The sequence below is a fragment of the Salmo salar genome, chromosome ssa15 (genome assembly GCF_905237065.1).
Source record: "Salmo salar chromosome ssa15, Ssal_v3.1, whole genome shotgun sequence".
Taxonomy (NCBI): Eukaryota; Metazoa; Chordata; class Actinopteri; order Salmoniformes; family Salmonidae; genus Salmo; species Salmo salar.
The window spans coordinates 64,505,736-64,577,824 of NC_059456.1; the positions used below are offsets into that span (position 1 = coordinate 64,505,736).

Consider the following 72,089-nt stretch of genomic DNA (forward strand, 5'->3'; position numbering starts at 1 on the left):
TTGAGATATTGAAGTAATAGCATTTCTAAGGTATTTGAATATTGCGCCACGGGATTCCACTGGCTGTTGAGTAGGTGGGACGGTTTCGTCCCACATACCCTAGAGAGGATATGTAATGACGATTAAATCAAGAATAGTCTGATGCGAACAATATTAGCCTATCACAATATATTATCACTTGCCCTGCATAAGAAACAATAAATTTTTCAAATCATAGTCATACACCTCATGTAGCCTAGCCCATAGGCTTATATGTTTTGATAAGGTTTGTATCACAACAGTTCTTCCAATATCTTCAGTACGCACCTCGGAATTGTATAAGGATGCGCGCAGTTGCATCCCCGACGTGTCTGTTTTCACTTGTAGCCTGTGAGAAAGACCCGATAATGTGATGGAGAGCCATGTGAGTGAGAGGTGCTTCTGAGCGGGCAGCACTCGGCCACTGGCCACAAAAGGCTTGGATTTTTTTAGGGTGCATGATTGCCATACAAAGGGGATGCCGCCGTGAAATTCTAAGCATTATCAGGTGCTTGTCAAATTGTGAATGAGTGACTGATGAAGTGTGTATAGCCTGTGCAAAAAACAAAGCTGAGCTTATGCCTTTCAAGCACTTTTAAAAAAGTCATCATTAGATTTGCATCATGAAGCCTTACAATGTTTAAAACATCAAAACATACAGCCCAACGTTTGTAGAAAAACTAAAGTTACATAAATTAAGCACATAGGAATAGCTATTTCTTTGTTAACGCTCAACACACAATAGCCGCATCTGCACACTCCCTCAAATTGTTTGGAGAAAATATCCTTTCTATTTTATTTAGCGTTCTTCAATTGTATTCTTCATTCTATAAAATAATGCCACGGAATTCTAAGCAAATCTTGTCTGCTGTAGCCCACAGCCATTTAGCATAGCCAGATCAGGACCTAACATAAGGACAACTGAGAGTATGCTATTCTGTTCTTCTGAAAATTGACTACATTTTCTTCATATCATACTTCTTTAGACTTGTCTAAAATAAATAATGGATTTATTGTGAAGGTGTAGGCTATATTACATGGATTTACTAGACTTTTTAAAATGTAGATCTTCCAAAGGTCTGCATCAGTGGCTTATGTGGAAGCCAGGAGATGCTAAATGTTTGTTAATTAACGGTCAATAACCGTGAGACCAACAGTTATTTGCTTGACAATCACCGGCTGACTAAATTTTGTGACCACCACAGCCTAACTAGGCCGTACCTATTACCCTCTGTAGAGCCTTGTGGTTGGATGCCAAGCAGTTGCTATATCAAGCGGTAATGCAGCCAGTCCAGATGCTCTCAATGGTGCAGCTGTAGAACTTTCTGAGGATCTGAGGGCCCATGCCAAATCTTTTCAGGCTCCTGAGGGGGAAGAAGCGTTGTTGTGCCCTCTTCACAATTGTGTTGGGATGTGTGGACCATGATAGATCGTTATTGATGTGGATACTGAGGAAATAGAAGCATTCGAACCACTCCACTACAGCCTCATCGATGTGAATGGGGGCGTGCTCAGCCCTCCGTTTCCTGTAATTCACGATCAGATCTTTTGTCTTGCTGATGTTGAGGGAGAAGTTGTTGTCCTGGCACCTAACTGCCAGATTTCTGACCTCCTCCCTATAGGCTGTACAGGAGAGATCTAAGCACGCACCCCTGAGGGGCCACTGTATTGAGGGGCAGCGTGGCGGATGTGTTGTTACCTACCCTCACCACCTGGGGGTGGCCCGTCAGGACATCCAGGATCCAGTTGCAGAGGGAAGTGTTCAGTATCAGGGTCCTTAGCTTAGTAATGAGCTTGGAGGGCACTATGGTGATGAATGCTGAGCTGTAGTCAATGAACAGCATTCTCACATAGGTGTGGGGAGTGCAGTGGGGAGTGCAACAGAGATTGCATGTGGATCTATTGGGACAGTATGCGAATTGGAGTTTATTTACACTGCTCAAAAAAATAAAGGGAACACTTAAACAACACAATGTAACTCCAAGTCAATCACACTTCTGTGAAATCAAACTGTCCACTTAGGAAGCAACACTGATTGACAATACATTTCACATGCTGTTGTGCAAATGGAAAAGACAACAGGTGGAAATTATAGGCAATTAGCCAGACACCCCCAATAAAGGAGTGGTTCTGCAGGTGGGGACCACAGACCACTTCTCAGTTCCTATGCTTCCTGGCTGATGTTTTGGACACTTTTGAATGCTGGCGGTGCTTTCACTCTAGTGGTAGCATGAGACGGAGTCTACAACCCACACAAGTGGCTCAGGTAGTGCAGCTCATCCAGGATGGCACATCAATGCGAGCTGTGGCAAGAAGGTTTGCTGTGTCTGTCAGCGTAGTGTCCAGAGCATGGAGGCGCTACCAGGAGACAGGCCAGTACATCAGGAGACGTGGAGGAGGCCGTAGGAGGGCAACAACCCAGCAGCAGGACCGCTACCTCCGCCTTTGTGCAAGGAGGAGCAGGAGAAGCACTGCCAGAGCCCTGCAAAATGACCTCCAGCAGGCCACAAATGTGCATGTGTCTGCTCAAACGGTCAGAAACAGACTCCATGAGGGTGGTATGAGGGCCCGACGTCCACAGGTGGGATTTGTGCTTACAGCCCAACACCGTGCAGGACGTTTGGCATTTGCCAGAGAACACCAAGATTGGCAAATTCGCCACTGGCGCCCTGTGCTCTTCACAGATGAAAGCAGGTTCACACTGAGCACGTGACAGACGTGACAGAGTCTGGAGATGCCGTGGAGAACGTTCTGCTGCCTGCAACATCCTCCAGCATGACCGGTTTGGCGGTGGGTCAGTCATGGTGTGGGGTGGCATTTCTTTGGGGGGCCGCACAGCCCTCCATGTGCTCGCCAGAGGTAGCCTGACTGCCATTAGGTACCGAGATGAGATCCTCAGACCCCTTGTGAGACCATATGCTGGTGCGGTTGGCCCTGGGTTCCTCCTAATGCAAGACAATGCTAGACCTCATGTGGCTGGAGTGTGTCAGCAGTTCCTGCAAGAGGAAGGCATTGATGCTATGGACTGGCCCGCCCGTTCCCCAGACCTGAATCCAATTGAGCACATCTGGGACATCATGTCTCGCTCCATCCACCAACGCCACGTTGCACCACAGACTGTCCAGGAGTTGGCGGATGCTTTAGTCCAGGTCTGGGAGGAGATCCCTCAGGAGACCATCCGCCACCTCATCAGGAGCATGCCCAGGCGTTGTAGGGAGGTCATACAGGCACGTGGAGGCCACACACACTACTGAGCCTCATTTTGACTTGTTTTAAGGACATTACATCAAAGTTGGATCAGCGTGTAGTGTGGTTTTCCACTTTAATTTTGAGTGTGACTCCAAATCCAGACCTCCATGGGTTGATAAATTGGATTTCCATTGATTATTTTTGTGTGATTTTGTTGTCAGCACATTCAACTATGTAAAGAAAAAAGTATTTAATAAGATTATTTCTTTCATTCAGATCTAGGATGTGTTGTTTAAGTGTTCCCTTTATTTTTTTGAGCAGTATATTTAACCTTTATTTAACTAGGCAAGTCAGTTAAGAACAAATTCTTATTTTCAATGATGGCCTAGGAGCGGTTCTGCCTTGTTCAGGGGCAGAACGACAGATTTGTACCTTGTCAGCTCAGGGATTCAAACTTGCAACCTTTTTATTACTAGTCCAACACTCTAACCACTAGGCTGCGCGTGTCCAGGGTGTCTAGGACGATGGTGTTGATTTGAGCCATGGCCAGCCTTTTAAAGCATTTCATGTCTTCAGATGTGAGTGTTACAGGGCGATAGTCATTAAGATAGGTTACCTTAGTGTTCTTTGGCACAGGGACTATGGTGGTCTGCTTGAAAAATGTAAGTATTACAGACTGGGTCAGGGAGATGTTGCAAATGTCAGTGAAGAAGAAACTTGCTAACTGGTCAGCGCATCCTCTGAGAAGGCGTCCTGGTAATCCATCTGGCCTTGCGGTCTTCTGAATGTTAACCTGTTAAAAAGTCTTACTCAGATCGGCTACTCAGATCGGCTATGGAGAGAGCTTGATCACACAGACTCCCGTAACAGCTGGTGGTCTCATGCATGGCTCAGTGTTGCTTGCCTCGAAGCGATTTAGCTCATCTGGTAGGCTTGCGTCACTGGGCAGATCGCAGCTTGGCTTCAATTTGTGATCTGTGATAGTTTGCAAGCCCTGCCACACCCGACGAGTGTCAGAGGCAGTGTAGTAGGATTCAATCTTAGTCCTGTATTGACACTTTGCCTGTTTTCATGGTTTGTCGGCGGGCTTGGCAGGATTTCTTCTAAGCGTCCAGATTAGTGTCCTGCTCCTTGAAAGCAACAGCTCTAGCCTTCAGCTCAGTGCAGATGTTGCCCCATGGCTTCTGGTTGGGATATGTACAGTTGAAGTCGGAAGTTTACATACACCTTAGCCAAATACATTTAAACTCCGTTTTTCACAATTCCTGACATTTAATCCTAGTAAAAAATCCCTGTTTTAGGTCAGTTAGGATCACCACTGCATTTTAAGAATGTGAAATGTCAGAATAATAGTAGAGTGAATGATATATTTCAGCTTTTATTTCTTTCATCACATTCCCAGTGGTTAAGACGTTTACATACACTCAATTACTATTTGGTATCATTGCCTTTAAATTGTTTAACTTGGGTCAAACTTTTCCGGTAGCCTTCCACACGCTTCCCACAATAAGTTGGGTGAATTTTGGCCCATTCCTCCTGACAGAGCTGGTGTAACTGAGTCAGGTTCTTAGGCCTCCTTGCTCGCACACGCTTTTTTTTCAGGTCTGCCCACAAAATTTCTATAGGATTGAGGTCAGGTCTTTGTGATGGCCACTCCAATACCTTGACTGTGTTGTCCTTAAGCCATTTTGCCACAACTTTGGAAGTATGCTTGGGGTCATTGTCCATTTGGAAGACCCATTTGCGACCAAGCTTTAACTTCCTGAGTGATGTCTTGAGTTGCTTCAATATTTCCAGATAATTTTCCTCACTCATGATGCCATCTATTTTGTGAAGTGCACCAGTCCCTCCTGCAGCAAAGCACTCCCACAACATGATGCTGCCACCCCCGTGCTTCACGGTTGGGAAGGTGTTCTTTGGCTTGCAAGCTCCCCCTTTTTCCTCCAAATATAACAATGGTAATTATGGCCAAACAGTTCTATTTTTGTTTCATCAGACCAGAGGACATTTCTCCAAAAAGTACGATCTTTGTCCCCATGTGCAGTTGCAAACCGTAGTCTGGCTTTTTTATGGCAATTTTGGAGCAGTGGCTTCTTCCTTGCTGAGCGGCCTCTCAGGTTATGTCGATATAGAACTCGTTTTACTGTGGATATAGATACTTTTGTACCTGTTTTCTCCAGCATCTTCACAAGGTCCTTTGCTGTTGTTCTGGGATTGATTTGCACTTTTTGCACCAAAGTACGTTCATCTCTAGGAGACAGAACACGTCTCCTTCCTGAGCGGTATGACGGCTGTGTGGTCCCATGGTGCTTATACATGCATACTATTGTTTGTACAGATGAACGTGGTACCTTCAGGCATTTGGAAATTGTTCCCAAGGATGAACCAGACTTGTGGAGGTCTACAGTTTCTTTTCTGAGGTCTTGGCTGATTTCTTTTGATTTTCCCTGTTGTCACGCAAAGAGGTGCTGAGTTTGAAGGTAGGCCTTGAAATACATCCACAGGTACACCTCCAATTGACTCAAATGATGTCAATTAGCCTATCAGAAGCTTCTAAAGCCATTACATCATTTTCTGGAATTTTCCAAGCTGTTTAAAGGCACAGTCAACTTAGTGTATGTAAACTTGTGACCCACTGGAATCGTGATACAGTGAATTATAAGTGAAATAATCTGTCTGTAAACAGTTGTTGGAAATATTGCTTGTGTCATGCACAAAGTAGATGTCCTAACCGACTTGCCAAAACTATAGTTTGTTAACAAGAAAATTGTTGTGGTTGAAAAACGAGTTTTAATGACTCCTACCTAAGTGTATGTAAACTTCCGACTTCAATTGTAAGTACGGTCACTGCGGGGATGACGTCGTTGATGCACTTACATTTTACATTTTAGTCATTTAGCAGACGCTCTTATCCAGAGCGACTTACAGTAGTGAATGCATACATTTCATTTCATACATTTTTTTTTTTTTTTTTTTCATAAAGCCGGTGATTGATGTATTAAACTCCTCAATGCCATCAGATGACTCCTGGAACATATTCCAGTCTGTGCTAGCGAAACAGTCCCATAGCTTAGCATCCGCTTCATCGGACCACTTCCAAATTGAGCACATCACTGGTACTTCCTGTTAGATTTTTTGCTTGTAAGCAGATATCAGGAGTTTAGAGTTACATTTACATTTACATTTTAGTCATTTAGCAGACGCTCTTATCCAGAGCAACTTACAGTAGTGAAAACATACATTTCATACATTTTCATACATTTCACAAAAAAAAAAATCCGTACTAGTGTCAGATTTGCCAAATGGAAGGCGAGGTAGAGTTTTTTTATTTTCTTGTTGCGCAGGTGACATGTTGGTAGAAATTATCTACAACGGATTTCAGTTTTTCTGCGTTAATATCACGGGCTACTAGGAGCCTCTGGATGAGCATTTTCTTGTTTGCTCATGGCCGTATACAGCTTATTAAATGCAGTCTTAGTGCCAGCATCAGTTTGTGGTGGTAAATAGACAGAGACAAAAAAATATACATATACACTTATGGTAAATACACTGAACAAAAATATAAACGCAACATGCAGCAATTTCTAAGATTTTACTGAGTTACAGTTTATCTACAGTGCATTCGGGAAGAATTCAGACCCATTGACTTTTTCCACATTTTGTTACATTAGAGCCTTAATCTAAAATTGATTAAATAGTTTTTTCACCCCTCATCAATCTACACACAATACCCCATAATGACAAAGCAAATGTATAAAAAAACTACTGAAATTCCACCGAAGTATTCAGACCCTTTACTCAATACTTTGTGTTAAACTCCTCAATGCCATCAGATGACTCCTGGAACATATTCCAGTCTGTGCTAGCGAAACATTTGGCAGCGATTACAACCTCAAGTATTCTTGGGTATGACGCTACAAGCTTGGCACATCTGTATTTCGGGAGTATCTCCCATTCTTCTCTGAAGATCCTCGCAAGGACCCAAGAACACAGTCTGCGGTCCTGAGCACTCTGGAGCAGGTTTTCATCAAGGATCGCTCTGTACTTTGCTCTGTTCATCTTTGCCTCGATCCTGACTGGTGTCCCAGTCCCTGCCGCTGAAAAACATCCCCACTCATGATGCTGCCACCACCATGCTTCACCGTAGGGATGGTGCCAGGTTTCCTCCAGACGTGACGCTTGGCTTTCAGGCCAAAGAGTTTAACGTTGGTTTCATCAGACCAGAGAATCTTGATTCTCATGGTCTGAGAGTCTTTAGTGGCTTCCGTCTGGCCACTCTACCATAAAGGCCTGATTGGTTGAGTGCTGCAGAGATGGTTGTCCTTCTCCAAGGTTCTCCCATCTCCACAGAGGAACTCTGGAGCTCTGTCATAGTGACCATCGGGTTCTTGGTCACCTCCCTGACCAAGGCCCTTCTCCCCCAATTGCTCAGTTTGGCCAGACGGTCAGCTCTAGGAAGAGTCTTGGTGGTTCCAAACTTCTTCCATTTAAGAATGATGGATGCCACTGTGCTCTTAGGGACCTTCAATGCTGCAAAAAAAAGTGTGGCTACCCTTTCCCAGAGCTGTGCCTCGATACAATCCTGTCTCAGAGCTCTACAGACAATTCCTTTGACCTCATGGCTTGGTTTTTGCTCTGACCTGCACTGTCAACTCTGGGACCTTATATAGACAGGTGTGTGCCGGGTGGACGCTGGAGGTGGCTTATGGTAGAGAAATGAACATTCAATTCTCTGGCAACAGCACTGATGGACATTCCTGCAGTCAGCATGCCAAATGCATGATCACTCAAAACTAGAGACACCTGTGGCATTGTGTTGTGTGACAAAACTGCATAGAGGGGCCTTTCATTTTGCCAAACGCAAGGTGCACCTGTGTAATGATCATGTTGTTTAATCAGCTTCTTGATATGCCAAACCTGTCAGGTGGATGGATTATCTTGGCAAATAAAATGCTCACTAACAGGAATGTAAACAAATGTGTGCACAACATTTGAGAGAAATAAGCTTTTTGTGCAGATGGAACATTTCTGTGATTTTTTATTTTAGAAAAAACAGCTAGTTGTATTTTATCCATGTCCTTATTTAGCCACATAGGATACATAGAATCATAGGATATTACAGTTCTTTGGGTCAGTTTGATAGGATAGTCTCGAATGGAACTATTCCAGTTTGTTCTCCAGTGTTGTATGTTCGCCAATAGAACGGAGAGTAGAGGCGGTTTATGTATTTGCCGACGTAGTTTCATCAGGGTGCCCGCACGTCAGCCTCTCTTACGCCGCCTTTTTCTTTTCAGAGTCTCTTGGATTAGGGCCTGATCCAGGGGGAGCAGTATGTCCTGCACCTCCTACTCATTGAAGTAGAAATCTTCATCCAAATCGAGGTTAGTAATCACTGATGTCCAGAAGCTCTTTTCGGTCAAAGGAAATGATTGCGGCAACATTATGTTCAAAAAAAGTTAAGATCAGAGCAACAAAAAACCCCACTAAATAGCAAAATTTGGCATGAGCCTGTAAAACATTGCTATCCATTGGAATGCCATTCTTCTGACAGGGGAATCTTGTAGTTTGTAACAGGAGGTGGCAATTGAGTGGATGCTTCACAATTCTTTTAAATTATTAAAACATTTCTAGCCTGTCTATCTAGGGCTTTACAATGATGCTAAAAACTTTAAGAAATGTTGGGGTTAAGTGGGTTAAAATCTTACTAGAAGTCACAGAGGATGCACGGCGGGACACATCAAAATGCTGAATTTTGTTTATTCGCTGATAAGATTTTATTGTCATTTGAGCAGATGGTTGAGAATTATTAACTGCCAAAGCAGGACTTTTTCCACTTCCTACAAATAAGACATTATATTTTGAAGAGCACCAACTTGATTGGCAACCCTGATGTGTCTGTCTTTGAAAGAATGCTTTTTTTCTCACAAAGGAAAATGTCTGTAAGTTTATTTTATGATGCTTTGAGGTCCTTTTCTACTGTTGACACACAGAGGGTCAAGCGAGTGTGGGAGAAATAATTGTCTGTTGCTATTGATGAGGAGATGTGGGAGGACATTTGGAGTTATGCAAAAACAATATATATTTGTAATCGTACTAGAGCAATCCAATTAAGGATAATACACAGATTGCATATATCCCCAAACCGCAGACATGCTTTTAGCATCTCCTCCTCTTCTCCTCAGTGTCTTAAACGTAAAACTGATACAGGCACCCTAACACATTGTTTATGGTCATGTTCCAAATTACAAAGATACTGGTCTAATGTTCTTCAAAAATTGAAAAAATCCTAGGGGTCGACATAGAATTGGACCTAGTTTCTTTGCTGTTAGGTCTCCCTAGTAGGCATGTTACTTCTGTGGGTAAGAGGAGGCTTTACAACATCCTTACCTTTTCAGCAAGGAAAAACATCCTCTTACAGTGGATTAATGACAAGGTCCCTTCTATTAAGGAATGGCATAAAGTACTATTTGAATGGGTGCCATTGGAATATCTGACATGTACATTACATTCTAAACAGATCAGCTCTACAAAGTATGGGAACCTTATTTAAATTACCTAGAACCTGATTTATCAGCTATTATGCTGCAACGATTTATTTAGAATAGTGGTTGTTTACTTGTCTCAGGATTACACTGTACGTTCCATGTGTTGGACCTAATTCCTTTATTTAAACTAAGATTTTGTGTTTAATCTGTCTGTATATTTGAATTATTATTTATTTTTATTCTTAATCCCATATTTCTTAATATGGGACAAAATTTTGAAATTCCAATAAAATATTACGAAAAAAAGCAGATTTGTTTTCAATTTTAGCTAATATTTCCAGATTTATTGAATTCTCCGTGTGGTCTATATTAAAGGGCACTTCATTTAGAATAACAGGATTTTAAAATTCAATATTGGTGCACAATTTCTACTTAAAGGGTCGTTCCACGAAATTAGTGCCTTTTGGGTCCCTTTGATATTTTAAGTTGAAATTGTGCACCAATATTGAATTTTAAAAGCCTGTTATATAAAATGAAGTGCCCTTTAATATAGACCACATGGAGAATTCAATAAATTCAATTATTAATATGAATAAAGGCTTGCTAAAGTGCCAGTATTCAGCATCCCTCCGTCAACCCTGTGACACTTCTATGAAGATTTCAGCCCACTTAATCCACAAATTTCACCAAATTTCACCATCATTGTAAAGACCTAGTTATTTTGTTTCTTTGACAGTGATTTCTGAAAATTATTATTGATGCAATGTGATTAGTGAATAATTTACATCTGTCCCTCATTCTAAGGTCAACCCTGTTACGTGAACTGAACTCTCGTTTTAGTATGATGAAACTATTGAAACGGAGCTAGTTGAGGATAACACTTGCATTCAATTGCCACTCCCTGTTGCACACAATAAGCTTCCATTCCCCCTGTCACGAGGGGATTTAAGATTATATTGTCCACCCTGTTACGGTCAACTCTGTTACTGTATTTGGCACTTAATAGTCACTTACTATAGTAATTTTTTATTTAACTTCTTGAAATGGGAAAAACTTTTTTTTTAATGAAGTTGGTCTTTATGACAGAATGTTAAAATTAGGTGTAATAATATTTATTTTATTGTTTTACTTACACTTCTCAAAAGGCACCGAAACGGTGGAACAACCCTAAAATATCAAAAGGACGCAAAAGGCACTATTTTCATGGAACAACCCAGGAGTATTACACATGCAGCCTGGGGGCTATTTTTGGCCCAGGAACTGATTTAATGTGGCACCACTTGTGGTCCATGAATCAAGTACTTCAAACAGTGACAATATTTGAGTTTACCTTTCCAAAGGAAGAGCTCTGGCTGAGGCATCTCGTAGAGATGTCTTCAAATCAAATCAAATGTATTTATATAGCCCTTCTTACATCAGCTGATATCTCAAAGTGCTGTACAGAAACCCAGCCTAAAACCCCAAACAGCAAGCAATGCAGGTGTAGAAGCACGGTGGCTAGGAAAAACTCCCTAGAAAGGCCAAAACCTAGGAAGAAACCTAGAGAGGAACCAGGCTATGAGGGGTGGCCAGTCCTCTTCTGGCTGTGCCGGGTGGAGATTATAACAGCACATGGCCTAGATGTTCATAAATGACCAGCATGGTCAAATAATAATAATCATAGTAGTTGTTGAGGGTGCAACAAGTCAGTAACACAAGAGTAAGTGTCAGTTGGCTTTTTCATAGCCGATCTTTGAGAGTATCTCTACCGCTCCTGCTGTCTCTAGAGAGTTGAAAACAGCAGGTCTGGGACAGGTAGCACGTCCGGTGAACAGGTCAGGGTTCCATAGCTGCAGGCAGAACAGTTGAAACTGGAGCAGCAGCACGGCCAGGTGAACTGGGGACAGCAAGGAGTCATCAAGCCAGGTAGTCCTGAGGCATGGTCCTAGGGCTCAGGTCCTCCGAGAGAGAGAAAGAAAGCGAGAGAGAAAGAGAGAATTAGAGAGAGCATATGTAAATTCACACAGGACACCGGAAAAGACAAGAGAAATACCCCAGATGTGTCAGACTGACCCTAGCCCCCCGACACATAAACTACTGCAGCATAAATACTGGAGGCTGAGACAGGAGGGGTCAGGAGACACTGTGGCCCCATCCGATGAAACCCCCAGACAGGGCCAAACTGGTAGGATATAACCCCACCCACTTTGCCAAAGCACAGCCCCCACACCGGAGGGATATCTCCAACCACCAACATACCATCCCGGGACAAGGCCGAGTATAGCCCACAAAGATCTCTGCCACGGCACAACCCAAGGGGGGGCGCCAACCCAGACAGGAAGACCACGTCAGTGACTATACCCACTCAAGTGACGCACCCCTCCCAGGGACAGTGACTCAGCCCCTCTAATAGGGGTAGAGGCAGAGAATCCCAGTGGAAAGAGGGGAAACCGGCCAGGTAGAGACAGCAAGGGCGGTTCGTTGCTCCAGCCTTTCTGTTCACCTTCACACCCCTGGGCCAGACTACACTTAATCATAGGACCTACTGAAGAGATGTGTCTTCAGTAAAGACTTAAAGGTTGAGACTGAGTCTGCGTCTCTCACATGGGTAGGCAGACTATTCCATAAAAATGGAGCTCTATAGGAGAAAGCCCTGCCTCCAGCTGTTTGCTTAGAAATTCTAGGAACAATTAGGAGGCCCGCGTCTTGTGACCGTAGCGTACGTGTAGGTATGTACGGCAGGACCAAATCGGAAAGATAGGTAGGAGCAAGCCCATGTAATGCTTTGTAGGTTAGCAGTAAAACCTTGAAATCAGCCCTTGCCTTAACAGGAAGCCAGTGTAGGGAGGCTAGCACTGGAGTAATATGATCCAATTTTTTGGTTCTAGTCAGGATTCTAGCAGCCGTATTTAGCACTAACTGAAGTATATTTAGTGCTTTATCCGGGTAGCCGGAAAGTAGAGCATTGCAGTAGTCCAACCTAGAAGTAACAAAGGCATGGATACATTTTTCTGCGTCATTTTTGGACAGAAAGTTTCTTATTTTTGCAATGTTATGTAGATGGAAAAAAGCTGTCCTTGAAACAGTCTTGATATGTTCTTCAAAAGAGAGATCAGGGTCCAAAGTAACGCCGAGGTCCTTCACAGTTTTATTTGAGACAACTGTACAACCATCCAGATTAATTGTCAGATTCAACAGAAGATCTCTTTGTTTCTTGGGACCTAGAACAAGCATCTCTGTTTTGTCCGAGTTTAAAAGTAGAAAGTTTGCAGCCATCCACTTCCTTATGTCTGAGACACAGGCTTCTAGCGAGGGCAATTTTGGGGCTTCACCATGCTTCATTGAAACAGCTGTGTGTCATCCGCATAGCAGTGAAATTTAACATTATGTTTTCGAATGACATCCCCAAGAGGTAAAATATATAGTGAAAACAATAATGGTCCTAAAACGGAACCTTGAGGAACACCGACATTTACAGTTGATTTGTCAGAGGACAAACCATTCACAGAGACAAACTGATATCTTTCCGACAGATAAGATCTAAACCAGGCCAGAACTTGTCCATGTAGACCAATTTGGGTTTCCAATCTCTCCAAAAGAATGTGGTGATCGATGGTATCAAAAGCAGCACTAAGATCTAGGAGCACGAGGACAGATGCAGAGCCTCGGTCTGACGTCATCAAAAGGTAATTTACCACCTTCACAAGTGCAGTCTCAGTGCTATGATGGGGTCTAAAACCAGACTGAAGCGTTTCGTATACATTGTTTGTCTTCAGGAAGGCAGCGAGTTGCTGTGCAATAGCTTTTTCCACATTTTTTGAGAGGAATGGAAGATTCGATATAGGCCGATAGTTTTTTTATAATTTCTGGGTCAAGATTTGGCTTTTTCAAGAGAGGCTTTATTACTGACACTTTTAGTGAGTTTGGTACACATCCGGTGGATAGAGAGCCGTTTATTATGTTCAACATAGGAGGGCCAAGCACAGAAAGCAGCTCTTTCAGTAGTTTAGTTGGAATAGGATCCAGTATGCAGCTTGAAGGTTTAGAGGCCATGATTATTTTCACCATTGTGTCAAGAGATATAGTACTAAATCACTTTAGTGTCTCCCTTGATCCTAGGTCCTGGCAGGGTTGTGCAAACTCAGGACAACTGAGCTTTGGAGGAATACGCAGATTTAAACAGGAGTCCGTAATTTGCTTTCTAATGATCATGATCTTTTCCTCAAAGAAGTTCATGAATTCATTACTGCTGAAGTGAGAGCCATCCTCTCTTGGGGAATGCTGCTTTTTAGTTAACTTTGCGACAGTATCAAAAATACATTTCGGATTGTTCTTATTTTCCTCAATTAAGTTGGAAAAATAGGATGATTGAGCAGCAGTGAGGGCTCTTCGATACTGCACGGTACTGTCTTTCCAAGCTAGTCGGAAGACTTCCAGTTTGGTGTGGTGCCATTTCCGTTCCAATTTTCTGGAAGCTTGCTTCAGAGCTCGTGTATTTTCTGTATACCAGGGAGCTAGTTTCTTATGACAAATGTTTTTAGGGGTGCAACTGCATCTAGGGTATTGCGCAAGGTTAAATTGAGTTCCTCGGTTAGGTGGTTAACTGATTTTTGTCCTCTGACGTCCTTGGGCAGGTAGAGGGAGTCTGGAAGGGCATCAAGGAATCTTTGGGTTGTCTGAGAATTTATAGCACGACTTTTAATGCTTCTTGGTTTGGGTCTGAGCAGATTATTTGTTGCAATTGCAAACGTAATAAAATGGTGGTCCAATAGTCCAGGATTATGAGGAAAAACATTAAGATCCACAACATTTATTCCATGGGACAAAACTAGGTCCAGAGTATGACTGTGGCAGTGAGTAGGTCCAGAGACATGTTGGACAAAACCCACTGAGTCGATGATGGCTCCGAAAGCCTTTTGGAGTGGGTCTGTGGACTTTTCCATGTGAATATTAAAGTCACCAAAAATTAGAATTTTATCTGCGATGACTACAAGGTCCGATAGGAATTCAGGGAACTCAGTGAGGAACGCAGCATATGGCCCAGGAGGCCTGTAAACAGTAGCTATAAAAAGTGATTGAGTAGGCTGCATAGATTTCATGAAGCTCAAAAGACGAAAACGTCGTTGTTTTTTTTTGGTAAATTGAAATTTGCTATCGTAAATGTTACCAACACCTCCGCCTTTGCGGGATGCGCGGGGGATATGGTCACTAGTGTAACCAGGGGGTGAGGCCTCATTTAACACAGTAAATTCATCAGGCTTAAGCCATGTTTCAGTCAGGCCAATCACATCAAGATTATGATCAGTGATTTGTTCATTGACTATAACTGCCTTTGAAGTGAGGGATCTAACATTAAGTAGCCCTATTTTGAGATGTGAGGTATCACGATCTCTTTCAATAATGACAGGAATGGAGGAGGTCTTATTCTAGTGAGATTGCTAAGGCGAACACCGCCATCTTTAAGTTTGCCCAACCTAGGTCGAGGCACAGACACGGTCTCAATGGGATAGCTGAGCTGACTACACTGACTGTGCTAGTGGTAGACTCCACTAAGCTGGCAGGCTGGCTAACAGCCTGCTGCCTGGCCTGCACCCTATTTCATTGTGGAGCTAGAGGAGTTAGAGCCCTGTCTATGTTCGTAGATAAGATGAGAGCACCCCTCCAGCTAGGATGGAGTCCGTCACTCCTCAACAGGCCAGGCTTGGTCCTGTTTGTGGGTGAGTCCCAGAAAGAGGGCCAATTATCTACAAATTCTATCTTTTGGGAGGGGCAGAAAAGTATTCAACCAGCGATTGAGTTGTGAGACTCTGCTGTAGAGCTCATCACTCCCCCTAACTGGGAGGGGGCCAGAGGCAATTACTCGATGCCGACACATCTTTCTAGCTGATTTACACGCTGAAGCTATGTTGCGCTTGGTGACCTCTGACTGTTTCATCCTAACATCGTTGGTGCCGACGTGGATAACAATATCTCTATACTCTCTACACTCGCCAGTTTTAGCTTTAGCCAGCACCGTCTTTAGATTAGCCTTAACGTCGGTAGCCCTGCCCCCTGGTAAACAGTGTATGATCGCTGGATGATTCGTTTTAAGTCTAATACTGCGGGTAATGGAGTCGCCAATGACTAGGGTTTTCAATTTGTCAGAGCTAATGGTGAGAGGCTTCGGTGTCTCAGACCCCATAACGGGAGGAGCAGAGACCAGAGAAGTCTCGGCCTCTGACTCCGACCCGCTTAATGGGGAGAACCGGTTGGAAGTTTCTGTCGGCTGAATAAGCGACACCGGTTGAGCATTCCTACAGCGTTTCCCTCCAGAAGCCATGAGAAAGTTGTCCGGCTGCAGGGACCGTGCGAGGGGGTTTATACTAACGTTACTATCTGTACTTACTGGTGGCACAGACGCTGTTTCATCCTTTCCTACATGGAAATTGCCCTTGCCTAACGATTGCGTCTGAAGCTGGGCTTGCAGCACAGCTATCCTCGCCGTAAGGCGATCGTTCTCCTGTATATTATAAGTACAACGACTGCAATTAGAAGGCATCATGTTAATGTTACTTAGCTTCGGCTGTTTGAAGTCCTGACGAACCATGTCCAGATAAAACCTCCGGGGTGAAAAAGTTGAGATGTCTTCCAGCTTTTGCATGCAATAGAAGATGTCGATCTCTCTGGGTAGGCTTGCCATCCAAGAACGTAACTCCAACAAAAAACATGACGTATATTAAATAAGCAGGCCAACACTTACACTCATGCAAAGTATGGACTAATAACCCAATGGCGAAGGTGGGTATAAGAAAATATTTCACATTTGTTTTTAGAACAATGTCTCTTATCAAAAGAAAAAAAGCATCTTAAATAGTAATACTCTTAGAATTACATTTCTCTTTATAGCATAAGCGTATAGTGTAAATATCCAATGTAATAAAATATGCAAAGAGCATAAACTTTAAACTGCTTCTCTATGGTTACACATGGTGAAAAGTTAGCATTGGCCTGCTAATGCGGTGCTAATACAGTAGTTTAATTCAGGAAAAACAGAGCTCACCTAATGCGATGAACAGACCATAAATACTTAGCTTTTCTCTGAAGATATATCTAGGATTTACTCATTATTTCAAACTTTTGAAGCTTCTTTCTGACATTCACATGGCACATCCTCTGCGGGGCTTGCCCAAGATTGAAAATAATTGAGCTGTCAATCAAAGGCAGGACCTAAATGATTTGTGCACTTCTGATTGGTTAGGTCATTTCTCTCATAAGTACATGCATATTCAACCCTTTAGTTGACCTGTGTTACATTGACCTTTCCCATAGGAAGAGCTGGTCTGAGGCAATCAATTTCCAGTGGGGTGGGGGATGGGTAGATGAAATTCATCCCTCATTTCTTGAGGCTGTATAATCTTCAGAAGTGGGATATTTGCTAATAAGGACTGTTGCATTTTCTTGGATGTGGTTTAACCTCCCAAAAATTGTAGTGGAGGACTGCGTTACCTACTTGACATGGCTACTATAAGCCGCTGATACCACTGTGCTGAAGAATACGTTGGCTGCCTTGAGCCCTGGATCCTAAAGCACCAGAGCATGCTGTATCTGCTGCATCACGAAAATATATAATCAAACAGGAATTTCATGGGGAGAAACGATGGTTTCTCACGTCCCCATAGGCCTCCACTGATCTCCAAACCCAGACACCACTATGCTGAGTAAATGCATATCCAAACGGTGTTGGCACAGATTCAGTGAAGGTTCAAAAATCAGCAAAGATTTCAGATTTTCCTGTAAACTAATTTATTTCAGCGAGGTTCATATTGAGATTGGAAACTAAGTGTGATTAGCATATATGCAGAGAGGCTTTGCACGCTTGACATCCTCTCAGCCCCTCTGCTGGAAATAACCAAGCACACAACATCCTCTGATTTCATTGATATGTAGATTCATGCATCTACAAAGATGAGTTATTCATTAATGTATTTGCTTTGAATTCTCGGGTGAGAGTACCTCAGTCAGGCGGAAGTCCGGGGCAAACAACCTAAGCCTCGAAGAAGAATAGGAATTATCACAAAAATAAACACATAAAGACCCCACATCAGAAATCTGAAGGTTAGGTAACTGAAAATATCACAAAACCTAAAGTGATGATAATATGTTCAAGAACAGAGACTGCTTTGATTTGTGTAGCCTATGCAGCACTGTAAGGGGTTACAGTAAATCTCAAGACCCCATCCCTACCCTCATAATTATCAGTCTTTTGTTCCTAACAGCAGAATGAGTTTTCCTCTTCTAAGTAGGCTATGAGGATTAATCATAGTGGCCTGTGTGAGTTTATAAGCCCCAGCATTCTGTCATTCTTTTATAAAAGCATCATGGATCACCAGTTTGCTCGTCCAGTGTCCTCTCCCGTGGCCACACTCCCAGCACTTTGTAACTTTGTACTTTGTAACTTTAAAAATAGTCTCCCACCACCGACTGTGCCAATAAATGCTAAATACCAAACAGCAGTGTCCCCTACTTGCCTCTCCTTTTCGAACATCCTTGTCTGAATCCCTCAATATGTCATTCATTAAAGGGGCAATCTGTAGTTCAAACAACAAAAAAGTGGTCACCCCGCAAAAACATGGTGCTGGAGAAATATAACCACTATCAAATTTAAAGACAGAGTTGTACATGCATGGACTGACCATCGTTTTAACCATGTTTTGAGGCTGTACAGTGTTTCTTTACAATTTAATTATTACAATTAAAACAAGCTGATATTTTAGGTTATGATGGGGTATGACAGTTGAACTAAGCTCATGAGTTATATTCTGCAATAATCATGTATATATCATTAATTTAAAGTAAAAAAAATGGATGTAGCAATCACAGATTTCCACTTTAAGGAGGAAACATATGAAATTAATGTGGTATTTTTATGACAAGGTATACGGTATATCTGTCACCTATTTAGATGTGTATGTATGGTATATTTTTCTAAATGCACTGTATGTATCATTAACAGACTTGTATTTCCAATTTGATGCTGCAATGATACATTTTTAAGAGCTTCCTTCTTGTGTCCTCCCCATCTGAAAACGATGATATATTGTCTTTGTGGACATAAGACATTAGCTTCAGTTGCCTCAGTGGTGACTGATTTTCATAGGTAAATTATGCTAAATTATACTACTGGGAATAGGGAGGCTAGTATGCCATCCATCATTGGCTAGTTTATCTGTACTGTTATTATGGGCATTATTAAACCCCTAATATTCTCACAGACATTCTGCAGCTATGCAGCTACACGCACTTATGCAAGCACACACACGCAAGCACACACACACACACACGCAAGCACACACACTCACACTCACTTTGCCACAAGCTACGAGAGGGGACATCTCATTCTTTCATCTATGTTTGAGTCATTGTTGTGGTGTCAGCTGGTGCCTTCTCTTTTATCACACTGGAAGCTAATGGAAGCAGCAACTGCAGGAGGTGGAGAAGGAAGACACACATACACACATAGTCATAAGAGGTTGGGGAGATGAGGTGGATCGGCACGCCAGGCCGCTGGGCCAGAGCTGTTTTGTGGTGATGTTTTTCTAGCCTGCTGAGGCTTCGCTATCAGACTGTTTCTGTCACACTTCTGTATACCACAAGGAAAGGTTTTAGCCATTTTGCTCTTATTCTCTTTTCATGGTTGGTATAAACTCTCAAAATAGATTTTTGGTTTGTAATACTTTCTTCTAGTGAACACATTGGCATGTGTACTGTGGCAGGATGTGAATATTATAGAAATGCCTTATTTTCCCCCTATATACTGAACAAAGGATTTACTCACAGGGCCTTCAGAAAGTATTCACACCCCTTGACTTTTTCCAAATGTAGTTATGTTATAGCCTGAATTTAAAATGGATTAAGTTGATATTTGTTGTCACTGGCCTACACACAATACCCCATAATGTCAAAGTGGAATTATGTTTTTTGAAATGTTTACAAATTAATTAAATATGAAAAGCTGAAATGTCTTGAGTCAGTAAGTAAGTGCGGAGTCAATCACCACCTTCCGGAGACACCTGAAACCCCACCTCTTTAAGGAATACCTAGGATAGGATAAAGTAATCCTTCTAACCCCCCCCTTAAAAGATTTAGATGCACTATTGTAAAGTGGTTGTTCCACTGGATATCATAAGGTGAATGCACCAATTTGTAAGTCGCTCTGGATAAGAGCGTCTGCTAAATGACTTAAATGTAATGTAAATGTAGTCACATAGTAAGTTGCATGGACTCACTTTGTGATCAATAATAGTGTTTAACATGATTTTTGAATGACTACCTCATCTCTGTACCCCACACATACAATTATCTGTAAGGTTCCTCAGTTGAGCAGTGAATTTAAAACATAGATTCAACCACAAAGACCAGGGATGTTTTCCAATGCCTCGCAAAAAGGACACTTATTGTTAAATGGATAAAAAAAAGCAGATATTGAATATCCCTTTGAGCATGGTGAAGTAATTAATTACACTTTGGATGGTGTATCAATACACCCAGTCACTACAAACATACAGACATCCTTCCTTACTCAGTTGCTGGAGAGGAAGGAAATCACTCAGGGATTTCACCATGAGGCTAATGGTGACTTTAAAACAGTTACAGAGTTTAATGGCTGTGATAAGAGAGAACTGAGGATGGATCAACAACATTGTAGTTACTCCACAATACTAACCTAATTGAGAGAGTGAACAAAAGGAAGCCTTTACAGAATACAAATATTCCAAAACATGCATCCTGTTTCCAGTAAGGCACTAAAGTAAAACTGCCAAAAATTTGGCAAAGAAATGTACTTTATGTCCTGAATACAAAGCGTTATGTTTGGGGCAAATCAAACACAACACATCATTGAGTACCACTCTCAATATTTTCAAGCATGGTGGTGGCTGCATCATGTTATGTGTATGCTTGTCATCGGCAAGGACTAGGGAGCTTTTTATGATAAAAAGAAACGGAATAGAGCTAAGCACAGGAAATGTCTTAGTGGAAAACCTGGTTCAGTCTACTTTTCGACAGATACTGGGAGACAAATTCCCCTTTCAGCTGGACAATAACCTAAAACACAAGGACAAATATATACTGGAGTTGCTTACCAAGTTACAGTTTTGACTTAAATCATCTTGGAAATCTATGGCAAGACTTGAAAATGGCTGTCTAGCAATGATCAAGAACTAACTTGACAGAGCTTGAAGAATTATTTTAAAGAATAATGTGGGACAAATTGTACAATCAGGTGTGCAAAGTTCTTAGAGACTTATCCAGAAGGACTCACAGCTGTAATTGCTTTCCGAAGGGGATTCTAACATGTATTGACTCAGGTGGTTGAATACTTATTTAATCAAGATATATTAATGTTTTATTTTCCATATATATATTTTTTTTTTACACATTTCTACACATTTTATTCCACTTTCATATTACATGTGACAATTTAAAATGACAATTAAATCCATTTGAGTCCTACTTTGTAACACAACAAAATGTGGAAAAAGTAAAGGGGTGTGAATACTTTCTGATGTCACTGTACATTGCATTTTTTGTCTCCCACCTGGTTCTATAGTACAACTCCATGGTTTTAGTAATTAGCAATTGCCTTTATATGCTATTCCATTCTTGCTATATTTGCTATACATCCTTACTTGTTTTTTTTCTAGACAGCATTTTCTTAATTGTGTAAATCTATTCATTACACATGTCATTACACATATCTATTGTCTCTGTTCAGAGATTCAAAACAATTGCCAATTACTACTATTCAGAGGTTTGATGCAGAATATAGTATTTGAGAGGTCTATTATGGTGACCTAATTTCATGACATCAAAAGCTACAGTACGGCAAACATAACATTATGCTTGAGCGCAGTAGTGAACATATGCAGGACAGTTATTCATATTTTCTATAATTATTTATTTTTTCAGCTTTTTTCTTTTTGTATAACATGACAATCGTGCTTTATCATATGACACCATTTAAATACATATCATGTTTATATTATGTTGTGCATTAGGCAGTGAGACAGTTAAAAATAAACAAAACAATATGATTTTTTACTAGACATAGTTTCTATTTTTAATATAATCGTCAATATCTTCATTGTCATCATCATTTCGTATATTTCTGTAAGATATGTGCTTTAGTTTCTGTGATCAAAATATTATTGCAGAAAACAGCAACTCTTTAGAATTTTTTTCAACATTTAGACAATAACTTCCAATGTATTACAGACGTTCACAGTTACATGTTTTACACGGTACAGTTTTACAACAAAGTTCCAGAGAAAACTGTGGTAGAGTAACTTTATACAAAATTCACAGGACATGAACTGTAGCCATTTCACATTTTCACTTGGTTGTTTTGCTTTTCAAAGTAAACATGTTTTGTTCGACCAGATGCTTTTCACTGCTGCTGCCATATAAGCCAACTAGCATTGTCTTAACACGCCATGTCAAATGTCTGTGGAAATGAAAGCTTTGAGCTTTTTACTAGTAAAGCAAAGACAACAAAAAGAAAAAGAGAAATAGACCACTCTTCTACTGGCCTGCACCTATACATCTACATATGTATTGCTGAATACAAATTGATCAAAGTATAATTGATCATTACACATAAAGTGAAATAAAAAGGAATATTTTTAAACATAGAGTTGGTCCAATATTGTTTGCTAGTGTACAAAGTGATATTCTGGAGATCTGCCCAGTCATGCAAACAGACTATGGCTTGGTATAAATTGGTTGATAACTGGCTTAAGGCCTTCTCTGTTCTCGTCTTAGATCTGTCAGGAGACATTTTGGAATTTTTCTTTGATGTTCCTGAGGAAAGCATGCAAAATAGTAAACAGGATTGACTGTCAGCATCAATGGATAGTCAATGTTTGTAAATCATTTTTCTATACCCTGTGCGTTTGCATGAATTTTTTTGTATGATTTTGATACCCTGTGTTTCTCAAACCAAACACTACATGGCATAGATCGTTTTTGCTTTCGTCTGCCAACGATTTTGGTCCTCGGTCACAATATTTATAGTAGAAAACATATTAAAAATAACTCTAAAAATGTTTCGGTCACATAAAAGTTCATTTTTTTACTAAAAAAAAGGAAGATAAAATAACAGTCTCTCTCACACACAAAATCTTTTGCAACAGATATACTGGATAATTCCAGGGTTCATAGACTTTAAACTTCTTATTGGCATTGTGCTTCTTCATCAGAGTTCCCCCATTGCCATGTGGCCTGTAATCAGTCTCACAGAGTGCAAAGTTTTGTAAAGAGATGACTGTGTGAGGCTTAGTAAACAACCACGATAATTTGACTCCGTCCCTTGAACTCTCCCATGTTGACATTTTTGTTCACTAGTACTTCATCTCTACTATAGTCACACTGTATTTACTTGGTTCATGAAGATATTGAACAAATTGCTATTCTATTTTCAATAGTTTTCTTTTCTCACAGTATTACACAGTTTGTTTACATATTTTTACTCAGATTACGGTAGTTTTTGTGAACACTAACAGTCTTTGATTTTAGAATTTTTAATGCATACCAATAAAAAGACATTAACGGGTTGGTTTTACAAATGCAGATAAATTAAACATGATTTTAAAATCCGGTTTGATCAGATATTGCCCCTGGAGGTAGGTGAATCAATTAAAATCTTGGAAGTCCTTTGTAATGTTCGCCGTTGACTACACAATCTCCATGAGGGTTTTGCCTTGTCTAGACATTGGCCTCAGCGTTGGTCAGGTTTGTTGAGCTCACTATGTTGGGTGGTGGGATGGTCGTCTCTTTTGCCGTTGGGCTAACCGGATTGGGTGGTGGGCTGGTAGGGCTGGTCGGGTTGGCTGGATTGGCAGGGACGGTAGGGACAGTTGGAACAGTCGGACTGGTTGGGTTCACAGGGCTAGCCAGAGTAGCTGGAATGGCTGGAGGTGCTGGGTTGGCCGGGGCTGCAGCAACCGGGCTTGTAGCAGTTGGGTTGGCAGGACTAGCCGGGTTGGAAGGACTAGTTGGGTTGGCCGCATTAGAGGGACTAGCAATGTTGGTCTCGGCAACCACTGTCTCAGGTCCATTCTCCTGTGGCCGTCGGACCACTGCAGGAGGCTGGAACATTATCCGTAGGCGCTGAGAAAGAATCACAACAAAACAGTTAATTAAGTAACACAATGAATGCATCTCCAACATGTCCAGAGAGGAGAACCTGACTGAAATGATCCATTTACTACTTAATAACCTGTTTGGGATAGGGGGCAGTATTTTCACGGCCGGATAAAAAAACGTACCCGATTTTATCTGATTACTACTCCTGCCCAGAAACTAGAATATGCATATAATTAGTAGATCTGGATAGAAAACACTCTAAAGTTTCTAAAACTGTTTGAATGGTGTCTGTGAGTATAACAGAACTCATATGGCAGGCCAAAACCTGAGAAGATTCCATACAGGAAGTGCCCTGTCTGACAATTTGTCATCCTTCTGTAGCATCTCCATCAAAAATACAGCATCTGTGCTGTAACGTGACATTTTCTAAGGCTTCCAATGCCTCACAGAAGGCGCCAGAAAGTGTAATGGGGTGTCTGCAATCTCTGGGCGAAGTACAGCAGCTCTGTTTGTGAGTGGTCAGGCTGGGAACAGTGACACTGGAGAGGCGCGTCCACGAGACTACTCCATTTTTTTCTTTCAGCCTTTGAATGAATACTACGTCGCCCGATTGGAATATTATTGCTATTTTACGAGAAAAATAGCATAAAAATTGATTTTAAACAGCGTTTGACATGCTTCTAAGTACGGTAATGGAATATTTTGACATTTTTTGTCACGAAATGCGCTCGCGCGTCACCCTTCAGATTGTCACCTGAACGCACGAACAAAACGGAGCTATTTGAATATAACTATGGATTATTTGGAACCAAAACAACATTTGTTGTTGAAGTAGAAGTCCTGGGAGTGCATTCTGACGAAGAACAGCAAAAGTAATCACATTTTTCTTATAGTAAATCTGAGTTTTGTGAGGGCCAAACTTGGTGGGTGTCAAATTAGCTAGCCATGATGGCTGGGCTATGTTCTCAGAATATTGCAAAATGTGATTTCGCCGAAAAGCTATTTTAAAATCTGACACCGCGATTGCATAAAGGAGTTCTGTATCTATAATTCTTAAAATAATTGTTATGTTTTTTGTGAACGTTTATCATGAGTAATTTAGTAAATTCACTGGAAGTTTGCGGTGGGTATGCTAGTTCTGAACATCACATGCTAATGTAAAAGCTGTTTTTTTATATAAATATGAACCTGATTGAACAAAGCATGCATGTATTGTATAACATAATGTCCTAGGAGTGTCATCTGATGAAGATCATCAAAGGTTAGTGCTGCATTTAGCTGTGGTTTTGGTTTTTGTGACATATATGCTTGCTTTGAAAATGGCTGTGTGATAATTTTTTGCAGGGTACTCTCCTGACATAATCTAATGTTTTGCTTTCGCTATAAAGCCTTTTTGAAATCGGACAATGTGGTTAAACCTCTTACATCTAGACGTTCCACTAGCGGAACACCTGCTCCAATATCCAATGATAGGCGTGGCGCGAATTACAAATTCCTCAAAAATCCAAAAACTTCAATTTTTCAAACATATGACTATTTTACACCATTTTAAAGACAAGACTCTCCTTTATCTAACCACACTGTCCGATTTCAAAAAGGCTTTACAGCGAAAGCAAAACATTAGATTATGTCAGCAGAGTAGCCAGCCAGAAATAATCAGACACCCATTTTTCAAGCTAGCATATAATGTCACAAAAAACAAAACCACAGCTAAATGCAGCACTAACCTTTGATGATCTTCATCAGATGACACGCCTAGGACATTATGTTATACAATACATGCATGTTTTGTTCAATCAAGTTCATATTTATATAAAAAAACTGCTTTTTACATTAGCATGTGACGTTCAGAACTAGCATTCCCACCGAACACTTCCTGTGAATTTACTAAATTACTCACGATAAACGTTCACAAAAAACATAACAATTATTTTAAGAATTATAGATACAGAACTCCTTTATGCACTCGCTATGTCCGATTTTAAAATAGCTTTTCGGTGAAAGCACATTTTGCAATATTCTGAGTAGATAGCACGCCATCACAGGCTAGCTATTTTGACACCCACCAAGTTTGACCCTCACCAAACTCCGATTTACTATTAGAAAAGTTTGATTACCTTTCCTGTTCTTCGTCAGAATGCACTCCCAGGACTTCTACTTCAATAACAAATGTTGGTTTGGTTCAAAATAATCCATAGTTATATCCAAATAGCGGCGTTTTGTTCGTGCGTTCAAGACACTATCCAAGGGTGACGAAGGGTTACGCGTTTCGTGACAAAACATTTCTAAATATTCCATTACCGTACTTCGAAGAATGTCAACCGCTGTTTAAAATCAATTTTTATGCTATTTTTCTCGTAAAAAAGCGATAATATTCCGACCGGGAGTCGTTGTTTTCGTTCAAAGACGAAAGAATAAAAACATGGGGTCGCCTCGTGCACGCGCCTCCAGTCTCTGTTCTCTGATCGACCACTATCAAAATGCGCTAATGTTTTTCAGCCAGGGCCTGCAAAGCCACCATTCAGCTTTTTGCCGCCTTCTGAGAGCCTATGGGAGCCGTAGGAAGTGTCACGTAACAGCAGAGATCCCTTGTTTTGGATAGAGATGATAAAGAAGGCCAAGAAATGGTCAGACAGGGTACTTCCTGTACAGAATCTTCTCAGGTTTTGGCCTGCCAAATGAGTTCTGTTATACTCACAGACACCATTCAAACAGTTTTAGAAACTTTGGAGTGTTTTCTATCCAAAGCTAATAATTATATGCATATTCTAGTTTCTGGGCAGGAGTAATAATCAGATTAAATCGGGTACGTTTTTTATCCGGCCGTGAAAATACTGCCCCCTATCCATAAAAGGTTAACGAGAGTCTTTAAAATGGTGTAAAATAGTCATATGTTTGAGAAATTGAAGTTATAGCATTTTTTGGGTATTTGTATTTCGCGCCACGCTCTACCATTGGATATTGGTGAGGCGTTCCGCTAGCGGAACGTCTGTCCCTAAAAGGTTAATCACATGATAATAAACCATTTGGGTTACATATCAATCATCACCAAATTGCCTTTATTCTCTTGCTCTTAGAGAAATGAGGGAACATTCCATATTTTTTTTTATTTAACTAGGCAAGTCAGTTCAGAACAAATTCTTATTTTCAATGACGGCCTTGGAACAGTGGGTTAACTGCCTTGTTTAGGGGCAGAACGACAGATTTTTACCTTGTCAGATCAGGGATTCGATCTAGCAACTTTTTCGGTTACTGGCTCAATGCTTTAACCACTAGGCTACCTGCCGCCCCATATCCATAAATCATTATGTAGCTTACCTCTTTCCAGGTGCCCTTGAGTCCGAGGTACATGTAGACCATGTATCCAGGGATGAGGACCATGGAGGACAGAGCCATGAGCCAGCCCACTCCTTGGCCCCAGGCAGGGAACACGTAGTTGTTCAAGGTGAGAGGAACCATTTGGACTGCACTGAACAAGAACACCCCCTGTGGGAGACATGGTACGATCCTTATTAATCCTGACCTCTTCTCAGACACTTTCTTTCTCTGTCTCAAAATTGCTTGAGGCAGGTCATATTGATATGATTTGTTATTTTCGTTCATGTCATGGTACTGGATGTTCTATTGGATGTGTATGGTGTACTACTTACGGCCACGATGAGAGGTGTGAAACAAACCCAGCACAGCTTCCACCATATACAGGGCTTGTAGCCGATCATCTCCTGGATGTTGTCATAGAATTTGTTCACACCTGCGAGACAAATGAATCAAAATGAATCAAAATATTCAAATTCAATTTCTTCCAATTTTCCACTGGTCTGCCATGAATTGTAATGAGGGAGGAGAGCTGATGTCCCTGAGGGTAAACAGGGTTTGAAGGTGGACTAATGTCTCTGGACAAGTGCGAGTTTATTTGATCATTCAACCTTCAGATTTAACTAGTGTGTCTAGTTCATTCATTGCTCATCGCCTCTTGCCTGAGCGTGCATCACTGTAACAAGTCATTTTGTAATGCTGAAATAGGGTGTTTCTGCCGTTCACCGCAATAATGTATCTACTGTACTATGTGTATTTGACGTTGTCTAGAGACTCTACCCACCATAGAACCAGGATATGGAGATGCACTCGAAGAAGACCAGGAAGAGGAGACACATCCCACTGGCAGAGTAGTAGTCGAAGAGCTTGAACACGTACAGGCCTCCCTAGTGACACAACACAGAAGGATGAGTCCTACTACGGTGAGAAACCATATGGTCTGTGGTCTTTACATTATATTCATATCCTCATCTCAGAGAGAAATATGGTGGTTGGGATCCATTTTCTACTCTAAACAAATCTGTTATTTTTTTTTATATAAAATTAGACAGCGATAGTGCTAACCAATGTATTTCAAATTTTTATCAACTACTGTCTCATTGAGCTTGGAGGTTTTGTAGTTCAATCTGATGGTTGGCTAATGACGAGAGAGAGAGAGAGTGTTGTGCTGTACCTGTGTGATGTTGGATAGGCCGATCAGGTACGATACCAGGCAGACGGCAGCGATGAAGAGCTCTCTCCTGCCCCTCAGTGCCCTGGGAAACTCATCCACCAGAGCTGTGATGAAGCCCTCCACCGTGCAGAACTACCCACACAGACACAAACACAGAGACACACAAAGGGGTGGATGCTCAGTCACAAAGGGGAGTGATGTACAGTATTTTGCTTAGTATCTATGTAATGAAGCACTTACAGTGGAACTAACAGCGTTTTAACTACTTTGCAGATATGAAACAAGCACACAATCAAAATATAATTAAAAAATATCAAATTCCCAGTTTATGCTACAAAACCAACTTCATAAGAGGTTTTAAAAATAGGTTATATTTGACTCAGCATTCCATGATGTACTCTAAGGCGTTGTTGGCAGAATAGATGGATGCAGTTCAATGCATGATTAATATAAATCACCAATACATTTCTTGGTAGTCCAAAAAATATTGTAAATCACAGCTAGCTTGGTATATTGTTTGCTGCCTCCATTCAGGATGCACTGTTTCAGTTTAAATGACTCAATATTTTGGACAAAAACGGACAACTGTAAGGCTGGGAATGTCAATACAATCAAACTAGCAAGGGCAATGATCACAAGTCAGACATGCCAGCAACAAACGCTGACACTACACATCCAAGTATATCGGACCAAATTATGAAAGACAAGAATTGTACTTTTGAATTCCGTAAAGTCAGTGTGGAAGAGGTGAAAAAATTATTGTTGTCTATCAACAATGACAAGCCACCGGGGTCTGACAATCTAGATGGAAAATTACTCAAGATAATAGCAGACGATATTGCCACTCCTACTTGCCACATCTTCAATTTAAGGCTACTAGAGTGCCCTCAGGCCTGGGCGGAAGCTAAAGTCATTCCGCTACCAAAGAATAGTAAAGCCCCCTTTACTGGCTCAAATAGCCAACCAATCAAACTTCTGGAAAAAATAGTGTTTGACCAGATACAATGCTATTTCACAGTAAGCAAATTGACAATAGAATTTCAGCAGGCTTATAGGGAAGGACACTCAACAAGCACAGAACTTACACAAATGACTGATGATTGGTTCAGAGAAATTGATGATAAAATGATTGTGGGGGCTGTTTTGTTAGACTTCAGTGCAGCTTTTGATATTGTTGATCATAGTCTGCTGCTGGAAAAATGTATGTGTTATGGCTTTACAACCCCTGCTATAATGTGGATAAAGAGTTACTTGTCTAACAGAACACAGAGGGTGTTCTTCAATGGAAGCCTTCAAATATAATCCAGTTTGAATCAGGAATTCACCAGGGTAGCTGTTTAGGCCCCTTGCTTTTTTCAATTTTTACTAACGGCATGCCACTGACTTTGAGTAAAGCCAGAGTTTCTATGTATGCGGATGCCTCAACACTATACACGTCAGCTACTACAGCGACTGAAATGACTGCAACACTCAACAAAGAGCTGCAGTTAGTTTCAGAGTGGGTGGCAAGGAATAAGTTAGCCCTAAATATTTCTAAAACTAAAAGCATTGTATTTGGAACAAAACATTCACTAAACCCTAAACCTCAACTAAATCTTGTAATAAATAATGTGTAAATTCAGCAAGTTGAGATGACTAAACTGCTTGGAGTAACACTAGATTGTAAACTGTCATGGTCAAAACATATTGATGCAGTACTAGCTAAGATGGGGAGAAGTCTGTCTATAATAATGCGATGCTCTGCCTTCTTAACAACAAGGCAGGTCCTACAGGCCCTAGTTTTGTCACACCTTGACTACTGTTCAGTCATGTGGTCAGGTGCCACAAAAAAGGACTTAGGAAAATTGCAATTGGCTCAGAACAGGGCAGCACGGCTGGCCCTTGGATGTACACAGAGAGCTGAAAGTGGAGGAGAGATCGACTTCATCACTACTTTTATTTATGAGAGGTATTGACATGTTGAATGCACTGAGCTGTCTGTCTAAACTACTGGCACATAGCTCGAACACCCATGCAAACCCTTCAAGACATGCCACAAGAGGTCTCTTCACAGTCCCCAAGTCCAGAACAGACTATGGGAGGCACACAGTACTGCATACAGCCATGACTACATGGAACTCTATTCCACATCAAGTAACTGACATAAGCAGTAAAATTAGATTTAAAAAAAACAGATTAAAAAACACCTTATGGAACAGCGGGGACTGTGAAGCAACACAAACATTGGCACACACGCACACGCGCACACACACACACCCACAGATACGATAACATACGCACTATACATACACATAGATTTAGTACTGTAGATATGTGGTAGTGGTGGAGTAGGGGCCTGAGGGGACAGTGTTGGGATGTCTGTGAATGTATTGTATTGTTTTAAAATGGTATAAACTGCCTTAATTTTGCTGGACCCCAGGAAGAGTAGCTGATGCTTTGGCATCAGCTAATGGGGGATCCATAATAAATACAAAAACAAATAACGTGGCTAATAGGCTAGCGTATCTATTTATGTAGCAAGCTAAAAACATGGAGCCTAACATTAACTAGCTAGCTGCTAAGAGGATGTCATGTCATTGGAGGAGTGGGTGAGTGACTGACTTTTTCCCCCTCATATAATTGTTGGTGGTTATACACAGTTAGATATGTGTTTTGCTTAGCAAGCAAGAACTTGAACGACTGTTATCCAGTTAGCATATATTTTGCGTTCGCAAATTCACTCTGGCTATCTACTCCGATTTCGAAACACTCTCGCCTGAGTGTGCCAGAGCGTAGAATAACGGATGAATTTACGAACATGAAAACCCTCTGAATATGACCGGTGTCAGTAAATGTAGGCTAAAAAAGTAATAGTTAGTCACACGCTCTAGATAACATGTGAACAGCCTAACCAGCTCTGCTAGGGTGAGTAAAATGGTCAGAGTGAGATGTTCTCTCATTTGTGTTTGGAAGTAGGTAGCAAGCAAGCTAGCCGACTTTAGCCAGTTAGCTTGGGTGATGGGTTGCAAGCAAGCTACAGAAGGACGAGTAGGCTACAATTCCCCATCGTTTTTCAGTGCAATTTTGACGGTCACGTAGCTGAAAAAGTTTGAGAGGGTTTATCTAATGTTCCTTAGTTACATTTTAGATAATCTTGCTCTGGCCAGCATTAGTTGTTGGTCTTGTTGATGTGCGCTTAACTGAGGGAGAGAGAGCCTATCTCTTCATGATTGTTTGATCATTAGGACTGTAAAGTTCGCAAATGTAAGAGGACTCCTGTGGTATTGACATATTTGCAGAAATCCATTCAGGTATATTTTGTGGCTTTTGGCGAATGCATTCTAATGATCTAAAGTCACGTTTTTTGCAACTGCCTGTAAACACACATTCCAGTTCATAGTGATTGATGGCAAGTGTGCGTGGCAAATGGCTTGTTTGCATAAAGGCCTACTGTAGCTATGGTGCACCGGTCTGCGTAGACTCCGGTTCTGGACGAGACGGATGTTTTTATTCAGTTTTATTTACTGCAGTGTCTATTAATTGTCCAAACGCACGGCCGCTTTCCCACTCTATATTGCTATAGAATTTTCACAAATTCCCAAACATTCTAAGAATTTATGATGCGGGAAAAATGACATATCTAAGTACTCGCTTGTCAGAACATTTTTTTTTAAGTGTCATATTCCTCTTGGGGGTGTATATGAACAGATTTTAATAATGTTTAATGTTGCTAAAATGCTGTCAGTTCCACTTTAATGTTTCTACTATCATTGATAGTCTTGCTCCTGTTAGTATTTTCATTTTTTATCAACTGCATAATTTGGTAAATTAGTATTTCTATGAAATAAACACTTCAAAGGACCAAAGAAATGAAGCACCGGTAATTATAAATTACTGGGACTTGGATCCCTTGAAGGATATTATCATTTAATTTTACCCAATGGGTAAATATACATTTGTTTATTTATAACATTGTTGTTCATGTAGTAGTATGATAACCATGTAACAGTTGTAACTAATGACCAAGATTATGGACATTGATGGATTATATTGAATGAATTAAGATAATGGAAAGACATACAATATGATAACCAACATGTTATCCAGAACTACCTAAATAAACAGTTAAAAACAACCACTGTTATAGCTTTTTTAGTACTAGAGACCTCATCTTGGCAGCCACCTTAAAAATATAACTCCAACATGCAAAATAGCCATTTCCCTTGCAGTATGAATATTTACAATTCCATATAAAGAAAAAGGTTAGTCACAAAAAAGAGCACTAGGGTGTCAACTTGTGATTTATCTGTTCCATATAAAGATGAGTAGCAGCATTTAGTATCATTGCTATCAGACTCAGTGGCCTTGCAGTAACCCAAAGATCATTCACAAGCTAAATGCATGACAACGGAGCACCAGGGGGCCAAGGGAGAGGTGACATAGTTGTATAAAAAAGGGTTGACAGTAAAAGTCATGGCTCATCTGTATCTGTTCATTAGGAAAAAACTGAAATGAGCTTCTCATGTGGAGAGACCAGAGAAAAACAGCTGGATATGTACCTGTGCTTACATATTTAGGTCAGACTAGCCTGGTTCTAGATCTCTTGGTGCTTTAGCTAACTCCCCTGACATGGCAATGATAGTGAGAGGATTGGGCTAAAGCACCTATGAAAACAGCCTTACCTGACTGTCAATCCCCAGCATCAGCAGCATGGAGAAGAACAGGATAGCCCAGAGAGGAGAGACAGGCAGCTGGGTCACAGCCTCAGGGTAGGCCAGGAAAGCCAGGCCTGGACCTGCATACCAAACACACAACACAACACATTGGCTCACAGTTTCTCACAGCTGCGTTTCTCTGTGTGGATTGAGGTAGAAGCAGAGGTGTAATATGAGATTTAGATTGAATGCGAGCAGAAGTCAGAATAGACAGCCCCTATTGTGCGCTGATGGTGCAATTACAGAGGGAGCATTGGGTTTACCTGAAGCTGCAACTTCTTCTATGGGCCTCTTAGTCACGTTCGCCATGAAGCCCACAATAGAGAAGATGACAAAGCCAGCAAACATGCTGGTGAAGGAGTTGATGCAGCAAACTATGATAGAGTCTCTGTGGAAAGGAAACATGAAAACGTCCTGTTGTCAGAGCTTATGATGATCTGTCATCTCTTCTGTAGCATCATCATGGATTCCTAAAAAGGCCTTTCTCAGGAGAGAGAGCTTATTCCTTATTATTGCTGAGTTGAAAACATATCCCTGCTTAATAATATATTGATGTTGGCCACAAAAGGTGTGCAATGAGATAGTAAAACAATATGAAATCTGTTTTTTGTGCAACATTCCAATGGGGAACAATGTTCCTTTATCCAAAGAGGTTTAATATCACAGTAATACCTAAATATGAAATAATGCAATGCCCATTTTTAATGGATACCAAGGTCCTATTTGCAAAGAAGAGTTTTCCAAAAATCAACCTTATTTACAAACCAAATTTCATGATCGCTAAATAATATTGGGCCACTAATAAACAACAAGTAAATTGAAATAAATGCAAGTTGAGGCTGCATGATTATATAACTGATGAGCAATTTGTGGGACCTAGGACCAAGGATGGGCTGTTTGGGGAGGATGTGAAATCTTTGCCTAATCTTCTTTTATTTATGCGATGCACATCCAAAGCTGTATGAAGGGCCCCATATTATACTGAATCATAATACTGTACTGATTGTAATAACGTTAATCTAGGCTTCTCATTGGAAATTGCTAATAGTAAGGTCCACATATACTGTTGAGGCAGAGGTAGGCAACTAGATTCAGCCGTGGGACGATTTTTGTCGGAGCGGATGGAGTGGATGGTCTGTACACTGCAAATTGACCACAACTCAGCCCAGAAATAGATTGTATTTGAAAATAATAATAATTTCATACCTTGATTCCATTGAAACACGATCACATATGTCTCTTTTTTTGTAGGAGTACTTGGTAACAGATTTCCTCAATTAAAAAACATTTTAGCTGAATTTCTGGTGATTTCATAATTTTTTGACCAAAACTAAAATCCTAATATATATTGCCGACCCCTGCGTTAAGGTATACTGGTCTAATGGTTGCCCTTTCAAGTCTTGCCTCATACATTATCTTTCCATTTAATAGAAGCCTACCTCCATCTTACCTGTAAACATTATTATTAAAAGGGTTATAGCTCCCAAGAGCTATCAGTGAGCCCAGTCCCAAACCGTAGGAGAAAAATATCTGAGTGGCAGCATCCAGCCATACCTGAAATGGGGAAATAACCGTTTAGCCGTTTGACAAAGGAGGCTGAAAAATGGTTGATTCACATGCTAGAATTTATCGTACATGGAATAGTAAGTTCATTCATTACCTCAGATTCTTTTAGTTTTTCAAAGTTAGGGGTGATATAGAAGAGAATGCCATCCATAGCTCCAGGTAGAGTCACTCCACGGCAGAACAGAATGAATAGCATGAAATAGGGGTACGTGGCAGAGAAGTACACAACCTAGAAAATGTAATCAATGAGTCACCATCAGCAGCGAAGGAATGCACGCTAACACTGTTAACCACCGAGTTAATACATTTGCAATTCAGTCTCTGCTTAAACAAAGGCCTATTCCCCTGAGAGGAAAACCAATGGATTTCTTGTCCTCCAAACTCTCACACAGAGAACAGCAAAAAAATAAGAAAATAAATCAACAGAAATCTAGTAAAGATATTCATTGAAGCTTCAATTTGATTCGACACCATCTCGCTATGCTTACATGATACGCCGTATGAGATTTTAGAGCAAAAAAACGTAGGTGGGTGGAGCGTTTTGCCACCATAACAAATGTTATTTGCTATGGTCACATGATTATTATTAGATTTATTATTAGATTTCCGAAATGTAGCACCAACAGGGAGTGAACTGGTTCAAACTGAGGGGGAGAGGAAAGGACAAAAACAGATTTTAGAGGGCTTGTTGCTCTTCCTCCTATCATCAACCTGCCCCCCCCCATGAGAGAAGGCACCATGAGCCTGAACATGATTACTGAATGATTACTGAATGTTTGATGTATCTCCTCTCTCATTCTAAAATCAATCTGGACAATAGTCAGTGCAATATAAATGATTGATGAAGGTGACTCTGATCGACAACACTGTTTGTGATAGCTGCAGTTGTTTTTTAATCTTCAATTGTATCTGTAATTTGTGACACTTTGACGTTTGTGTGTTTTTTGTATTTTTCTGTCATATTTTATGCACCCGCTGTTATTTCCATGTTTTGCCTTCGTACCAGGTCACACTCGCAAAATAGGTTTTTAACCTCAATGGGTCTTATCTGGTTAAATAAAGGTAAAAAAATATATATATATGAGAACGATTAATATTGCATCACTGTCACACATTGGATGCCAGAGAGCTTTTACATACACCTAAATCTGCCTTGCGAAACCAGTCTCTTACCTTGCCAGTCCAGCTCACCCCTTTCCAGATACAGAAGTAAACCAGGACCCAAGCGATGGCCAGTGTTATTGCCAGTGGCGCTCGGATCTGCCCTGGTTTTTCCAAGCCATCGGTCATTTGATGCATGTTGCGCCTATAAGATCAGAGAGAGTAACAATAAGACTATTACACACACTGGGAGAATGCTTTGCAGCAAAGGGACATTTCTTTTATACTTCTCAAGCAGGCATGCAGGGTACTGTAATGCTGTGCGAAGCAAAAAAATAAATAAAAAAAACAAGCAGTCAATGTCTTACTCCCAAAACTCCATCACCGCACTGGTGAGATTGGTGTTATCAACAATACTGTAGTTTGAGTAACATTTGTCTGTGTTCCATGAATTGCCACATGAGCTCCATGGAAGTTCCTGAAAAACAGAAGGATAATGCCTGTTTTCCTCCTTGACACAATGAGAGATCTCACATGATATCAACAAGGATGTTACAATCCCCAGTGAGAAAAACTTGATTTATCTCATCCCCATGTGGCTTATAGGAGGTAAAATGGTGGTACTTACAGAGGTAAAGGAGTTGTAGAGATAGTATATGGCCCAGGCAATGATGACAATGTAGTAAATGTTAAGCCAGAAGGACAGGACAGCTGCTGCAAGGCCAACACCTATGAGATGGAAATTGATGACATGTTTGTGCATGCTCCTAATGCTCCAGCATATTCAGGGAGAATGACAGCAGAACTCTCTATCTTTTCTGCTTATGGCTATGATTAGCCTACCAGACAATAAAGATAGGATGCACAAGTGGGCCAGCTGACAATTAGGAATTTGATTTAAGATACCAAAAAATTATTGTGGAAGATACAGTAAGAGCATTGTATGAGTAGAATTTATACCTTTGAACACGGGAGCCAGTTTCCAGACTCCAAGCCCACCAATTGAAGTGTATTGACCAAGAGCAGTCTCCAGCAGGAACAGCGGCATCCCAGCGAATATGAGTGTCAAAAAATAGGGGATCAAGAAGGCTCCTGCATAGACACAAGTAAATCAAACCAAATATAAATGTCAGAATAAAACCACACATATGCAATGGAATGTTACTTACAGCCCACTGTAGAAGCTAATTGGAATCCTTCAATTAGGATAAGAATAATGCGTGCCTGCGCTCTTACACGAGGGACATATTCATTCTTCATTTCACATAATAATTAGAGTGCTCGAAATGGACGAAGCACTTACTAAGTAGTGAAATGAACTTACGCTATATGACTTTTTAAAATCGTGTTTACCTCCACCGTTTTTTCCACAGAGATATGGAAATCTCCATACGTTTCCGAGTCCAATTGCATAACCTACACACGACAGAAGGAAATCGAATCTCCCTCCCCAGGTTTCTCTTTCGGGAAGATCCTTTTTCGTCTTTTCGCTTTTCACGTCCAGTGACTTGGGTTTGTCATTAGTTGCCACTTCGTTAAGTTCTGTTACTTGTCCATCCGTTTTGGTGCCGTTCGTCGCCATGTCTCTCGATTTGTAGTGGTCCTGGCCTTGGGACGCGAAGCTTCAGCACCAGTCCACGCAGACAGCAGTTTCGCGGTTTTTGACCAAAACCTTTGAAAACCAAATGTCTGGAAGCAGGTGACGGCTATGGGGACACGGCTCGTCAGTTGCCGTTAACCTGGAATCGGTGAATAGAGTAATTGGTCGGTTTTTGAGAGCGCACTCAAATTGGAAAATGTATTAGACAACATGATGACATTTACAATTGATTAGCTCCAGAATGAGAATGTAATTTAAGAACGAATCCAATGAGTGCATAACAAACAGCTGCCATTTACAGGCATTGTATGTAGCTTGACTGTTCAAGCTATTTGTGAGCTACTTAATTTAAAAAGCATTTTTAAAGTAAGATGTTTTCCATCGACTCCACTCAAGACACTAATAACCGTCTCACCAAATACATGCAATGCAGAGTCTGAGACACAACAATGCTATAAAAAAACAATGATGGCACATCAATGATGGCACAGGACTTTTTCAACGCAGACGATTGGGTTGTGCGTAGATTGATTAGGCTATAGCCTACTTCTCTCTCCCTCAATATTCTTACAAATCAAATCAACACAATTTGCAATTGAAATACAGTCAATTATCGAGTAGGCCTATGCACATCACCGAATGCATGATTATTTGCAAAGATAAAAACTTTCTGACATTGTTAAGAATCCAAGCCATCCAGCTCACGCGCAAAACGCAACATTGGAGAATTACATATGCAGATCCAATATGAGAGAGCAACAATTACACCGTGCAATTGACACGTGCAGATAAGCTTACCAATTACCTATGTACTGGTTTTAGTGGACAGGAAAACCTACAGCAATGTCTCAACCAAACTGGATCACAATTGCATTGGAGACAAAGGAATGCCCAAAGCATAAAGCTTTACGCATCAGGTTGCACAAATAGTATTCCATTCTAGTCGATGATTAGAAAACCAAACGCACTTCTACATGGCAAAACATTTACACAGTTTTATGAACCATTCAATTAACCAGGTGTGCCATATGCTGTATTTAATTGGCTATAAGACATGGTCTAAAGTCATTATGGTTAGCAACGTTCCATACTGCCACGTTCAACTATACGAGTTTAATCACCGTCATTATCACTTACAATGAACATTTCACGCAATTGTAATTCACACACACATCCAATAACTCAATTTACTTACAATAAAGCTGTGCTCTCTGCCACCGACGATGTGCTGCCTGCCACAAATCTCGAAACGAGGTATCCGTAGATTCCCCCTGAAGTTGTAAACTTCCAGTTTTACTTGGAACATAAAGATATTGTATTTCCATTAAAAGACTTGGTCCAAGCGCCAAAATTGTTCTAGAGGAGAGCGCGAAAGTACCCCGCTGCAGGGAGCTGTCCAGCGGCTAGGTGCTGACGAGGTGGCTGAATCAACACGAGAAGCAGCCGCTTCGCCTTGTGCAACTGTCTAACATCAACAACCAGAAACGTTCAGGGGAGCGCAATTCTCAACTCCCATCTACATAGCGTCAATGTCATCTGAAAGTCGCCCCCCTCCTCCTCCGTGTAGTCTACACATCCACTACTGACATCGCACTGCATGTTTTCTCAATATTTCATGATTTTTTTACGTGTTTTCACTGTTTGGGAAATCCTGAGTAGTTCTAAAGCAGTGGCAAGACTTCGTTGACTTAAGGGAACACGGGTTTCTCCGATGATTGGCTATCACACATTTGTGGAGGGGGTCATTAACCTATTGGCCACCTTATTTTACACTATAATAAGATAATATTGTTTTCCCTCCAACTTGAACACACGTATGTGTTGCACTGTTTTTCCCCTCCTCGACCTGTCACGGTCTTCAAATTAAGGAAAATTCTAAACACCTCATTCCCAGCCAGTTCCAAGACCCCAAATATGCCATCCAATACACCCCAACCCTCCTCAAATCAAATGTTATCTCGGGGTGTTAAATGCAAGCATATCGAGGGCAGTCAAAGCACGATTAACAATTCCAAACTGGCATAATTTGGAAGGTGAGGCCAGTTGGTGGCTGTCTGCTTTGTGGCAAGTGTGATAAGGGAGCCTGTCAATAAAGGGAGGGGGCACTGGCTGATTGTCTAACTCTGCCTGTTATCGTCTTTTAGCCTACCGTCTCTAGAAATGAAAAGGCTGATGTGAGAGGAATAAACTCACCCAATGGAGAATAATTTAACTCACAAATTCAAATATGTTGCTTCAAGCCGTAGAATTTAAGATGCAAGAGATTTTACAGATGGGGTTGTCCTAAAAGTGAATACATGCAAGCCTAACGGAGTGTTAGCTGAATTATTTTGTTTTGAAATGTTTTGTTGTATTTTGTCTCACTCGAGAAACCAGACAAATGCAAGGCAAAAAGAAAGCAACATTACCCTCTATGGACTTCTAAAAAAACAAACAAGTTTTGACTTCAGTGGTAAGTATATAACAATATTATCTGACTTTGATGCAGGATAAAAAATTGTATTGAAAGTATTCTGATATAAGATGAACATTTTATCATCATACATAGACAAAGTTAGTTTTTTTATAGATGTTTTTTCCATATCAGGTCAGTGACAAAAGTTTTGGGGGGGAAATATACACTGTATAATTGATGAGATTGTGATTGACAGCTATATCTTATTACAACTCCGTTGAAGCATACCAGGTCTAAGTAGTTTTTTTTACCAAGCAGTTTTGTTGTGAATTATTGCTATGGCATTGCCTACAACATATTTATTACTAAACAAAGAAGCAAGATTTGACACTTTGTTATTTTATTTTGTCATAATACTACCTTGAATAGCTTAAAATGTCTATATTTGATCCATACTCAAAAATTGAGAGACACACATTTGTGAGACACTTGATTTTGAGATACATTTTACTCATTTTACTTAGTTGTGTAAAGTGTGGTGAATGCAAATACAGTCCATTCCTAGAAGTGAGTTCCCAGTAATATCAGGGGCATTTTGGCAGTAGAGTACAGTACAGTGTGAATGTTCCCATCCTACTCAGACAGTGAGAGCAGAGCGGCTAAGAGGGCAGCAGATGGTAAACCAATGAGGGGTGAACTAACCCACTAAATGATACCACATTAAATGCAGCATTTAAAATCCCATCTGGGTTGCCATCCCTCTGGACATGGAGTTTTAAACATGACACATATCTACACACCTGCTGATGCAACACAGAGACAAGTCAACGGCTGGTGACACTGGTGTCACGCCTGCACTCTCTGCTGATCTCTGAACCCTTTGGCTTTTCGTTCCTCTGAACTCCGTGGATTTCATTCTCTGAACCCTGAGCAATCCACTTTCACTAGGCTGCATGGCTGTGTGGTTCCACTCTATGAATCCCCTGCATGTTCCATTAGCTGGAGATTATATGCAGTGCCCTTACATGTACTGGCTTTATAGCATTTCATGTGATCATCTTCGGTGATTGATCACTACCAACATCATGAGGTCTTCTGTGTCTTTCTAGCTCACAGAGAATTCCAAATGACAAGTCTGTGAACAGTGTGTGACAGGGCAATTGCAATGGAAGGAATGTGCAAAACTAACACATTCCTTTATTGCTTACAGATATCTTCAAATCTTATCTTTTCCATTTTATAATGTATCCATATTGGGATAGTAATTGCATTTTGCAGCAAGCAAATACACACTATATGTTACAATTTGAGTTAAATATTGGAATTGAATTGAAAATGGAATTGTGGTAAATAAGTTGATGATCTAATGGCAAAAAAATGAAATAAGTCCCAGATGGTATTTATTGCAAATTGACTCATGGTAAGATGATGGTACTATGATATTGCCAAGCTCCCAATATGAAACATATTTCATACGGTGGTTTGCTTATTATATTGTGGTGAAATATGATGTAACGTTGATATTAATGTATGGACCTACTGCATGAATCTGTGAAAATGGAGAATGGCAATTAAATTCCACAAAATAATAAACATCTTATTATTAAAACGCAAAGATAAAGGATTTGGAAATGTAGGTAAGCTTTCTCTCATTGAATACATTGAATAAGTCAATAATAAGACCAATAACAAGACAAAGATAACCTTTGGAAATGAATAAATATTAAAAACTAAGACATATTGAATGTTAATACTGATACATTGAAAATGGTTTCATCTGTAATCTTGTGAATGCTATTCTCATTATATGAAAACAAAGCTTGTGGAAAATTATTTTATTTTATATTAATAGGCAAATGTTAGATTTGATCCCTCAATTGTGGACATACATACAGTAACTCCTATGCTGTTACATAATTCCTTCACATGATAATGACAACAGTATAACAAAATATCTTTTGTACATGTTGCATATTGCATCTTGCATATTTCTTGCACAACCTTACATTCACATCTGTGTTTAATTGTTCTGTACTTTATGTGAGATTAGAGCATCTCTAAATCAGTCTTTAGCCCAATACTTCCAACAATCTGACATTTGAGGTCACAAATCAGCTGATTACTATGATGATTAGTAAATAGTATGCTAATCGTAAGCAATCCAAATATTTTATTCATATTGTTGACGACTTGTTTTTATCTGTGCTGCCAAAAATGTACACACATTTCAGTTTATGAAGTTTTTGAAAGTTAAAATGTAGAAGGTAGAAGAGCTTAACATTTTGGCACAAAATGAGCACCGGGAAAAACATTGCTAAGGAAAATCTTCCATTGAACTGGTCTCAGCACATACAACATGGCTGTAAATGGAATATGTACAATGTGTGTACATTGTCACTTTAATCATTAAATATAATAAGCAATGATTAAATATGAACATCCCTTAAATGCTAAATAAACTCCCTGCCAGTGGTGATATACCCCAGTAAACATGCTAAGAAAATGAAATCTCCTCAAGAAGAGAAGCCATGGTCCCATTTGTCTGTGCCTCCTCCAGTAAAGCATTTGTTTAGGATGACCTAAATTGGTGCTAAGTGGATGCCTCAGCAGCTCCGTCTCACCACACACACACACACACACACACACACACACACACACACACACAAAACATAGAGCTGCTGAAGGCAGTTTTATGCAAACTAAAAAGCTTTCTTATATGCTATAGCTTATAGGTTGACCAATCATATTCAGCGAGTATTGAGGGAAGCTTCAATCAGATTTGTGGAGCCTGTTCTCTCACTCACTTCGGTGTTTCTTGGCTCTGATTTCACCTTAAATGCAAATGAGCCAAATCCCTCTGCTGCAGAAATACTGGCTGCTTTTTTTCTGTTGATAAGCGTTTTGACACAACATTTGTGAAATAATCAAATATAAACATAATGCCTGCCTCAACAAATCTGTGACGTAAGACATTTAAAAGGGAGTACAATGTTTCACCTGTGGTCATCGACGTATCAATGTACAGTAGTAACAATGAGATAGACCCCTGAGTTTAGAATTCCTGACAGCCAGCACACATTTATGTGGGTTTAGTAAACATATGACCTCCATGAAAAAACAGTATGGGGGCACTAAATCGCTTCAAATTTTGTACATGTGTTGCTAGGCAACAGCATAACCGGTCTCAGTCTCCCTCTTCTTATATGGCTCTCTCTTGTGGGATTTCTGCGCTACTAATGCCCAAACTCCATTAATGCCCAAGATTAGGCTTCTGAGGGTGAGGAAAAATAGGCACCCAGAAATCCTTCAAAATTCAAATGTGCGTCAAAGACTGAATGAGTCATGTAACTGACTTTACCATCCAATGAAATCTTACTAATACTATGCTAACAATATCAATAGTAATACCTGTTTTGATGCTTACTTACTTATTATACTAATCACTGCAACTTTTTATAAAGCTGTGCTGTTGCCAACTACTAAAGTCATCTCAGCTGCCATCACTGCTACTTCCATATTTGCACTTCCCATTATACTACTCCTACTGCTACTACTATAATCTCGCCCACCAGCCGGCTCTCTGCACCAGCAATCTAACCTGGGGATGAGGTTACTATGACTACTACTACTACTACTACTACTACCAATACTACTACTACCAATACTACTACTACTACTACTACTATTGGATCATTCAACCAATAGAGTGCTTTTTGGGTAGTGTAATTTGGTTATTTATTTTTGTACATAATCTTAAAGAGAAAATGTTAAAGTTAATAAAAAACATGTTTTCTTATCTCCAGAGGTTAAATTTCCAAAAATTACTATAAAGGGTAGCAATTAAAGTAACACGAAGTCTTCATCATAAAGGAACTGTCCTGTGAAAATCTCACTTTTAAAGGTTCATATGCTGTTAACTCATATCCAAATAATGCTGTTGACTTGCCCTATACTCATATCTGTGGCAAAAGCATGAATTAGTGAAAAACCACCACCTCAAATTTCAAACAGACTGTTTAAAAAATGCTTGTTATTTCCTCATATAATGTGAAGTCACGTTGGGTCATTGGCTGAGCTGGCCAATCATTGGCTGAGCTGCCTTCAGAAAGTATTCACACCCTGTAAGGTGTGGGTACTGGCGGCAGAGAAGTCAGGCGCAGGAGAGCAAAAACTGTGTTTACAACGGAGCAGTTTACTAATAAAAACCACCGGAATCAGAACAAATAATCAATGGGTACAAAACCCGTCGCACACCAGATAAACGTGCACAAGCACTTACAATAAACAGTTCCGGACAAGGACATGGGGGGAACAGAGGGTTAAATACACAACATGTAATGATGGAATTGAAACCAGGTGTGTGGGAAGACAAGACAAAACAAATGGAAAATGAAAAATGGATCGATGATGGCTAGAAGACCGGCGACGCCGAACGCCGCCTGAACAAGGAGAGGAACCAACTTCAGCGGAAGTTGTGACAGTATCCCCCACTTGACGCGTGGCTCCAGCAGTGCGCCGACACTGGTCTCGGGGACGACCCGGAGGGCGAGGCGCAGGGCGATCCGGACGAAGACGGTGGAACTCCTGCAGCATTGAAGGGTCCAACACGTCCTCGACCGGAACCCAGCAACTCTCCTCCGAACCGTACCCCTCCCACTCCACGAGATACTGAAGGCCCCTCGCCTGACGCCTCGAATCCAGTATGGAGCGAACGGAGTACGCCGGGGCCCCCTCGATGTCCAGAGGGGGCGGAAGAACCTCCCGCACCTCAGACTCCTGGAGCGGGCCAGCCACCACTGGCCTGAGGAGAGACACATGGAATGAGGGGTTAATACGGTAATCGGGGGGAAGCTGTAACCTATAACAAACCTCGTTCACTCTCCTCAGGACTTTAAATGGCCCCACAAACCGCAGACCCAGCTTCCGGCAGGGCAGGCGGAGGGGCAGGTTTCGGGTCGAGAGCCAGACCCGGTCCCCCGGTGCGAACACCGAGGCCTCACTGTGGTGACGGTCTGCGTTCTTTTTTTTGGTGCAGCACGGCCCGCTGAAGGTGAACACAGGCAGCTTACCATGTCTCCTCTGCACGCCTGAACCAGTCGTCCACCGCAGGAGCCTTGGCCTGACTCTGATGCCAAGGTGCCAGAACCGGCTGCTACCCCAGTACGCACTGGAAGGGAGAGAGATTAGTGGAGGAGTGGCGAAGTGAGTTCTGCGCCATCTCGGCCCAGGGCACGAACGCCGCCCACTCCCCCGGCCGGTCCTGGCAATAAGACCGTAGAAACCTGCCCACATCCTGGTTTACTCTCTCCACCTGCCCATTACTCTCGGGGTCAAACCCCGAAGTAAGGCTGATCGAGACCCCCAGACGTTCCATGAACGCCTTCCAGACCCTCGACGTGAACTGGGGACCTCGATCAGACACTATATCCTCAGGCACCCCGTAGTGCCGGAAGACGTGCGTAAACAAGGCCTCCGCAGTCTGTAGGGCTGTAGGGAGACCGGGCAGAGGGAGGAGACGACAGGACTTAGAGAACCGATCCACAATGACTAGGATTGCGGTGTTACCCTGTGAGGGGGGGAGATCGGTAAGAAGATCCACCGACAGATGCGACCAAGGCCGTTGTGGAACGGGTAAGGGGTGTAGCTTCCCTCTGGGCAGATGCCTAGGAGCCTTACACTGGGCGCACACCGAGCAGGAGGAAACATAAACCCTCACGTCCTTAGCCAAGGTAGGCCACCAGTACCTCCCGCTCAAACAGCGCACTGTCCGACCGATCCCAGGATGACCAGAGGAGGGTGACGTGTGGGCCCAATAGATCAACCGGTCACGGACAGCAGACGGGACATACAGACGCCCACTGGATGGGAGCGGGCTCTGCACGTAATGCCTGCTCAATGTCCACATCCAGCTCCTACACTACCGGCGCCACCAGGCAGGAGGCTGGGAGTGGGATCCATGGGCCGCTCCTCTGTGTCATACAGCCGGGACTATGCGTCTGCCTTCACGTTCTGGGAGCCTGGTCTGTAGGAAAGGGTGAACACAAAATGGGTGAAAAACATGGCCCACCTTGCCTGGCGAGGGTTCAGTCTCCTCGCTGCCCGGATGTACTCCAGATTGCGGTGGTCAGTCTAGATAAGAAAAGGGTGTTTAGCCACCTCAATCCAATGTCTCCACGCCTTCAGAGCCTTTACGACAGCCAACAGCTCTCAGTCCTCCACGTCATAGTTTTGCTCCGCCGGGCTGAGCTTCTTCGAGAAGAAGGCAGAGGGGCGGAGCTTCGGTGGCGTACCCGAGCGCTGAGAGAGCACGGCTCCTATCCCAGCCTCGGACGCATCCACCTCCACTATGAACACCAAAGAGGGATCCAGATGGGCCAGCACGGGAGCCGAGGTAAACAGAGCCCTCAGGTGACCAAAAGCCCTGTCCGCCTCAGCCGACCACTGCAACCTCACCAGGCCCACCTTCAGCAGTGACGTAATGGGAGCTGCTACCTGACCAAAACCCCGGATAAACCTCCGGTTGTAATTGGCAAACCCAAGAAACCACTGCACCTACTTTACCGTGGTGGGAGTCGGCCAATTATGCACGGCTACAATGCGGTCACTCTCCATCTCCACCCACGAGGTGGAAATGCGGTACCCTAGGAAGGAGATGGACTGCTGGAAGAACAGGCACTTCTCAGCCTTGACGTACAGGTCATGTTCCAACAATCGTCTGAGCACCCTGCGCACCAGGGACACATGCTTGGCGCGTGTAGCGGAGTATATCAGAATGTCATCAATATACACCACTACATAATGCCCTGAGGTGGTACTGAATACCATCTTCCACTCGTCTCCCTCCCGGATACGCACCAGGTTGTAAGCGCTCCTGAGATCTAGTTTGGTGAAGAAGCGCGCCCTGTGCATTGACTCAATCGCTGTGGCTATGAGAGGTAGCGGGTAACTGTACCTCACCGTGATCTGATTTAGACCTCGACAGTCAATACACGGGCGCAGACCTCCATCCTTCTTCTTCACAAAAAAACTCGAGGAGGCGGGTGATGTGGAGGACCGAATGTACCCCTGATGCAGGGATTCGGAGACATATGTTTCCATAGCCACCGTCTCCGCTTGTGACAGAGGATACACGTGACTCCTGGGAAGTGTGGCGTCTACCAGAAGATTTATCGCACAATCCCCCTGTCGATGGTGTGGTAATTGAGTCGCCTTCTTCTTAGAGAAGGCGAGAGCCAAATCGGCATATTCAGGGAGAATGCGCACAGTGGAGACCTGGTCTGGACTTTCCACCGTGGTAGTGCCAACGGAAACCCCTAAACACCTCCCTGTGCACTCTCGCGACCACCCCGTGAGAGCCCTCCCTTGCCAAGAAAGAGTGGGTTCATGACAAGCTAACCAGGGTAGCCCTAGCACCACGGGAAACGCAGGAGAGTCAATGAGGAAGAGACTAATTCTCTCCTCGTGACCCCCCTGCGTCACCATACCCAGAGGAGCGGTGGCCTCCCTAATCAACCCTGACCCTAATGGTCGACTATCTAAGGCGTGAATGGGGAAGGACACAGCCACGAGAACAATGGGGATCCCTAAACTATGGGCGAATGATCTATCTATAAAATTCCCAGCCACGCCTGAATCGACGAGCGCCTTATGCTGGGAATGCGGGGAAAACTGAGGAAAAGTGACATACAAAAACATATGTGCAACAGAGGGCTCTGGGTGAGAATGGTGCCGGCTCACCTGGGGTGACGCCAGAGCGCCCTGCCTGCTGCCTCGATACCCAGAGGAACCAACCCGGCACCGACCGGCAGTGTGACCTCTGCGGCCACAGATGGTGCACGAGCTGGAACCCCCTCCGGTCTCCCTGCGCACCGCCCCTCCCAGCTCCATGGATATCGGAGAGGGGGTGCGGGGGGATGGAACCAACAGACCCCGATCTGAACGTCCGCGGGTAGCCAGCAGGTTATCCAGCTGGACAGGTCCACCAGCTCGTCGAATGTGAGGGTGGTGTCTCTGCAGGTCAACTACCGACGGACGTCCTACAGCGATAATGGTCGATCAGGGCTCCTGTCATTCCATCCCGCGCCGGCAGCCAGGGTCCGAAACTCCAGGCCAAACTCCTGGGCGCTCCTCGTCCCCTGCCTCAGATGGAAGAGGCGTTCACCCGCTGCTATACCCTCGGGCGGGTGGTTGAAGACTGCCCGGAAGCGGCGGGTGAACTCCTCAAACTGGTCCAACGCCGCATCTCCCTCTCTCCACACTGCGTTGGCCCACTCCAGGGCTTTCCTGGTGAGGCAGGAGATGAGGGCAGACACCCTCTCACGGCCCGAAGGAGCCGGGTGGACGGTTGCCAGGTATAAGTCTAGCTGCAACAGGAACCCCTGGCAGTTCGCAGCCGTCCCATCGTATTCCTGGGGAAGGGAAAGACGAATCCCACTGGGACTAGGAGAAGGAGGGGCGAGTAGTGGAGACCCCGGTTGTGCTGGTGGAGGTGCTGGTAGAACTCCCTGTCTCTCCCAGCAGTCCATTGTCTGGACAATGCGGTCCATTTCGGTGCCAAGATGGTGGAGCATTGCTGCGTGCTCCGGGACATGCTCCTCCACACCTATACCGGGGGTACCTGCTCCTGCTGACTCCATATAGTAGGTCCGGAATTCTGTAAGGGGTGCGTACTGGCAGCAGGGAAGTCAGGCGCAGGAGAGCAAAAACGGTGTTTACAACAGCGCAGTTTAATAATAAAAACCACCGGAATCAGAACAAACAATCAATGGGTACAAAGCCCGTCGCACACCAGATAAACAAACACAAGCACTTACAATAAACAATTCCGGACAAGGACATGGGGGGGAACAGAGGGTTAAATACACAACATGTAATGATGGAATTGAAACCAGGTGTGTGGGAAGACAAGACAAGACAAAATAAATGGAAAATGAAAAGTGGATCGATTATGGCTAGAAGACCGGCGATGCCGAACGCCGCCCGAACAAGGAGAGGCACCAACTTCGGGGGAACTTGTGACACACCACTTGTCTTTTTTCACATTGTGTCCTGTGTTACAAAGTGGGATTAAAATGTATTTAATTGTCTTTTTTTTCAGTGATCTACACAAAATACTCTAATGTCCAAGTGGAATAAAAATAATAAAATGTGTAAAAATATAAAATGTTAATAAAACACTAATATATCTTGATTACATAAGTATTCAACCCCCTGAGACATGTTAGAATCACCTTTGGCAGCGCACACAGCTGTGAGTCTTTCTGGGAAAATCTCTAAGTGCTTTGCACACCTGGATTGTACAATATTTGCATAATATTCTTCAATGGTTGTTGGTCATTGCTAGACAGCTATTTTCAAGTCTTGCCGTAGATTTTCAAGACGATTTAAGTCAAAACTGTAACTTGGCCACTCAGGAACATTCAATATCGTGTTGGTAAGCAGTGTATATTTGGCCTTGTGTTTTAGGTTATTGTCCTGCTGAAAGGTGAATTTGTCTCCCAGTGTCTGTTGTAAAGCAGACTGGACCCAGTTTTCCTCTAGGACTTTCCCTGTGCTTACAATAGCTCTATTCTGTTTATTTTTATCAACAAGCAAAAAAATCCCTAGTCCTTGCCGATGATAAGCATACCCATAACATGATGCCGCCAACACCATGCTTGAAAATATAAAGAGTGGTACTCAGGATTTGCCCCAAACATAGCACTTTGTATTGAGGACATTATGTAATTTCTTAGCATTTTTTTTCTGTTTTACTTTAGTGCCATTGAAAACAGGATGCATGCTTTGGAATATTTTTATTCTGTATTCTGTTTCTCTTTGTTATTTAGGTTAGTAATGTGGAGTAACTACAATGTTGTTGATCCATCCTCAGTTTACTCCTATCACAGCCATTAAACTCTGTAACTTTTTTAAAGTCACCATTGGCCTCATGTTGAAATCCCTGAGCGATTTCCTTCCTATCTGGCAACTGAGTTAAGAAGGACGCCTTTATTTTTGTAGTGACTGGGTGTATTGATACACCATCCAAAGGGTAATTAATAACTTCACCATGCTCAAAAGGATATTCTATGTCTTTTTTTGGTACCCATCCACCAATAGGTGCCCTTCTTTGTGAGGCATTGGAAAACCTCCCTGGTCTTTGCGGTTGAATCTGTGTTTGAAATTCACTACTTGAATGAGGGACCTTACAGATAATTATACAGTATGTGTGGGGTACAGAGATGATGTAGTCATTCAAAAATCATGTTAAACACTATTATTGCTCACAGAGTGAGTCCATGCAACTTTTTATTTTACTTGTTAAGAACATTTTTATTCCTGAACTTATTTAGGCTTGCCATAACAAAGGGGTTGAATACCATTTTTTCATTTTTTAATACATTTGTAAAAATGTAGGGGGCAATTGAATGCAAGCTTCACCCCATTTTTAAAAAAATCTGTGGGTAACAGGGTTGATGTGTAATGCTCAACCAGCTCAGTTTTCCACCACCAAACACCAGCAAATGGCCAAGAAGAGTAGAACCAGCTCACCTGGTTTTACGCTATGATTTGATATTACTTTTCCCCAAATATTTTTTAAAGTGATAGTTTCATCGTATTAAAATGAAAGTTCAGTTCACGTAACAGGGCTGACCTTAAAATAATGGACAAATATAAATGAATCACTAATCATGTGAAATAAATAATAATCTTCAGAAATTAGTTTGTCAAAGGAACAAAGTAACTACACTCTAAGAAAATAGGTTGTTCAGTTTTCCCCATAGGAGAACCCTTTTTGGTTCCTGGTAGAACTATTTTTGGGTTCTACCTGGAACCAAAAAGGGTTCTTTAAACGGTTCTCCTATGGGGACAGACAAAGAACCCTTTTAGGTTCTGGATAGCACCTTTTTTCTAAGAGTGTAGGAATTTATAATGATGCTGAAAACTTAAGGACATTTTGGAGTTAAGTGGGGTAAAAGTCGGAAAACATGAGGGACTTGTCCAAAATGCTAGCAAGTCTTTATTCATCAAATCAGATGTATAAAATGTTCCATGTGGTCTATCAACTTGGACTGAGGGGTAGACATATAGTAAACATAAATCCGGGACACTCCAATTCATATGGTATGTATTAATTTGTCACTAGACAATCACTTACAAAGTATAGACTACCGATCGCTGTCCATTGTGCTGAAATTGCGAGTTGTCTATCAAATCGATAATAGGCTTTCTGTGGTGCCAGGGAATGTATAGCGTTGTTTATTGGTAGGCCTATTTGGTTGTAATTTTCTCATGTTAAGCCTAACATTTCATGAAGCTATACACGGTGTCGCATCTTAATACTGCCATTTTTAAAATGCTGGCTAGTGGCAATAATGTAATTACTTAAAAAAATATATATAACTACCCTTTAGCTACTTGGACCTGCGTGACATGACCCGTCCTCACGTTTTCTCCCAGCTTGGATAGAAAGTTATTGTGCATAAAACCAGTCTGTTAAAGCCAAATAATACAGTCAGTCCACCCTCAAAACACTAGCTTACTAGGGATTGAGGATAAATTCAGCCACTATTTATTGTTGAACTTAGCGAGTTTTGTCTGGCTAATAGCCTACATAAATGGGCTGCAATATTCAAAGTCAATTAAATCAAATCCAGCTTGAGAGACTCCCCTGGTCTTCTGAAGTCCTCCTTTTTTTGTGTGCAAATGTTTTTATCACAGCCTGTAGGTCCAGGTTGCGGGCCCCACTGTTTTCTATACTGAATATGCCAACCGCAACCTGGTCTCAGCATTTCGTATTGTTCTGTATGTAAATCTGAGTGAGTCTATTTATTATGATATGTTAGGGTTCGTATGGTATGTATTCATTTGTGGATGTCCATCACCCATTTCGTATGATATGTTATGAATTCCAATCGTTTTACATGTTTGAAATTTGCAAAACGTACAATATGTTACGAATTTTCACAACGTACTATATGTTACGAATATGGAAAATGTATTATATGTTACGAATTCTAGCTAGGGGTTGGGGTTAGGGGTTAGGGTTAAGGTATAGTGTTAAGTTTAGGAGTTAGGATAAAAGGTTAAGGTTAAAGTTAGGGTTAGGGGAAGGGTTAGATAAAAGGGTTAAGGTTAGGGGAAGGGTTAGCTAACATGCTAAGTAGTTGCAAAGTAGCTAAAAAGTAGTAAGTAGTTGAAAAGTTGCTAATTAGCTAAAGTAGTCCATGATGAGATTTGAACTTGCAACCTTTGGGTTCACGTTATACACCCACTCATCCACCCAGAACCCTATGGGGGGTTTCCAGTACGTAATGATATGTTACAAATTGCAATTCATACAATATGTTACGAATTTACAAAACGTGCAATCAAATGAAATGAAATGAAATTGTATTTGTCACATGCACCGAATACAGCAGTTGTAGACCTTACTGTGAAATTCTTACAAGCCCTTAACCAACAGTGCAGTTTTAAGAAAATAGATTTAAGAAAATATTTACTAAATAAACTAAAGTACAAAAAAAAGTAACACAATAAAATAACAATAATGAGACTATATACAGGGGGTACCGGTACCGAGTCAATGTGCAGGGGTACATGTTAGTCGAGGTAATTTGTACCATGTAGGTAAGGGTAAAGTGACTATGCATAGATAATAAGCAGTAGCATCAGTGTAAATGCAAATGCAAATAGTCTGGGTGGCCATTTGATTAATTGTTCAGGAGACTTGTGGCTTGGGGGTAGAAGCTGTTAAGGAGCCTTTTGGACCTAGACTTGGCGCTCCGGTACTGCTTGCCGAACGGGAGCAGAGAGAACCGTCTATGACTTGGGTGACTGGAGTCTTTGACCATTTTTTGGGCCTTCCTCTGACACCGCCTAGTATATAAGTCCTGGATGGCAGGAGCTTGGCCGCAGCGATGTACTGGGCTGTACGCACTAACCTCTGTAGCATCTTACCTGCCATACCAGGCAGTGATGCAACTGGTCAGGATGTTCTCAATGGTGCAGCTGTGTAACTTTTTGAGGATCTGGGAGCCCATGCAAAATCTTTTCAGTCTCCTGAGGGGGAAGTGTGTTTGGACCATGATAATTTGTTGGTGATGTGAACACCAAGGAACTTGAAACTCTCAAACCGCTCAACTACAGCCCTGTTGATGTGAATGGGAGCGTGTTCGGCCCTCCTTTTCCTGTAGTCCACAATCATCTCCTTTGTCTTGCTCACGTTGAGGGAGAGGTTGTTATCCTGGCACCACACTGTCAGGTCTCTGACCTCCACCCTATAGGCTGTATCATCAGTGTCGGTGATCAGGCCTACCACCGTGTGTGTCTATTATTAACAAATAAACACACACCCCCACCCCTAGTCTTACTGGACGTAGCTGTTTTGTCCTGCCAATGCACGGAAAACCCAGCCAACTGTATATTATCCGTGTCGTCATTCAGCCAAGACTCGGTGAAACATAAGATATTACAGTTTTTAATGTCCCATTGGTAGGATAGTCTTGGACGGAGCTCATCCAGTTTATTCTCCAGAAATTGCACGTTGGCCAATAGAACGGATGGTAAAGGCGGGTTACCCACTCGCTGACAAATTCTCACAAGGCACCATGATCTGTGCCCACTGTATTTTCTTATTTTCTTCATGCGAATGACAGGGATTTGGGCCTATATCCTTCGCGTCAGACTCATTAAAGAAAAAACATTTGTCCAGTTTGAGGTGAGTAATTCTTGTTCTGATATCCAGAAGCTCTTTTCGGTCACAAGAGACGGTAGCATAAACATTATGTTCAAAATAAGTTACAAACAATGCGAGGAAAAAAACACACAAAATAGCACAATTCGTTAGGAGCCCGTAAAACAGATGCCATCACCTCCGGTGCCTTGGTCATATGTTATGATTTCCAATTTGTTGTGGCTAATATTAGATAGGTGGCTAGGTGGCTAAAGCTAATGTTAGCTAGGCAAGGGTTAGGGTTAGGGGTTAAGGTTAGGCTTAAGGTTAGGCTTAAGGTTAGGGTTAAGGTTAAAGGGTTAAGGGAAGGTGTTAGCTAATATGCTAATTAGTTGCAACGTTGTTAAAGTTGTCCGTGGTGAATTTGGGTTGCTAGACATTCACTTTATACACCAACACATCTACCCTGACCAACCACCCAAATTTCATTTTTGCTGTAAGTAACCTTCTGTCTTATGTAACCATACCAAACGTAACATATTATACTATTTTGAGTGTCCCGTATTTACATTTACTATGTTATGTTTAGTCTATGAGACCAGGCTGGGTCTATATTAAAGGGCACTTCATTTTATATAACAGGCGTTTAAAAGGAAATATTGGTGCACAATGTCTACTTAACAGTAGTGAAAGTGCTAATGGTGCAGAAAGTATACACAGTATGTGGTTGTAATAATAGTAATTATTTATAATAACATTTCTACTACTGTCAATACTGACTACCATTACTGTTACTGTTACTACTACTACTACTACTACTACTACTGCTACTAATACCTATTTTGATAGTACTTTGTATTCTGTTTCTTACCTTCGATAATTTTAATGATAATGAGTTTCAATTATAGTTTGCCTGCTTGCAAAAACAATACAAGATGGTTGAATTCTGGGTGACAATGTTACAGAAAACTGTGAGATGACAACTGCAGTATCATAACATCCACCTCTTACTGTGAGGTAGGAAGAGGGAGAGGCGGGAGAGCGACGAGGGGTCATCATCACCTCCAAATACACTGACCATCATTATGAAGCCCTACATTCTTAGAAGAAAATGGTGCTGTCTAGAAACTAAAATGGTTCTTCAGCTGTCCCCTAGGGAAAACTCTTTTATTTGCAGATGCTCTTAGTCATACAGGTCCCCTGTGGGAATTGAACCCACAACCCTGGCATTGCAAGCACCATGCTCTTCCAACTGAGCCACATGGGAACACAGACAGTTTGACATGGAACATGAAAGAGTTCTTCCTGGAACCAAAAAGGGTTTTACCTTAAACCAAAAAGGCTTCTCCTATGGGAACAGTCAAAGTACCCCTTTGGAAATCTTTTTTCTAAGAGTGTAGGAGCTATATGGAGGAGCAGAGACATTGAGCTGTCTGAAAATGTAGTTTTTTTAACAGAAAGCCTCTAATCTCTCCGCTCCACACGGCCCCTGCGAATCTCCCCTATTCACGCGCATCACTATGGAAACTGACTGACTGACTGGATGGCTCGCTCCTGCAGCCTGCCTGCCTGACTTGCACCATGCAGCCATGTCTGGGGCTGTGAATGACATGCAGGTTGCACAGCAAATACCTTGTCAATCGCAATGCCAACCAAGCATGTTTTCAGCAGCCATGTTGTTTTTTGGTGGCTGCCATCTTGATGCTGTCAGGACCAGGGACTCAATGGGCTCCGGCCTAAAAGCTGTAATCTGTGTGTGTGTGTTGATGTTATAACCTCACCCATGAGAGCCTCAGACCTACAGTATCATCTAATGGTTAGCTAACTACTGACATAATTAGATAGGAACGTCTATGTCTACAGTTTTTGAGTTATTTGGCAACATACTATTTTTGTATGTTTACGATTGGCACCTTGTCCATTTCTTTGCCTTTCTTCCCGCGAAATAGTGGGGGTAAATATTGGTCATGGTTTTAAAAGGTTTATCAGCTTCAAAGCTGAGCGAGTCTGGTCCACCAGCCAAATCCTCCCAGTTCTGACAAGAATGGGCCGGAGCATGTGAACAAATTCCCCAGCTAAACTTCTAATTCAGGGCTTTTGCATAAAGCTTGGAGAAGCATTTACATGTGCTGTTGACATGAACCCTAATCCATCTCAACCCTCAGTAATCACAATAAACGATCAGCATCGTCAGAGTTATCCTTAATTGTGTAATTAGGAAGTGGTGTTTCAAGTTTCACGTTTTTATTGTCACGTGCACAAGTACAGCGAAATGCCTTTCTTGCTTGCTCTTTCACAACAATGAAGTAATCAATTTCAGTAGTAGGTACTATAAATAAAAAAAGTCAGAGAAAAACACACAAGAAGTAGAAATAAGAAGACACGAGAAAGTAATTAATCTATATACTGTACAGGGTCAGTTCAGGGGTCAGTAATACCATATTTACAATGTGCAGGGATACTGGAGTGGTACTGTAGGGTTAGATACAGAGGCATCATCCCCATAGGGGGAACAAGGGCACGTGCCCCATTAGATTTGTCCTGCTACAAATAAATAAAATTACAACAACAAAAAAATGTTACTTTACATATATATATATTTTTCTACTACTAGCCATTTAGCAATTTTCTGAAGTTGGCTTTAGCTAGCCCAGATAGGCTCCCAACCATTTCAAGCTATCAATCAAGTTAGAGTAGCTAGCTTGTCTAACTATTTTAGCTGGCATGCCTGCTGGCAAGTTTGGTAGACTTTAGAAAAGCAAGCAATAACTAAATGTACTGATAAGACTCATTACTTTCAATCTTTTACCCAGATTTTAGCAGAGATGCGGAGCAGCATGTTAAGTTGCTTTTTAAAAAAACTGTCAGGAAGATACAGACAACTCAAGCAGAATGCTTAGATATGCAGAAAAACAGACATGATTTGTACGTAGAATTAAGCATAATGATTATTGCTCTAGATTGCAGAAAAAAGCTGTTTCAGGTGTTTGAAAAATGCTAAATTCCTCAACCACCCTCCAGCCATCCTCACGTACTTGTGCCCCCTCAGATTTTTGGGGTCCAAGATGACCCTGGATAGATATGCATAGAGGTAAGGTGACTAGGCATCAGGATATATGATAAAAAGAGTCGCAGCAGCCTATATGATGATTGTATATGAGTGTGTGTGTTATGTGTGTGTGAGCAAAGGAAGTGTGAGTGTTGGAGTGCCATTGTGAGTGTGTGTGAGTGAGTGTGTAGAGTGTGCATAGAATGAGTGTGTGAGTGTGCATCGAGTCAGTGCAAAAATCAAATCGAAGGGTCAATGCAGATGGTGGGGGTTTAGAGGGTGGAAAAGGGTTCAGTGACAAAACCATAAACGGTGCACAGTCAAGTACATTGTACACAGTAATATATTTGCTGACATACCATTCACACACGCCAGACATGCTATGGCATAAACACTGTGACTGCTTTGGTTGATGGGACACATGTACGGACATTGTCCTGATTTACGGCCTTTTAAAAACAAATGAGTCTGCGCCCCAAAACCCACCCTCCCTCCTATTGTGGCTGTCACCTTAGATCTGTTCACAACAGTGCCAAAAGCGTGGCCAGCATTAGAATTAGCTGGCTGAGTGGAACCTCTGCCCACAGCGGGGCCTGTAGGGCTTCTTAAACATCACATGACGCTTAATTAAAGATCCTGCTGCAATTAGGTTGTTGGAGCTGGGCCAGATGTCTATCAGTCAGTCGTCACAGTCAGTCTCAGCCCGATTAACTAATCAGCTGGCCCACTGAGTAACTGCATGAGCTCCCCTGTCTGTCGCTATACTAGAGCGCTGTGCTGTAGAGTAGATGGCTCTCTGAACTCTCCTCCTGTAACTGGGCTCAGAGCCACTGTTCATGTGAACACAGAAAGGGGTGGTTTATATTATTTAGCAAACCTGGATTGAACCTGTGTCGGGTTAGCTGTATGTACAGGAAATGCCTCTTTGCCATGGTAGCGATCTACCTTCTGGTAAAAAAAAAAAAAAAACCCTCTGCAGTCATGTTTTCAAATATGTATTTTTGCAATTGCATATGTGGGATCGCTGGTTCATCTCAAGTGTTTTGGTACTCTCAGATGCATTTTTTGGAGAGAGTAATGCCTACATTTTGGGGGTCTCAGGGTTTGATGAGAGTTTCTGTCAGAAATCATGGCGTAAACAGAAACGGCTCCATTCAAATAACATCTAACTGATCGAAGTAATTGATTTGCCCCTCAAATCAATATAAAATTGAGCCAATGGTGTATACGGACACATAACAACATATTTCACATGACATTACCATGGAAACCAAATGAGCCAGCTAGGGACCTTTGACACCATCATTTTGATCTCACAGAACATTATGAGTCCTGAGTAACAGTCAATATCAAGCACTGGATTAACTTGCAGTTTGATAACGCTGTTAGAATTAAGGAGGTAAACAAATCCAGTATTCCATTTGTGTCGTGTGCATTTAAAATAAAGTTGCTATTATTATTATTGTCAGTATCTACTTGGTAAATATTTTCTTAACTATTCTTGAACTGCACTGTTGGTTAAGGGCTTATAAGTAAACGTTTCACGGTAAAGTCTACACTTGTTGTATTCGGCGCATGTGACAAATAAAGTTTGATTTGATTTGATCACAGGTTTGAATACCTTAAACCAACGTGAAGGGGGGGGGGTATTTGAGATGCTGTTAGTGTGTGGTTCATTGACAGTCCCTGATTGGGCAACACAATGTTCAGTGAGAGGTTAACACCTTGGAGAATAATAAGTTAATACGAACATATTCTTCATTTATGCCTTGGCTATGTGAGAAAGAAGGCAACTGTATCTTTGATCAATGAGATTATAACCTATATTTACCCCCTCAAAAAGACAGCCAAAAGTTAGTTGAATTTCCAATGTGTTATCTATGCTTTCAACCGTCTAAAAGCACAACCAAATTCCAATGGAAAAACAATGTATGATTTTTTTGTTTAGTTTTAATCGAGCTGTGTTATCACTGCACTTTCAACCACTTAAAAGCATAACAAAGTTAAAATGGGAATACATCCCATCAGATATTTTGTATTTTTACAACAACTTAATGTGTTATCACTCAGCTTCATTTAATAATAGCACAGCCAAATGACCTGAAATGCAATTCAGATTACATTAGAAGTTCATAGTGCAAGTGGTTGAAATTCCACCCTCAAAACAACAGTATTTTCCACGTAGATTCACAATACATTGACAAATTACATTGGAAACAAAGATGATTCAAACAGTTTGTGTTCAGTGGGTAGCTTCTATTTTTTATATTTTTTTGTATTTCTACATGCTTTAAATATCCCTTTGTTATAGATACCCCCATTTTCATTTTATTTCATTACATTTCATCATCCTTTTTTATTTTTTTCACACTCTCTCACGAGCATTTATTGGATTAAAGCGTTGGAGGTTAGTATTATTTCTCTGAGGATTTGGAAAGATCAATGGCTTCATATAACCTTTTACCGCAGTGGGCTAAATCAGGGTCACAGAGTGATTCTTGGTCATCTTAAACAAATCAACTTAGGAACAAAAGTAGGCCTATACACCTCACACCCATGGTTATGGGTTTAAACAAAAGAACACACCTGTACCATGTCAGATACAGAGTTGAAATGTATACAATCTTGAGTTTGCATCCAAATATTACACTTTATATACATCACAGAAGACTGAAATATAACAAAACTGTTTGACATAGAAACACTGGATCAAAAAAAAAAACTTTATTCCTGATGAAATGATGAAACATAACATTCCACCCATGAGGCCAAAGAGCTTTTGGTCATTGACTGCAGGAAAGGGCTACAGATTCTCACCAAAGGAATGCTCGAGCCCTCTCCAGTTTTTGAACTCCAAAATGCCAGTCTGAAAAGAGAGTCTTATTAATGGGGAGACGCAATTTTAGAATCCAATTCACAAAATGTCATATACATTTTTTTTCTTCTTCTTCTGCCCATTTAGCCCAAATCATGTTAGTCCATTTACCACGGCACAGTACACGGCGTGTGTGCGCGTATGCATTTGTGTGTGTTCAGATAGTGAACGCTAATCATCCTTTGTTTCGTGTGAAGCATCGTGGAGAGACACGTACTGTATGTTCAGAGACTGTTGTCATGGTCAGACCTGATGTGCATGATGAGACGGACCCAGAGGCTGTGGGTCAATGCTAATGCTCCTGCTTGTGTGTGTGCATGCAAGTGTTCTAGCGAGCACTTTGTGTGTGCTGAAGACAGAGATAGCAACGAGTGTGTCTTTTGTGTGTGATGTGTGTGTGCCGACGTGTCCCAGTGCTTACGCCTATGTGCGTATGGTGTCCTCCTGTCGGAAGCAGAATGAGAAGTGTAGTGTGTGAGTGCGACGCAACACCTTCAATAAACAAGCTGAATCCATACATCCCCTAAAATGAGACAGATGCATGGGCAGGGATGAAGTCACTTAATTCAGTTGTTGGCAATGGCATCAGGAAACGTTGACCTTTAGTGGATTCCTTGAGGCCGTGCAGTGAGTCACATGAGGGCCGGATATTTACAGTGTCTCTCATCATCGGCCTTGTCAAATCACAGCACACTCCACTGAAGGCTGGGCGGCCCCGGGTGCAACTTCAGCCACACAGATGGATGCATAGGTGATTTGTTCCTCTTTGAGCCAGAACGTACTATAGCCTCAATTTGGGGATACAAAATGGATATGTGTGTGCGTGTGTGCTTGTGTGTGTGTGGAACACACTTGCACCTCGGCGTGTCCTAAGCCCCACAAATCCGGGGCCAATTCTTCTTAGAAATGTGCTTCTTCCATGCATTTAATCCCCAGCGAGTCTTATGAATTGTATTACCACCGGGATTGTACAAGTGACCTCTCCCAGCAGATACTGTTGACATTTTCTATGGTACAGGTTGGAGGAACATGGAGCTCATCTCAACAGGAAATTGACTTGTTCTGCACTATATTCTTTGTCTCTTTCATGGGGTAAAAAAAACCCCATGGTAACGCCAGGTAACACTGATCAAAACACTGCAGAATTTCGAACTAATATCGTGTTGTTGTTCCACTTCCGTGGCCAGTGGTGATAGCCACATTCGTTCATTTCCTACGAGCTCCTTGGGCAACACTTGACTTTTCGACGGAGCTATTATTCTTGTACGAATAATTGTTTTCTTGTCGGAACTGTAGGTGTGTAACACGTACCCACATGACTCAAACTGAGGGATTACAATATGTGTTACACCACACTTACAAGAATGATTACGTAATTACAGTAACACTACCCGAACCTGCTCAGTGAAACCGAACTGTGCTATCTGAGGCATATCTTTAGGTACTATCAGAAGCATGTCTTGCAGTTGATGATGATCTTGTAACTGCCAAAGCAAAAACATCCCTATTTTAAGACTGTGTTTTTTCTACTGATTTGATTCAGGCTGTTCTGAAGTTTGGTTGCTGCAGACATGAAACAATTTGAGTTATGTAAGAAACCCAAATTGCACATTTTCCTCTTTATTATCATTGCTGTTCAGGCGGAATAGCCAGAATGTTGAAAACAATGATTGGCAGAAATGCTGTCCAATGCAATAGCACTAAGACACGTTTTAGGAGGAGCATACATATTTGGAGAGATTTTTTGATTTTGTTTTTTCTTCTGTCTATGAGTAAGTTTCCTCAATGATGCATCATCAAGTTGAAAGCCAATGGAAAGTCTTTCCTCTGAGTCATGTAAGTCTGGTGAAGGCTTCTCATGCACACTCACCTGACTCTGCATGAGGAAGATCATTTTTGAAGGCTACCTAGTTCGCAGTACACAAATGACTAATTTGCTGATATTCTGAAGGACGTGTGTGTGTGTGTGTGTGTGTGTGTGTGAGAGAGAGAGAGAGAGAGAGAGAGAGAGAGAGAGAGAGAGAGAGAGAGAGAGAGAGAGAGAGAGAGAGAGAGAGAGAGAGAGAGAGAGAGAGCTGTCTGTGATGTGGACTTTGCCCTCAGAGAGATGAGAGACGGATGATAAGGTGTTAGGTCTGTAACTGGGGGGCAGTGCTGTACTGAACCCACCGTCATCGCCATGACGCACACCACTCGAATGACATTGAAGACCACTGATTACTGAAAAAAGAATGTGTCATCTGTGTTCAGATCTATCTTCATCAAAGCTCATTTACTGCAGGTAAATGCGCGCACACACACACACACACACACACACACACACACACACACACACACACACACACACACACACACACACACACAGGCAACAGCTCACTGAGGAACATGCATCTTTGATGTCACTTGATATCTTTTGATGTATTCAACAACATACAGTACTTTGGAGAAAGAGAGATGCATCGCGTATTAGGTCATAATACAAATATCATCAAAGACAGTTTAAAGCAAGCTTCTAAAGACAATGCTTCTGACACTTCTTCATTCTAATATAATATCTCATGACTATAACAGCCATATTAACATGCTTGTTTTTCAGTACTGTCTCTTTTTGCAGTCGTGAGGGTGGGTTAGGGACTTGGTGGTCCTCATGACAGTAAGCCCCTCAATGCAAACCTTGCAGCCATCGAACAGCAGTGGAAAAGTAAATGAGAGAGAGAGAGTAAGAAAGAGATACATCCCCTCTCCTCTAAAGCCAAATCCTTCCATCTGAGGCTGACGTTTGTCACCGTTTGAGAGCGGAGAGAGTACAGGCTCCCCTCTGAGTGGTAAGTGTTGGCTGGAGGAGTGCTCGCTGTATAGAGAGACGTAAATGCCTCGAACCACTCCTCCTTTAGTCCTTCACTCTGAATACACCCCAGATAGAGAGGGAGGGAGAGAGGGGGGGTGAGAGAGCAGATGAGAGGGAGAGAGTTAAGTGAGGAGAGAGAAAGGGGAAAGAGAGAGAGGGGAGAGCGAGAGATGGGAGAGCAGCAGAGAGAGAGTGAGAGAGAGAAAGGGAGAGAGGGTGAGAGAGCGAGTGAGAGAGGGGGGAAGAGAGAGGCTGATGGATTCAGAGTAACCCTCCAACCAAGGAGAGCGAGACAGAGGAGAGACAGAGAGAAAGGGAGGAAGACACCTGGCCTGCATGACAATGAAACAACAAATTATTTCTATGAGAACCTTTATGCAATCAAATTAATTAAATATCACTAATAGAGGGACTGTGGTTGCACGCTGTTACGTGAAAACAATATTACACACTTGGTTTGAAGAATGCATGGGCCAGATTCTTTAAACATTGACGATTTTATATTTTGTCCCTTTTCCAATAGAAAGACCATTTAACCTAACAAAATGGTGAATTGAACCTATTTTGAAGCAACCATACGAACTTACAGTATTTGCAGGCTAGGCTAGTGCAAACCTTGAATACTATTCCTAACCTGATCTGTCCCAAGTCAAGGCACCCAATGAAGTTCATTTTTATCTTCGCTATGACACATGAAATATAATAATTTGGACACGTAGATTAAGTCATCCATAACATTTGCATAAATGGTTCTCATTAAGGTTGCCAGGGAATAAATAACGATTGCCAAACCTGTGTGCGCGTGTGCGTGTGTGCATTCGTCTGTGCAAAAGGCAAAGGAGAAGAACGAAGAATACAGTGACTGCGAGGACAAAATGTGGCGGGGGGGGGGGGAAATAGCCCTTCTCATCTCCTCTCCTTTTCTGCCGCTACAACCCGGCAGGGTTTCTATGGCAACCTCTCAAAAAACGGTGTGCGGTGAATTGAGGGTTTGAGATGCGCTGTCTGATTATGATGTGTGGAGATATGGTCGGCTCTTTCGTCAGCAGCCCCTTCCTCTGTAAGAGGAAATTGGTGGAGTGCTCCAGTGAAAACTGCACTCCGTATGCTCCTATTGATGTGGGCTTCTCCAGGCTCTGTCAGGCTGCCATCCCACAGTCGATAGAGCTCATTCCTTCTGCGTGTTTCTGGTTCAGTCAGAGAGAGAGAGAGAGAGAGAGAGAGAGGCTTTACATTAGAATCTACTGCCCCTTGTAGAGCTGCTAATACTGGAACTCAACACACACTCAGCTCATCTGTCTGCTTGATACTGTAGATTGACTCATCAGTATGCTTTGAGTGGAGATGATAGCAAAGCAGGTGAGGAAGCCAGCGACACCAATGGTGACACCCAGCTTACCTTGCATGTCAAGTGGAGTTAGGTGCACAGGTTAAACGGGGACTTCTTTCATTGTATCACTGTAAGCATAGTTTTTTACCTTTTGAGGGCGAAATGGGAAAGACTGAAGAGATGACAACTATAGGAATGGCAGTATCTCCTGCTTCAATCTCCCATAATCCTTTGCGCTAGTCACGCACTAAACCACAATATTATTTAAAAAATATATATATATATCATCTCTCTATAGAAATCTATGTTGAGATTTCATCCCTTTTCGTGTTGTGGATTGTTGTGTTTGTGTACACTAAAGAGAGTGATAGCTGTTGGATTCATCTGTCTGTGAGGGCAATGAATTCATGACTGATGTTGTTCAGTTCAGCCTTCTGTCTGTGAAGCCTCTTTATTCGTGGGGCATTTCTCTCTCTATGATGGTTCTATCTATCTCTGTGAAAGCTGTAGATGTGAGTGTCGATGTTAGTTCAGTGCAGGCTCTCTGTAGGTAAATGATAATGATTTGTTTGTGACTGATGCTCTTCTTCATATCCCCCCTTCTCTCTCTCTTTCTTTCTTTCTTTCTCTCTCTATCCCCCTCCTCTCTCTCACTCTCTCCCTCTCTCTCTCCCCCACTCTCCCCTCCTCTCTCTCTCTTTCTGAGCTGTTGTGTTGTTGTGTTGCAATGTTCATAAGCTGTGCCAGTCCCCATTAGCATCCCATTGGAACCCAGCAGGATCACCAGTCATTTAGAGTCCCTGCCTCAACACTATACCTTCTGTCGCACTACGTGGGTCTCAGAACCGTCATGCATGGCAAGATTTTAGAAGAAACTGTGTATGTATGCTATTCTCTCCTACAAATGGATGAGATTGACGAGGCACATGAGGCACATGCATGATGCCTTTGGGGTGACTACTGTCCTTTCCTGTCCAAGTCAGTGGGGTGGCGGGGAGAATGTAGTGTAGCACAGACGCAGGAAAGTATTGGATATTTCGTGGCTGAGGACATGATTTGTATTCAGATGGGTCCAGAGGGGTGAGCTGAGGTGCGGCTTACTATTTCATTCCACATGAACACTTGTCTGTTCCCATGATATTCAACACACAAAGGAATGGTCTTCCTTAGTCTATTATAAGGTGTTAATTTCATTCAATGTTTTCACATGTTTTTAGGCGAATTCAAGTTGTTGTATTTGACCCAGATTTCTGACTTGAGCACCCTGTTGATAAATGGGATATGCTGTAGCACACCAAGCTGCGTAACAACTCTATTAAAACGACACACAGTAAACAGCGCCCTCTGCCGACTGACTTTATGTAGTTGATAAAGGCTCAAAGGCCTAATATAATACAATGTTAATTGTATACATATAAATACCTATTGTTAAACTGTATATAAAAATGTTAAAAAAATAAATAAAACATTTCCCCCTTCAAAATGCTATGTTGTAAAATTCTGCTGGTCAACGATTGATGATTCGTGCATTACAGAAAATGTACATTATACTGTGCAATCGTCATTTGGAGGGTGTATGATTACATTTTAAATGGAAAGTGTCAGATAAGATCATTGAAAATAGGAGTTAAACCCTTGTAGGTTAAATGGGTATTAGTGAAACACACACACACACACACACACACACACACACACACACACACACACACACACACACACACACGCACACACACATCTCTTTGATTGTGTTCGTTAATGGCAGGCTTTAACCCGTTTGTCTGAACCACTCTGCCTCCCGCTCCCGTCCCCTGACTCTTATCCCTAGCCCTCTAAACCCCCATCCTCTATTCAAAGTTGCCCACCCTCTGCCCCCTCCTGTCCCAAGCCCCCTTTTGCTCTGGTCTGCCCTCCATGCCCATCTCCCCTGCCCCACTGGTCCACGACTGATGGTGGAATGTTGAGTGTCTCTAGCTCCCTCCCTGGAGATTAAGGTTCGCCATGCGTGCCCCTTCACTTCATTCCATTCCAAAGTGTACCCCCTAAGAGCAGCTACATTTTTATCTGAGCCTGGTGATTGTGATAGATTGGCCCAATGACACACACACACACATAGATGCACGTGAGACACCCAGGGGGATGGGCAGGCAGGCAAGCAGGGTAGGGAGGGACCAGGCCCTGCCAGGCTCCAGCTATAAAACCCTCCCAGGATGGGGCCAGTGTTCTGCTCCTAGCTGTGCTCTACCTCGCTCCTCTGTGCCACTACACCCTACAGACAGACGGGCAGCGGCCAAGCCAAGCCTCCATCATGAACGACATCTACAAAGCAGCGGTACGTCCCACTCCACTTCTACAACAGGGTATATTGTTTGTGTAGAATGTGAAAGTGTTTGTATTTAGTAGGTAACATCATCATGAAAGGTTTGCTTTTAATATTGTTCAACTTTGGGTTTTCAGTGATAGGTGGTGACATGGATGAAAATGCTGTTTTGGTTTAATTGTGGACTCCGCCAAGTTAAGTCAAAATAGTCTAAGAATATTTTGTTATCAGATTTCTGTCTTTTGGAGTGTAAAGGTTTAGGTAGGTTACGATTTCAAATGAACACTTCAGCACCTGAGGGTAGGCTTCACCCTTAAATAGAATGAAAAGTACCTGTAATATTTAGTATTGAGGGTAAAATCCACTTAATAACACGTTTATGTTTTTAACAGTTTTAAACTACAAACTATAATGTTTCATATCAACAATTAATTCAAATGAGGTACATTTGGATATTCCCTTTACAACAATTTAGCAATTTGTAATTCTGACATTGCTCAGATGATTCAACTTCCATTACAAACTGTGTCTGTCATGCGAACACACACAACACCAGCCTTTGACAAGTGAGGTGAGACACCATACATATATAGACCTTGTGCCTCTTGAAGCCTATCAGGGTTGATAGGAGCACTCCAGGGATCAGAAGCAGGACAAGCCCCTGGTCCACACTGTGGTTTCATTCATGACTACAAATGGAGCAGTCCCACTTCTCATCGGCTAATTTTGGCCAGTTGCTCCTAGCCTCCTGCATGTGTGTTTCTGTGGTGCCAGAAGAGGGCTTCAGGTCTAGATACCCCCCCACCCCCACCACACACACACACAGCTGAATTCCAGCATTATCTGTGTGAGCCACTGGGAGGGCTGGGAGAGCTGTTTGTTTATCTGTCTAGCTATCTCTCCCTGCTGCCTGGTGGCTGATGGGCTGGGCTGGGCTGGGTTGGGCTGCACGTGTCTCTACTGGGCATTACAGCTAGAGGATTCAACTGCAGGGAAACAGACTGGAATGTGTGTGTGTGTGTGTGTGTATGCGTGTGTGTCGATGTTTTGATGGACATTGCTCTTTTTCCCCATATATCATCACCAGCGGAATGTGTGTTTAATTTGTTGTGGACGATAGACAATAACTCTTACATAAGCAGCTGTCTCCCTCTCTCATTCGCGGTAGCTTTTCCTGGATTACTGTTCCATTGTTGAACCAGATCCACAGCTATGCTGATTTAAAGCACTGTGTATTCTGTCCTTTATCTGCTGTTTCTGATCCTCCTGTCAATGTATTTTTAACCCTGCCTCTCACTGGCCCAGGCCTCATGTATGAAATATAGGTTTTGTGTTTTGTGAGGGATGGATGGATGACCAAGTGTGAAGGACCATTATAACTTGGGGGGGAGACAAGCTTTGTGTAAACTAAGGTAACATTTGAGGTGAACTGTTCCAGAGAATTGGTTCCACCTTGTGGAGTCTACCGTAAATCCTCTGAAGGATTATTTTCATACACTAGATTTCTTTATCAACATTTTATGGTTTAGGACTGGGCCTTGTCTGAACTGAATTTGAAAACTCCACAAATAAGATTAAAATGAAGGGAAGAGCGTAGATATTATACACGTGTTATTGCACGAATGGAAAATATTATATTGTGCTTATCAAAGGAATACAGTAAATCAAAGTTAGGATTTGGGGTTGTAAAAGGCATTCCAGAGTGGATTCAATAACAGATATTGGCTCGACTGCTTCTGAAAACTTTCCATTTCTTCAATAGGTTGAGCAGCTGACAGACGAGCAGAAAAATGGTACGTAAAATGTGTTAATCTCAGTGTTTCCCCTAGGAATTCTTTTAGTAGCGGTGCCAAAGTATTTTTTTTTTTGTGGTGGCCACAATTTAGCAGCGGGGGTGCGCCGCTGCTAAATACATATGGGGAAACACTGCATCTAAATTTCATTATGGTTTACTAATCTATGTCGGTCTCTGAGGCCTATGCATAAATGCTTCTTTATGTGGGATATATATCTTCACGTTCTACAAAATTTAATCACATCTAAATCAATATTTGGCCTAAAATGTGTACCATTCACTCCTTCAGGCCAAGATGAAAAGTAAATTCTAGATATCTCAGAGGATCAAATTTTTTATTTAACCTTTATTTAACTAGTTAAGAACACATTCTTATTTACAATGACGGCCTACCAAACCCAGACGAAGCTGGGCCAATTGTGCGCCACACTATGGGACTCCCAATCATGGCCGGATATGATTACAGCCTGGATTCAAACCAGGGACTATAGTGACACCTCTTGCACTGAGATACAGTGCCTAAGACCGCTGCACCACTCGTAAGCCCCAAATAAGTTGATTGAGTAAAAAAGCATATCTTACACTAAAGTAGCCAACACATAGAACTGACCATGAAAACAAAAGGGGGAGGGGGGAGAAGAAGAATAACTGACCATGGTCATGTGCTGTGCTGTGTATTGCAGAGTTCAAGGCAGCCTTTGACATCTTTGTCCAGGATGCAGAGGATGGCTGCATCAGCACCAAGGAGTTGGGCAAGGTGATGAGGATGCTGGGGCAGAACCCCACCCCAGAGGAGCTGCAAGAGATGATCGATGAGGTGGATGAAGACGGTAAACACACACGCTCACACGGAAGAGACAGACTCAAATGACTACAATAGGCAAATGCATTTCCCATGAATAGTTCCTATCATGAATCACGTGTTCGAGTAAGAGGTTAGCTCATCAGCAGTCGATGAGGACGGTACACAACAAAGGCAGACACAAGTGTTCTGCTCATCAAAAGGCCAATTCATGGCTCATTGATGGCCCGGCAGGGGCAGTTGTACACTGTTCTTTGTAAGACTGTAAACACACAAAAGACAAGCATCACATGGCTGAGTAGAGGATCTGGTCACATGTAGCTGCTATATCAAAGATAGGCTCCTTGATCCAAAAGGTTTTGTGACATCATTCTGTTGACATGTCTTTGCAGGCAGTGGGACGGTGGACTTTGACGAGTTCCTGGTGATGATGGTGAGGTGCATGAAAGACGACAGCAAAGGAAAGACAGAGGAGGAACTGGCAGACCTCTTCCGCATGTTCGACAAGTACGTTTATCCTCATAAGTACATAAGGAGATTCATGAGGGGGATGAACTCTGGAAAAGTCTTCATAGTCTTACCCAACTAAGTACCCACAGCCTAGGTCCACCAGGATAGACAAATACACAGGAATGTACACTGCAGAGTTTTAGCTTGGGTGCTAGTTTGTTTCTGTTTTTGCCTACTTGTCATTGTTTGACAAGGCAACTATGTAGGTATTTTTGAATACAGAAACAGTCATGCTCCCTGGTTAACCGATTTGTGAAGCAGTATAATCCTCCTCTCGTAAATGCTACAGACTCCCCAGTGTAAATTGGTCCGGTACAACATGCACTGACCTTTATGAACAAATGAGGAGGATACTAGGAGTATGGGGATGGAGGCACTCATTTGGGAACGTGCAATAGTGAAACGAGAAATGTTACTAACTGTAAAATTATCATGGATATTGAAATTATAGGATTGCGCAATAACACTATGTGCAGTGCTCAGGGATCTTGGGGGATGTGTAATATTGAGTATAGGGAGGGGGCACAGTTGCATAATGGGGAAGGGAGGGGTAAGCGTCCTTAAGCAGTCATTTTATAAATTTGTATGTTTGATATGTCTGGTCTATGCCATGTCTCTCGCCCTATCACAGTGCATTTTACTGCACGTAAAGCATACATCTGTGAAATCAGACAATAAGAAATATATAATCTATGGCCCCCCAGGAATGCGGACGGCTACATAGACCTGGAGGAGCTGAAGGTAATGCTGGAGGCCACAGGGGAGGCCATCACTGAGGACGACATCGAGGAGCTCATGAAGGACGGGGACAAGAACAACGACGGGAAAATTGACTATGACGGTAAAGTTTTGGAAATGGAAGTTAAGCACATAGTGTAGAGACAGAAGCATTCATATATTTTATTCATGATACTGATGCAAATGAACAGTTCTATGGATACTTCACTGCTAGAAAAGGAAATTGGGAATATGAATTATGCATGGTAACATGCTGTGTTATTCACAAGTAAAGCAGTGTAGTGACCAAAGTGAGGAAAATAATTCACTTAATTGACTCCCTTTTTCCTCCTCTTGGTTCCAGAGTTCTTGGAGTTTATGAAAGGAGTAGAATAAACAGCATCAAGAGAAGACAGAGTCCCCTGACCCTTAGTGATATTTTTCTATTTCTCTTCAACGTCATAGACATCTATGGAAAACCGGAGGTTGACTTTTTGGATGTCATCGGCAGAACTTCTGAACGACTTTGCAAGACTTAGTTCAATAATCTGATTGCTTATGTATTTTTATAACTTTTTACAATTTCTTGCATTGTTGTAAATACTGTTTGTAACTTGTTTTGGTGCCCATATACTGCATTTGAGTAAATGTAACCAACCAAAATACTCACATTAACAACTCACATATCACTTCAGTTTGCCTACTTGAACTATGCATTATTGTTTCATTTCAAATGCATATGAATTTTTGCAGTGCCACAAACAGTTTACAAATCTCTTATTTTTCCAAGTTGCTGATGTTATGCTGCCGGACAGAATGCTGTTTGAAATACATCCTATTAGGCATAGGACAGTACATCTGTCCCTGTAAGTCCCTGTAATTATACCATACTTTGATTAGCCCATTAGTAGTCTAAACATACATTGAAATGCAATGTAGCCACAGTGGCATAATGCAACGGTTGTATGTTTAACAGATTCCCTCAGGGCCATTTAATCTGCTGGAGAGCCTGTGGTGGATGTACACCATACGTCTGCTTAGAATGTACATTCAAGTAATAAATGTGCTCGCCAAAGCAACGCCTGGTTTGCCTGATATCGTACCTGTTTGGAAGTGTTTGTTTCAATGGAGTGTTTTTGAGCGGAAATTATTCTTTACCATGAGAATATTTTTTTTTAATGTAAGAGTTCTGCTTTACTTTTAAAAGTATGGGATAAAACTCAATAAGATCATGTATGCAGTTGGCATGAATCTTTCATTATAACTTGAACTTCACTATTTACTCCAACTCTTCAGAGTCCTTCTGATGTCTCCATATTGTATTTCTCTCCTTTTTATTGTACTGTAGATCTTGGTGCTACGCAGAGTATCTTCTCTGCAGGGGTATAATAATAATAATTAGGTGGGAGCTTATATTTGTCCTATTTCACAGATGTACAAGTGTGTATTAGAAATGTTTTTTGCATATCCCACTCTCCCTGAGAAGGTGAGGTCATAGACAGAGTCTGCCATTATCAACAGTGACCCTGGAGTAATTAGGGTTATTACCTTGCTCAAGGGCACATCAACGGATTTTTCACCTTGTCAGCTCAGGGATTCGAACTAGGAACATTTCAGTTAATGGCCCAACACACTAGCCTACCTGCCACCCATATGTGGGCTGGTATCTAGTTACACAATGTATTGAGACAAGAGCTATTTATGTCTAATTACGTTAGTGCCCATGATAGGGGATCATATTTGACCGACACCAGTTGACAATCAAATGCCTTTAGCCTTACAAGGCAGAGAGGACCAGTACAGAGAACAATAGGCTCTGTGCTAGGCCTGTGAGCCAATGTGTCAGTGTACTATACTGACATCCAGTGTGCTCAGTGACTTGAATAGGATATTTCAGTTCAATGGAGTGTTGAAATTACATTTACATTTACATTTAAGTCATTTAGCAGATGCTCTTATCCAGAGTGACTTACAAATTGGTGGATTCACCTTATGTTTCCAGAAAATTCAAAAACCTCTACTAATTGACTAACTATAACAAATTGATTGTCAGATTGCTGTAATCAAGATCATTGACATGAATTAACTTCAAATTCATCTAGCGAAATTGCCCCTTTGAAATTGTATTGATATAACCTGTACACAATCGACAGACATGCTTTTACCTGCGCAAAAGAACAACAGTGTGCAGTTATCATTCTTACCACTAAGTGTCAGTAGAAAAACATACAATCACTGCGAGGCCATTGCCATTATTGGTGGAGGACGACATGTCAGTCGCCCGAGCGTAATAATGATATCAATACACAATTATGTTATTCGACTTAAATAAAAACAACTGTAACCGCCATAGGACTGCAATACAAACCTCAAACATGAACATGTGATCCAAGTGAGCTATGACAAAATCAAATGTGCAGGCCCTATTTTCAAAGAAAAGGATAGTAATATAATACACAAACTTTTTAAGAGAATATAAACACATGTGAAAATAGATATAAAACTATCACCTTAAACATTTTGAATCAATCTGTTTAAAGATGGAAGAGAAAAAC

The 72,089-nt window shown here is 41.8% G+C and overlaps 2 protein-coding genes across 2 annotated transcripts; one reads left to right on the top strand and one right to left on the bottom strand.

Annotated features, from left to right (window-relative positions):
* Window positions 1–21,585: 21,585 nt before the first annotated feature.
* On the bottom strand, window positions 21,586–38,896 carry LOC106571908 (sodium- and chloride-dependent GABA transporter 1). The gene is made up of 15 exons (XM_014145462.2): window positions 38,438–38,896; window positions 36,996–37,381; window positions 36,603–36,734; window positions 36,271–36,371; window positions 36,011–36,120; window positions 35,715–35,847; window positions 34,636–34,770; window positions 34,426–34,529; window positions 33,239–33,363; window positions 32,943–33,055; window positions 28,282–28,413; window positions 27,892–27,994; window positions 27,443–27,543; window positions 27,111–27,278; window positions 21,586–23,816 (listed from the first exon to the last, which is right to left on the bottom strand). Exons 2-15 carry the CDS (start codon window positions 37,222–37,224, stop codon window positions 23,412–23,414), a joined length of 2,091 nt encoding a protein of 696 aa, XP_014000937.1. The 5' UTR covers window positions 37,225–37,381; window positions 38,438–38,896; the 3' UTR covers window positions 21,586–23,411.
* Window positions 38,897–65,571: 26,675 nt separating this feature from the next.
* Window positions 65,572–70,636, top strand: LOC106571909 (troponin C, slow skeletal and cardiac muscles). Its single transcript, XM_014145463.2, has 6 exons — window positions 65,572–65,722; window positions 67,473–67,503; window positions 68,189–68,335; window positions 68,700–68,814; window positions 69,522–69,658; window positions 69,899–70,636. Exons 1-6 carry the CDS (start codon window positions 65,699–65,701, stop codon window positions 69,928–69,930), a joined length of 486 nt encoding a protein of 161 aa, XP_014000938.1. The 5' UTR covers window positions 65,572–65,698; the 3' UTR covers window positions 69,931–70,636.
* Window positions 70,637–72,089: the final 1,453 nt, after the last annotated feature.

What these genes read in the sequence shown, in the direction of transcription:
- LOC106571908 (XM_014145462.2), bottom strand. Translation starts at nt 37,224, where the DNA reads ATGGCGACGAACGGCACCAAAACGGATGGACAAGTAACAGAACTTAAC. An exon ending in TCTACAACTCCTTTACCTCT is followed by an intron (nt 36,121 to 36,270) that starts GTAAGTACCACC and finishes TCTGTTTTTCAG; the next exon opens with GAACTTCCATGGAGCTCATG. An exon ending in AAAAACTAAAAGAATCTGAG is followed by an intron (nt 34,530 to 34,635) that starts GTAATGAATGAA and finishes TCCCCATTTCAG; the next exon opens with GTATGGCTGGATGCTGCCAC.
- LOC106571909 (XM_014145463.2), top strand. Translation starts at nt 65,699, where the DNA reads ATGAACGACATCTACAAAGCAGCG. An exon ending in GACAGACGAGCAGAAAAATG is followed by an intron (nt 67,504 to 68,188) that starts GTACGTAAAATG and finishes TGTGTATTGCAG; the next exon opens with AGTTCAAGGCAGCCTTTGAC. An exon ending in CTCTTCCGCATGTTCGACAA is followed by an intron (nt 68,815 to 69,521) that starts GTACGTTTATCC and finishes ATGGCCCCCCAG; the next exon opens with GAATGCGGACGGCTACATAG.